We start from the raw sequence: 71,760 nt of genomic DNA on the forward strand, positions 1-71,760 counted from the left end.
AATGAGATGATGGGGAATGTTTTGTCCCAAGATGGAGAAGAAGAAGCCGACAGCAAGCTTCCTGACATCTGCGACGAGGGCGGCTAGAGACAGGGAGGAGTAGGGGGTATCAGGCATGAAATGTTTTTTTAAGATAATTACATCGGCACTCACATTCTTGTTTTTACTAGGAAATATTGAGTAATACCTTTAATGCAACAACTCCCCACACCAAGGAAAAAAAGCTATCCTCTCTAACCACGCCCGTGTCTGAATTGGGGCCGCACGCACGCGCGAGCGATAGTTTGAGTTGCTCTTCGGCGTTCTTATTAGCAATATCGGTGAGAGGCTGTGGTCCTGTGCCGGTGCACAGCGGAACGCTCAATGTTTTCAATGCACATGTTTTCTGCGTACTGGATGTACATAAGCTACACATAACCTCCAGGCCGTGAGGCTGCGGCGCTTCCACTAACCGACGTCAAACAACAGTTGTGGGCTACAATATGCACACACCTGTCGCCAAAGCACTGCAATGGTAGGTTTGTAAGAGAGCCTAAAAGACTCCATGTAGTACCAAATAACGCATGGCGCCGAAGCGGCGTGTACCGCAGCAAACAATAGCTACTAGCAGCGGTGTTTAGCGGCCTTTGCAGTTCATTATGATGCGCTTAATTTTGACACTAAATCAAGTGCATGGTACAGAGCACAGTAACTGGGTACTGTGGTTGACTGCAAAAATAAAATGACGCAGATTTTGAAACTGTGGCGAGCAGACAGGGCAATCAGTCAGTGTAATACTTGTGGATGGATAGATTAACAATTCACTTGGCACGTGGGCTGCTTAGTGCCTACTTTTGTAGCGAGAGCTACACTACGCCAGCTCTTCGAGCCCTCAGCGTGGCACCCCTTGAGCTGCCTGGCGGCGCCGTGGCCTTGAGCCGGTTGGTCACGTGGTGCTGAGCGGCTGCTGCTGCCGGCGAAACCGAGCTGCAACAGCTGGGCGTATGCGCCGTGTCGAGTGTGGGGGTGGAGTGGAGAGCGGGAGAGGTTTCGTTTATGGTTTGGTTTATTGGGGTTTAACGTCCCAAAGCACCTCAGGCTATGAGGGACGCCGTAGTGAAAGGCTCCGGAAATTTCGACCACCTGGGGTTCTTTAACGTGCACTGACATCGCACAGTACACGGGCCTCTAGAATTTCGCCTCCATCGAAATTCGGCCGTCGCGGCCGGGATCGAACCCGCGTCTTTCGGGCCAGTAGCCGAGCGCCGTGACCACTAAGCCACCGCGGCGGGGTAGGAGAGCTTTCGTAGCTGTATAGTAAGTAGACGGCTCGGCGGAGCTCTCGCGTCACTCCAGGTTTAACCAGAGCTAAACCACAACCAATTTTTTCCACAGTGTAGTGCTCCTTCATTATTTATTATCGCAGGGAATTATTTGAAGAGAACTAACGTGCAGTCACAGAGGAGGATAAGAAGGCGGATGGTATTAGTAACTAGCAATAAGCTCATGCTACTGCTGTTAACACTGCTGCAACACCCCTCGTTCACATTAACAATGTACGCTGAGCAACCCACGAGACGAAAAAGAAATAAACAGGCAAAATACACTCGTATATTTTGTTTCGCGAAACGTAAATTTGTTTCTACCGAGTTTCTCCTCCTCATCGCGACTAATTAGGGTAGCATGTATAGCTCGCTGGACTTTTACTATCAGCGTCAGGAGCGGCGTATGAGGGGGAGTTTTTGCTGGATGCGAGAGAGAGAAGCGCGCTTTAAGGGTCACGCTTTATAAGTCTGGCGCCATCCTATGACAGGCGCAGAAACACCGCCATTATTAGAAGACAAGAAAAAAAAACAAGAAAAATAAAAATAATAGGCCTCTCTAGATGACGCGCAAGCGACTTGGCCGTGTTCCGAGCGCTGCGTTTGCCCCGTCGTCGTCCCAATCGCGGGCTTTCTTTAAGTGCGTGCAGACTGATCAAAGCCGGCGTCATCGACTTTACGATGAACTTGCCGCTAGCGGCGGGGTCGTTTTAACGTCAGTGGGGTTCACGCCGTTGCCAGCCTGTAAATTACTCAATGCGCAATTTTCACCCTGGTGTCACGTGCCCACTTATGTTTCTTTTCTTTCTTGAACTTTGTGCTAATATAAATTTATTTGTACTCCCCCCCCCCCCCCCCCGACACACGCACACACACACACTTAATTATTATTCGGTGCCACCAGGGCTCCCGGTAGCAGCAAGCGCACTCTCTTGGGAGCATTTGAAACGAGCACGAGCGGCACAACTTCTTTTCCCCTGCGCCTTGCGCTTTCCTGTGACACTCTTGCTTTGGGCGCAAAAACGCTCGCCGGACCGTGTATCGGCAGAAACTGGAGAACGAAAACCTTTCGCGAGAAAGTGGCTGCTGTGGCAGTTCCTATCATCCCTTTGCTGGAAAATCTGTCACCCCTGTTAGCTTTCTTGTTTCCTTATTTGTAACACTCTCATCTGCTTTATCTCGCTCGGGGAGCGTTCGCAAAAAGTCAGAAAGATTAAAAATCCTGCCAGTGAAAGAGCCATGCGCTTGGGAGCGGGGGGGGGGGGGGGGGGGGGGGGGGTTGCAGTCCGCCTAAAACGTCGGAAAAGCAACGACGTTATTAAAACCCGCCTGAGCGTTAAAATGTGCTGCGGCGATGGCATGAATGATGCTCTTCTCCTCCTTAGTTACCGCCTTGCGTATCTTAACTGCTTTCACATCTCACTCGCACCGGTCAAGAAGACGCGAAATTCCCCCCACATCAGAAATAAAAGAGGACAAAAGGCCCCCCTAAACCTCTCATTCGTGTTATCTGCGCGTCAGCCCTTTGTAACAATGCCCGGCCTTATATACCGCTTCATAATGCAACGCCATGCTTCCTGCGTTCTGTCTTGTGCATATTTGCAGCAGACAGCTCCTCGGATAGATCTCTCTGCTCACTTCTCCTTAGCTTATTCTGCGCCCATACAAGCCGTAACGTTTGTCGGAAGAAACGTTGTGCGCCCCGAGAGTTGCGCTGCGCGCGGATGCGATGACGACAACGGGAAAATGCTTGCGCTTAGCCCGTTGGCACCGTAATCTGTGGCTTTTGCGGTGTTCCTCGTAGATGCTATCATCATTAAGAGATCGTAGTCTTCATATTGTACTCAGTTGTCATCCGTAAAAGTTTATGTGGTTTAACGACCCAAAGTAGCTCAGGCTATAAGGGACGCCGTTGTGAAGGGCTCCGGATATTTCGACCGCCTGGGGTTCTTTTACGCGCCCTGTCATCGCACAGTACATGGGCCTCCAGAATGTCGCCTCCGTCTAAATTCGACAGCCGTGGCCGGGATTGAACCCGTGCCCTTCGGGTAAACAGCCGAGCACCATAACCACTGAGCCACCACGGCCGCCATCATCCGTTGGACTCATTCCGGCAGTTTCTAACATCTGAATGGGACGGCTGGATCAAACCCATCGCGCGCCCGATCCAGGCATCGCCAGACCTACTTCGCCGCCCGCCAACAGATGGCAGCAGTTGTGATTCACTCGCCTCCGCGCTTCTCGCCTTTGACCTCGCCAGTAGTCAGTGAGCACTCGGAGTGTTGCCATCGCGCTGGCGGGGTGTGTTAGCCTTGACCTGCGTGTGTCGCGTGGTAGCTCGCACAAGTCCTAGTCGCCGTGCCTTGAAGTCTTCGTAGTTACTTCACTTCACTTCACTTCACTTTAATACCTTAAAGACCCTCGTTAGAGGGTATTACATAAGGGGTGGGGCACACAGAAATGAAAAACAGAATGACTAACAGATAAGTTGAAAGTTATACAAACATAAGATTATCACTGAGCAAGTACACGCGTGACTTCTTCGATGAACAATGAGTGGCATGTGATAGCAGCAAGTTCTCGGGGAAGGCCGTTCCAGTCGTTCGCGGTCCGGGGGAAGAATGATGAAGAAAATGTAGTGGTGCGGGCGCGAGGTCGTGACACTTGCTGCTGATGGCCGGTGCGGAGGGAGATGCGTGGTGGTGGTGCGCAGATGTAGGGTTCCTGTCGTAGCTCAGAGTAAAAAAACTTGTGAAACAAACATAAACTTGCAATGTAGCGGCGATGAGCAAGGGTAGGTAGGCTGGACTGTGATTTGAGGGATGATATGCTGATATCAAAAGAATACGATGAATGAATGAATCTAGTTGCTCGGTTTTGAACTGCTTCAATTGAATTACTGAGATATGCTTGCTTTGGAGACCAGATGGGAGATGCGTATTCTAATTTTGATCTGACTAATGATTTGTATGCGAGGAGCTTGACATGCTGAGGTGCAGAGCGTAGGTGACGCTTTAAGAATCCTAGTGTTCTGTTGGCGGATGATATGATGTTTGAAATATGCGTATTCCATGTAAGATCATGACAAATATGAACACCAAGGTATTTGTATGATTGGACAAGATCGAGAGGAACGTTACATATGCTGTATTGGAACAGAAGAGGGTTACGGCGACGATGGAACGACATATATTTGCATTTACTTGTGTTAAGTGTCATTAGCCATTCACTGCACCAGTCTTGCACATGAGTTAAATTATTTTGAAGGGATTGTTGGTCGAAGGTGTTAGTGACTGTTCTGTAAATAACACAATCATCAGCGAACATCCGAATATGGCAATCTAATTTCTCAGGTAGGTCGTTAATATAAATTAGAAACAAGAGTGGCCCAAGGACGGATCCTTGGGGCACGCCTGAGGAGACTGGTAGGAGGTCAGACATTTGGTTATTGACAACGACTGATTGGAAACGGTGAGTTAAGAATTCTTTTATCCAGGCTAGTATGTCGGGATGCAAGTTTAGGCGAGAGAGTTTCAGAAATAAGTGGCTATGAGGTACCTTGTCAAATGCTTTAGCGAAGTCGAGAAAAGTTGCGTCAGTTTGGAGGTTAGCATCAAGGTTGGCATGCAAGTCATGAACGAAAAGTGCTAGTTGACTTTCACATGAGTATCCTTTGCGAAATCCGTGCTGCGATGAGTGAAAAAAATTATTTGAATCCAGAAAGTGCATTGTTAAAGAATAAATGACGTGTTCCATGAGTTTACATGGTATGCTGGTGAGTGATATGGGTCGGTAATTAAGTGGTGAATCTTTGTTACCCGACTTGTGGACCGGAACGACCTTCCCCACTTTCCAGTCATGGGGTATGACACCTGTAGAAAGAGACTGTGAGAACAGCAGGCATAAAAATTTGGCAGAAGTATGGTTAACGTTTTTTAGTACCTTGGTGTTGATTTCGTCAAAGCCGGCAGATGATGACAGTTTTAGTTTATCTATGAGACATGATATGCCGGCCTCAGAGAAAGTAACGGCTGGCATTAAACTTCTTTGGTGATTTGCTGTCTCGAGGGGGGGTGGTTCCTGTTCATGAGTGAATACTGATGCGAAAGCAGAATTAAATATGTTAGCACACTCGACATCGGAAACGGCACGCCCGGAATCATCAGTTAAGGTAATAGCGCGTATAGATTGCGGATTTAAAAGCTGCCAGAATTTAGTCGGGTTATCTTTAAGTATGTTGGGTAGGTCAGTATGATAAAATGAGCGTTTAGCGTTTTTTACTGTGACCAGGTATGTCTTTTCGGCAGCGTAATATTTTTCCCATGCGTAGTCATTTCCAGTATGTTTAGCACTGCGGAACAAGCGTTTCTTTTTGTTTTCTAGTCTTCCTAGAGCCTTGGTAAACCATGGTTTCTGTTTGGTTGCGCGGAAGCTGCATTTGGGAACATATTTGTTAGTAAGTTCGCTGATTTTATGGATAAACATCGACCAATTTTCGTGGATGGTTTGTTCCGGGAAAGAGTGCTGAAAAGATGGGAAATAAGCTTCCAACGCCCTGTTTATAGCCTCATAGTTACCTTTGTTATAAAGGGTGATTGTTTTTTTGGAAGTTTCTTTTATTGTTGGAGTGAAGGTAAAAGACGCATGGATGACTCTGTGATCACTAATTTCCCGGAGATAAGTAATGGAGTTGAGGCATTCGGGGTGGCTAGATAGTATAAGGTCAAGAATGTTTGCGGTGTCTCCGGCGATGCGTGTTGGCTGGGTTACTAATTGAGTAAGATTAAAATTTAAGCACACATCTACAAACTCCTGTGATTCATGGTGTCTAAAAATAGGGTGATAAGGGTTATTCCAATCTATGTCAGGATAGTTAAAATCTCCAAAAAGGAGCACGTGTGCATTAGGGTGTTTTGTTGTAAGTTGGTTCAGAATGTTGTGCAGCTTTCGAGGAAATTCGGGGTTATTGTGGGGGGGCCTATAGCAAACACCAATTAGTATAGACACTGGCGTGGCGCGACAAAGCAGCCATAATATTTCGAGGTCAGATTGGATGTTAATGTGGGAACACTGTAGTTGATTGCTGGTAGCGATAAGGACGCCTCCTCCTCGGGGGCCTTTGCGATCGGCACGGAAAAGGTTAAAATTAGGTAAGTTGCACAGAACTTCAGTGTCGCCCACATTATCGGTCAGCCAAGTCTCTGTCAGCACAAGCAGGTTAGACCCTGTTGAAGATACAAGGCTGGATACACTATCGCACTTTGAAAGCAGACTGCGTATATTAGTATAGATAACCGAAAAAGAAATATTCTGTCGAGGGGAGGTATGGCGAGGATTAGATAAGTGACGACTGTGCGGTGAGCGCTATGCTATTTCTTTCACCATTTCGGTGGCAGCATCAAAAGTGTAGCGTTTTTTGCCGAGAAATAGGGTCTTGTACCGCAAAGAAAACGGTCCGGTTTCTGCTCTTGCAAATGCGACAAGATGTTTGCGGGCTTTTTGAACAGAGCGGGTAAAATCTTCTCCAATGCTGTAGTTCGTGTCCTTCAGCATAGGACCTTTGGAAAGGATAGTTTCTTTGGTTTTGAAGGAGACGAATTTTGCTATAATTGGCCGTTGGCGGTCCTCGTTATGGCGTCCCAAGCGATGGGCACGCTCTATCTGACTGGGCTCTAAGGTTAACTTTAACTTATCCTGACAGTGCTTAATTATTATTTCTTCAGATTCGATGAATGATTCGCGGGGATTGGAATCTGAAAGGCCATAGAATATCAGGTTGTTGCGGCGTGATCTGTTTTCTGTGTCGTCTATTCGGGCCTCAAGGTTAGGCGTTTGCTCAGGTCGGAAATGGTTTGGTCGACAGAACGCATCTGACCTTTAAGGTCCTGTACATCCGCGATTATTTGGCCTTGACCGGCTGACAACTTCTTGAGTTCAGCAAGAACAGTATCAAGTTTGTCCGGACCAGGGTTCATCTCAACATCTCCAGACAAAAGAAGAAGAGATTTAACAACAGAAAAGCATTCACCAGCAATAGAAATGCAACACTGCAGGCTCGGAAGCTGTACCAGGCAACGGTCACTACATTTTTTAGAAAAAAGGCAGTATGATGGACTAACCTGCGTAGCGAAAACCAATGGATGAGCGTCGTCCTCTACTCAAGCCCGCTTCAGCCTCAGCGGCCTCGCCTCGACCTTTCCCTCTCATTTGTCGCAGCCCATAGCCGAACCTCGCGTAGCTGTCGGACTTTGTTCGTTTCGTTGCTCCTCTCACATCGCGCCATCATGTACGTACGTGATCTGCACTGAGCTCGACGCTGCTACTATCGACTACTTTGGTTATGAATTCGCAGAGAATGAGCTGACTCTCCGTATTACTGACGACGAAGGTTGAGAAGAAGAATTACTCCAGTGCCTGATCGAAAGTTTGGACGCTGAACTCATCGTCACGCGCGCCGTCCCAAGCAGTCAACCCGGTCCATACTTCCCCTTCCTACCCAGGAATGGTGCAACTCCTAACTTCACGTCTTGCTACGGCGCTTTGCCAGTCAGCCATACACTTGGCGTCGGCTCAACCTGCAAGTGCTCCTGCTTCTCCGTCGTTTTGCCAGCGCCACTACAATGCCACAGCCATTGATCAGTGGTCCTTCAGCCGCAGCTGAGCCATCGGCCGAACTTTTAAAACGCCGCCGCAGCCCTCTCTCAGTCCATTGCAATGCCCTCTTCGCCGATGGCTTCACTGCAATACCACGCTCCGCATGTCCAGTTTTGCTGTCCATGGCAGTTCAATTCAGAAAACTTCCGCCACGAGCTGCATGAACCAGAACTCGTCTTTCTCCTGTAATTCTTCTTCATCCCTTCCCTACCTGACACAGAGGGCGCTCCCAACACCTGGCAGTTCATTGCCAGGGTCTATTCGATCGGGCTAATCATTGTTTGGACTAGCACCAACACAGCAGGAAGAAGGGCGCAACGCAAGGGCTTTATGGGGAGGAAGAAAATTAGGAATGCGCCATGACGCCAGTCTTCTCTGGGTCTGACAGGTCTGACAGACGCATGTCTAGTCGGGGGAAGATTTCCGTACTGGTATGTAAGGATAGGCTGCTATGGAGAAGAGGAAAACATCGGGTGGGCAATTCAAGGTTGCTATGGTGGGGACGCTGTGTCGAATCAAAATCTTCGCAGGGCTGCGGCCCTTGAGAATGATGAAATCATGCCTTCTCTGGTTTTCCTAGCAAGCTGTAAAGCTCTGGAAGGATGTATTTTCTCAATCATATGCCGAATTGAAACTTACTATAAAGAATTCACTGGTCCTAAAGCGAAAACCTTGATGATATGGCCACTCACATTCTCACAACTTTCAAATATATTTCCAAAAACCTGTACTTCGTATTCTTGTGGACACTTTTGACGGAGCTTTGGAAAAAGTTAAATCTCAAGGCGAACAAAATGTAGCGGTCATATGCAGCTGCCTCTTTTAACGCACAGCAGCCCCTGCGAATGCAGCTGAAAGCGGAGATGGAAATATTGCTTAGAAACAAAATCATGTACGCTAAGTCGCCACAAACCAACGCAAGAAAGACGTACAGAGAAAACCAGTGGCAAACACTATGCCAGTCCCCTGTACTTTTCGGTGTGTTGGGATCATGCAGGGGCAACTGGCCCACGAATTCACTCTCACGTATTAAACCGGCTTTAAGGCAGCGTAGCTGCAACTTCCTTATTTGTTTATTTAAAAATAACGCTTGGTAATCTTTTGGCCCAAGTGGAGGAGCCTTTCTGCCAAATACACAAAAAGTACAAACAAACAACGGAAGTTGTAAATGATAATGCAACATTCATGTTTCGATTTAGTAAAGCTGTGCAATGTGAGACTGCAATTCCTCAGATGAATGAGCCTTAGAGTCCGGCCGGTTGCTTGGGTAAACTCGAATAAAAAATGGCGGACGATGTAGCGTGGTTAGGACCAATGCGAATAAGCTACCATTTCGGTCTCGGTTTGTGGCTCTGTTTCCAAGGTCAAGCAGGCTTCAGACAAAGATCGGTGAAATCGGAATCGAGCTCTGCATTAAGGGTATGACGCGACTGCGCTGATGGGTTAAAATCTATACATCCGGAATTGGTCATTCTCTACTGTATATTTATGCATCTCTCGGAGCCCTCACAGAACGTCTGGAGCAGTGTTGCAGCGGTTAAGAGATGCGCCACTGCCCTGCGATGGCAGGTGCTGCCATCGACGGAGCTTGTGGAATACAGGTAGCTCTTCCCGAATAGCTTCACGCGACCAATCATGAAATGAACTGCCACCGGCCACGGTGGGCAGTTTTCTCGCAATCCAGTGGGTTGGTTGTTATGACGTCACAAGATCACGTGACAAAGGTGACCCACCAGCCACTTAGGGCAGGTTGTCCACAAGCCGGCGGACACACAGAGCGCACGTACCGACAAGGGCTAAGCAGCTTAGTAGAAGCACCAGTTCTAACCCACTAAAACGAAAAAAAAAACGCAGAGCTAGTTTATTCGACGTTGGCACAAATACCTGTTTCATTCAGTCTACAACTTCTTTCATAGAGGAATACATTAGATGCTTACATTTTGACTTGCCCCAGCCTAGCCTATATCCGGCAACGAGTGTAACGATGGAGGCCTCGCCAAGCAACAAAATCTCGCCTGAATATATATACTTTTTATACATACACTGCACAGTTGACCACGCAGGCAGAGATGTACGTTAACCGTGTTAGCCAGGTGCGCTTGAAATATGATGAAGAATAAGAAGTTTTAGGAGGAAGAAGAAGAAACAGACCAAGGAGGAAGCCTCTATAGAATATGTGAGGTCAATCCCCCGCAGTGGGTACGTGCCATTAAGCCTGAGGACAACATTATCATATGTGAGGTGAGAGCTGTCGTGAGAGATACGCGCAGAATTTACTGAAGAAAATGTGTATTTAGTGCATCCCTTTGAATTACCCAAAGGTGCTTCTAGTATACGAGACTCTCTGGGCCGCTTCGGAGCCATGCGTCTCGCTCACTCGACTGCAACGAGAAGCCTGGCGAAGGAGCGGCGGTGCAGCTGCCACCGCCGCGCGCGCGCTCGTCCTACCACTACTGTATGACGTCATGGTTGCTATGCGCAGGTGCGCCCCCACCGGCGCGCCGGTTCTTTAAGAGGGGAGGAGGTTGCGCCCCTACACGGAGGAGAGGGCACAACTGCTATGGTGAAAGTTATTAATATTAACAGAGGAATGAGCATATCCCAACTTCACAACATATTTCCTCTCGTGTGTTGGCTTGTGGTTCGAGAGAGAAAGTTTTAAAAAAGAAGAAAACTATTTTGAAAAAGTAGACGGTGTACACGAAAATAAGAAACCCGTTTCATTTGTTCTGGACTGACGAACTAATTCAAGCATCGCTCAAATTGACGAATTTTTAGAGCTATTTTTGAACACGGAGCTTACTGTCGTAATGCGCATCGCTAGATATGCACACTAAATTAATTAGACTAAACGGAGTTCGGCGATTCTTGGTGAAATTTTCCTTCTATGCCGGCAAGACAATGATACGTATAATTTTTTTTTATTCAAATACCCTAAAGGCCCGAGCGGGCATTACATAGGGGGGAACAACAGTAAAACAAAGCAAGAAAAATTTCCGATGAGTACAAAATTTGTTGGCCGGGAACACATTGTTGAAAAGCATCAAACACTCAAAATATAAAGGCACATGACAAAGAACACTCAGGTTTCCTTCAAAAGCAGTGCTTCAACAAGAATGCAAAAAATATGAAGGTTACAGCTCGAAGTGACGTTTTAGAGCGGTTACAAACGCTTCGTAATCATTGGCAGACGCAATGGTGCCAGGGAGTAGATTCCATTGACGGATGGCGATAAGGAGAGGCGAATGAAAGAAGAGATTAGTTCTAGCAAAAATGGGTTCTACTTTCAGTTGGTGATCAATGCGTGGGAATATCCGATGAGCCGGCTTGATATGGTACGAAGCAAAGGAAGAATGACTGTGATATAATTTGTAGAAAGATGACAGTATGGAAACCATTCTTCGTTTTTCGAAAAATTACTCGATAAGAAGAGAAAAGAGCCGTACTGGCGCAAGAAACCGAGCCGCTGGATTTGCAAGCTCAGTTAACGCTTCGGGAAACGTGCTCACTCGAGTGCAATAAAGCGATCGACTCTACTTTCGCAAGAGATAAGCAGAGCATGCTTAGCCGCACATTTCCCAGCGCTATATAAAGTTACATGCAGCAATATAGAGCAAAAGAAAGTTAAGACTTAAATGGCATCTATGTGCGTTTTTTTGTGATTAGAATTCTGTGTGTATGAACAAGAGGGAACGGGAAATGACGAAATGGAAGACAGAAGTATAGTTTTGAGTGGACGATGGGAATAAATTATAAGTGGCAGGCACAAAAACTGAGCGCTCAGTTTTACAATGCCCAAATATATCACAGCTCCCGATCCGATATAATCTGAATAAAGGGCCGCCGAGCGCGAAGTAAGATTGTTGGAGCTCTTTTAGCATGACTGCGTCGTATTTAGCCTCCGGTCACGCAGGCTTAGTCTTTTGGATGTGCATTCGAGCGACCGCCAACCGTTAGCTGCTTAATGCACGTGAGAAACTGAAGACTGCAGAGCATGCCGAATTAACTCCGAAGCACCAGAAAGGGAATAAGCTTCGATCAAATTACCGGGTTAATTCTTCTCAGAATGCGCCCCGATGATCATTTCACCGTCTAAGATCAAGCTCTATATTTGGTTCTCCTTGTTGATCATATCTGTAGCTGAAAAAGAAGGATTTTTTTTTATTGGGAAAGCCCTACCACACGAGGTCAAATGGCGTCACTGAGTTTATATGGTTGGTTTATGGGGTCTAACGTCCCAAAGCGACTAAGGCTATGAGAGACGCCGTAGTGAAGGGCTCCGGAAATTTCGACCACCTGGGGTTCTTTAACGTGCACTGACATCGTTAAAGAACCCCAGGGCACGTTTTACGTTTATATGAAGCTTCACCTTGAGGGTGACTTTGTCCAAAGCATAAATAATCAATAAATAAAATAAACAGATTACCGAAGACACTTTGAAAATTGTAAAGTGTGCTTGTAAAGCCTTCAACCCACTGCCACTTCCCCGAACCGCTTGGAGTGTGGCAGGCTTCCCGCATGTGCGGTTTTTATTGTCTTGGGCGACTGCGGTCTCTTTTAAGCATGAAATGCTTTTAGCTCCCGTTGTCGGCATTGTGGTGACGTCACGCCGAGACCGAGAGCCATCATACGGGCACTAAAACCCACTCATCCGGGCACTGAATTCCACTCATCCGGGCTCTGAAACGAGGACATCCGGGCACCGTACGAGGCTTAACGAGATTCAACGAGACTCTCTAAGCCCTCCTACGGGACCGGCATACAAGCGCCGGTTGCTCTCCAAACGAGTCACAAAAAATAACTGCTGCCAGTGTCTTCTCAATGTTTATCAAGATATCAGTCGAGCTGTGCATTTGATAATGCACGGAATTATAATTTCCCATTTCTAACAACGCGTGGAAAAAGCACATACATGCCACAATACACTTCGTTGTCATAAGTGATCTGTTAGGGGCTTTGAGAGAAGGACGCTTAGAGAAAGAGGGGAGCTCCAGGGCGAGAAGGGCTTTCGGCGGAAAACTTTCGCTCCCTCCCCAAGGATGGCGCTGCGGTCCCACTCTCACGCATGTAAAAGACCGGCCGCTTGGCCTTCAAGCCCTTTCCCCCCTGTGGCAGGCAGATGTATACACGCTCGCGGAGTATTCGAACGCGCTGCATATACATTCTTGTCAGGCCTGCGTCTCGTCGTGTCCGCGTACGCTTCTGCATCGTCCTGGATTTCAATGCCGCCACCGTCACAGCTGCTTAAGCCGAGCAATGGAGCCTGTGTTAGGCCCGTAAACATTTCATGCTTACTCTACTCTCGGTTACGGGAGAGGCGCAATTTTTTTATTGTAGTGTTTTAGAGCGCAGCTCTTCGGCGCCCGTTTCCCGGCGTCGTCGTTGCCGTAGTCCGTTCGGCGTTCATTGTGTTCATTGGCGTTGGCGTTGGCGTTTTACACTCCGATCATTTTAAGGAAAGGAAGTGCGCATAAGTGGCTCCCTGTGTCAGTGGACGCCTGAATCGCGCAGTTGCGTTGTTGTTGCGGTCGGAAGAGCCGTTGCCTAGCAACCGTCGCGCTGGACACCCGAACTGCTCCGTACAGGAAGGGAGGAAGTGGGAGCGACAGAAGAAAAAGAAACAGGGGCCGTAGTGAAGAAAATGAAAATTGTATTTTAGGAAAGAAAATTACGCAGTAACCGTATCGCATTTCTCGGTGGACAGCCGTCATCCGTTTGTAGAAGAAGGGAGGAAGTGGGAGTGCCTCGTCGCGGTGGCTCAGTGGTAAGGCACCCGTCTACCGAGCCGAAGTACCCGGGTTCGAACCTGACCGCGGCGGCCGCGTTTCGATGGAGGCGAAACGCCAGAGGCGCCCGTGTGCTGTGCGATGTCAGTGCACGTTAAAGATCCCCACGGGGTCGAGATTATTCGGAGACCTCCACTACGGCACCACTTTCTCTCTTTCTTCTTTTACTCCTACCTTCCTCCCTTCCCTTACGGCACGGTTCAGGCGTCCGCCGAGATATGTGAGACCCATACTCCGCCATTTCCTTTCCTGAAAAACCAATTTACCAATTTTAGGAAGTGGGAGTGAAAGAAGAAACAGAAAGAGGGCCCGTAATGAAGAAAATGAATTTGAGAAAAGGAAATTACGTAGGAGGTTGCGCCGCTGCGCGGAGAAGGAGTTTGCACGATTCCAGCACGCGGACGGACACCGCGAGCATGAGCCATTAAAGGCTTTCGCCTTAAAACTGCGCCTTGTTTTTGGCCTGTTCGTTTCGCATCTTTCATTTCTGCGGGCGGAGTGCGCTTTTCCACCTCCTTGAACTGAGCATTGATTAGCCGCAATCTTCCGTTGCGAGGTTTTAGGTAAGGTGGTTGGGGAAATATTAAATTATGATGACGTTACATCAAACTGCATTTTAATATCTCTCGCCCGCGGTGCGACTTCACAATGCCTTGATTGCCTTGATCGCCTTGATTTCACAAAGAAACGCGGTCACGACAGACGACGCCTCATAGCGCCCACTCGACGCGCCGAAATGCTGCCTTACTCCATTGATTTCCTGGTCCTTGCTTTGAAACAGGCCCCATACCCAATTTCTCTGCTTCATAACGGGGAAAATGTGTCGCAATTTCCCCACATCGAATAGCGATTTCTGGGTTTTCGTAGCAGCCGCTGGAAGCCTGAGTGCGCGCTGTCAAGGAGCCGAGTTCGAGAAGCTAGAACTACTGATAACTGTTGAATACTTTTCCCCTTTCGACGCACCCCCTCTCCTCCCCTGCGCCGCACCAACTCTCTCTTTCTCTGGAGGGATCATTTTTGCTTCCAACAAGTCTGAATTGCATGAAATGTTACCGCAAGACCGTTTGATAAACAACGGAGAAGTGCCGTAGCCTTATCGCTGCCGCCTCGCTGATTCAACGCCGAGTCAAACAGGAAAAGGGATTCAGAAGACAGGGTCTCACAAGAAAATGGAGCCAGAAGAGAGGGAGTAAGGCTAAAAAATAAAGACACTGATCATGAAAAGAAATATTCTGGAAAAAAGAGTGGGAATGAAGAACCCGTTAAAATTCTCTAGCTTCGTTTCTCCCCTCTGCTTGCTTGTCCGAGTTATATCTTAACGGTGACCTTTGCTCAAGAACCTCTTCGGTTTCGACTAAGAAAGATTTTTTTATATATATTTACCTAACAAACTTTTTTCTCTAGCCCCATGGGCATTTGGACCTGCAAAGCAAACGTTGCATATGTAGGGTGTGGTTTTCAAATCTTGGGCGCATCTTCCTTTGAAATATACGTCCTTTTTTGTCGGGGGCACCTGCGTTTAAATGGCGGTCTACGTAACAGGAAATGCAGGAAGCAGACGGGAGCCGGGCGGCGCTTCAACCCATCCTTTCAATATACACTTTAAGCTTTGATGCCTAATCTCCGCTCATGTTTTCTTTAAATACATTTCTTTTAATAGCCTCACTTTCGATATCCTCAAGAGAAATGACAAAATGACGATAATTATGCGCTACCTCTTATTGTTGTCTTCCCTCTTCACCACCTATTAGAATTGCAAAATAAAGCCAGGAGCTGCTCAGACAGAGCTAAGCTTTTTGGCGGCATGCCGCATAACACAAAGCACATCATCATCATCATCAGCCTGGCTAAGCCCAGTGCAGGGCAGAGGCCTCTCCCTTGGCTCTCCAATTACGCCTTTCCTTTGCCAGCTGCGGCCACCGTATCACCACAAACTTCTTAATCTCATCCGCCAACCAAACTTTCTGCCGCACGCTTCTACGCTTGCCTTCTCTTGGAATCCACTCCGTTACCCTTATGCACCACTGGTTATCTTGCCTTCGCATTACATGCCATTCCCAAGCCCATTTCTTCCTCTTGATTCCTACTAGGATGTCATTAACCTGCGATTGTTCCCTCACCCACTCTGCCCGCTTCCGGTGTCTTAACGTTCCACCTGTCATTGTTCTTCCCATAGCTCGCTGCGTTGTCCTAAACTTAAGCAGAACCCTCTCGTTAGCCTCCACGTTCCTCCCCCATAAATGTTTACCGGTAAGATATAGCTGTTTTACGTGTTGTAAAGCATGCATAGAAGAAAAATCGATTATTGCGTAGTTTATTCAGTAACAGCCTTCGAGTCTAATGCAGCCCGTGCGGCGGAAGCAACACTTCAATATTTTTATTTCTTCTTCATCTTGATCTCGAGCTGCTTGCACGGGGTCTCGGGCTCGTCGTCACGAGAAAGCAAAGAAGCAGTTCAGATCTGAGGCGAAGCGGTGGCCTGATTTCCGCTCTTTCACCAGCCGTTGTCTCCGCCGTCGACCAGCCCTCAGGTCCAGCCTCCTCCTGTGAGTTGATTCCTGCTTTTAGGCTCCCTCACGGAGGCAGCAGTTCTCTAACGTATTTCACGCTTCTAGGACAACCTGTGATCCACGTGAGTCAGCATTCTCAGATTCCTCACGGTCGTGCCACTATTGTATTTGAACCCGTCATTACATTATATATAGAGCGGCTAGTGGTTAAAAACTGCCGCTGCATCAAGGCTATTGCTGTTCTGAATACTATGCCCCGTTACTACTTCTCTCCTCATTACCGTAGGGCTCTGGCTTAATCGGTAGTTGTTTGGTTTGGTTTTATGGGGTTTAACGTCCCAAAGCGACTAAGGCTATGAGAGACGCTGTAGGGGAGGGCTCCGGAAATTTCGGGGTTCTTTAACGTGCACTGACATCGCGCAGAACACGGACCTCTAGAATTTCTCCTCCAAAGAAATTCAACCGCCGCGGCCGGGATCGAACCCGCGTCTTTCGGGTCAGCAGCCGAGCACCATAGCCACTGAGCCACCGCGTCGGCAGTTGTTTTCATTTTTGATACATATTCTAAACTGCACATTCATATTGGCAGAACGTCTGTGCGCAACGGGCGTAGTGATCCATTGCCAACGGCAACGGGAAAAGGGGACGTGGACCGCTTTGTACGCCATGCCCTGCTCATTTACGAATGCTCATTGAGCTTTCGTGTGGGCTTCTGTCTCCATAACCTATGAGCAATGATTTCCCTCTGCAGTTTTAACGGGATAGGGTTAAGTAACTCGCGTCGAATAAAGCCGGCATCGATGTTGTCTGTGAGCGAAAAATCTACGAAAAATACCGAGTTAAGCAGGGAAGGTATGTCGCCTAGGTGTACGCGACCATGTGGTGTCATCACAGCTTTTCCACTGGATTGTGAACAAACTGCGCACTGTGGCAGGTAAGTTAATGATTGATCGGGAGAGGTTGCTCGGGAAGAACAACATGGGTCGCACAAGCCAAACCTGTGGGAACACCTGCCATCGTGGGGCAGTGACGCATCGCTTAACCGCTGCGCCACTACGTCAAAGTGGTGTTAGGACTCCCAACGATCTATGAACATTAGGTAGAGAATTACAAATCAACCAATTTCGCATATATGAGCATTAACCTATTAACACCAAGGTCTCATAACTTTAAGGTGGAGCATAAATGTCCCCTACATTTTTTTTTCGCTTGTACTGCGTGCTCTAATAAATGTGAATTATGTAAAATGACCTTAGACAGTAGGTCCCGCTTAAACAACGTCACTGCGCTGTTAAACGAAAGGGTAACTCCAAATGCAATAAATATTTCGTTTTGTGCACTCAGCATACACTTGCATGTTTAACATAAGGTAAAGCTATCCGACTCAATATCACGAAATCCGTAAACGTTTTTCTTTTATTTTCGGTTTTCAGCTCGATAGCTCACGTCGTTTTGGGCCCGTGCTCCTCAGCGACTACTGTGCTCTCAGGTACAAGGTTCGAGAGGAGGCTTCAATATGGGTGAGTAGTAAAGTTCCGTTCCGCAACGTTACTTCATAGTTGGTTTTGCGAACGTTTTCATTGTGACGTCTGCGCTGTATTTAGGGCAGCTGGCCCGTATCGGATCCAGAAAAAATTGATATGCCTTTGTTTGTGAAACTGGTTTCTGTCGCTTTCAGCAAGCGAAGAGGAAGCTAGCATGGTCCTCATCGGTGATGACTTGAAGATGCTATCTAAGCCTCCTGGTAAGCTTCACATCGGCTTGATGAAAGCACACTAACCTGTCTTACCGACTATGTGGGCATATTCTGAGGCTGTACCCTCCGCCGTGCTTCTTGAGTTGTCCCGTTTCTTTGACTCAGTGGCTTCGGCATTCGGCTGCTATTGCCATCGTCAGGGGTCGAACCCCACTCTCGTCGACCTCATTTCAAAGGCGTGGAAATTCAAGAATACCCTTGTGTGTTGTGCGCTTTCTGTGTGAGCTCCCATAAGAACTCCAGATGGTGGGACTTAATTCGGAGAACACCACAACGGCATCCCTCATAGCCAATGTGTCGTTACGGGCTGTGAAACCCCGGATACCGCTTCTTGATTTGGCGTCAAGGAAATCACGCTACTCAAACCAAGAAATGGGTCGCACGAGAAAGTCCACGTTTTTCTTCTCCTCTCTTCTTTTGTTTCTTGAATTTTTTGTAGTCTGGGGAGCTGGGAACTAGTCAAGCTGAATTTTCAGCTTTTTTTTTCCCGCACTCCACACATATGGCGCACATACAAACAGTGGGCCCACACGTACGGGCTGCAAAAATTACCCTACAAATTTTTTACCTCTAGATACGCTGTGGCCAATGCTACATCTATCTATACCCATTCTTGTAAGGCGAACTTACAGCTTGGCATACGCAGCGAGAAAGAGGGGTGAAAGAATGGAGATGACAGCTCATGACGTAATGAGTGACGTCACTTTTTGGGACAAGTTAGTAATTAACATGCTGTCCAGTCAGCGTGAATTGTTGTCTTGAGGTCACGCGTCGTTGCACTTAATTCTAACCACTGAGCTCGACGCGTTGCACACGACGCCCCTGAAAACAGAAACGTGACCTTGAAAGCTGTAAAAAATAAAGAAAACTGCCGCGACAAATGCAGCCACAGGTCGAGGATTCTCTCGCAAACAATTAATTTTTTTCTGTCGCCTTAAAGGTTGGGCCCTACGGTGACTTGCATTTTACAGCGATTCAGATGGAAGGCGCTCTTTATTTAGTGTAAATGCATGATAATAAAGTCATAGGCCTTTTCCAATTTTATTACATTTTTTTTAATTCTTTGCATGTAGCACTGAGGCATTTGAGCTATACCTATCTTAATTACCTCCTAAAACCATTGATGTGTCCTCTTATACGGGAAGAAAAGATAGCTCACGTCCTTGCTTCAGAACTTTGACCCCATCTTTTCCCCTGCTTCAGATCACGATGAACAGTAAGTAATGCTGTCAACTATTGCATTCCACAATTTCATGAGGCTGCTTTTTTTTGGTAGTCGTTTATGGTGGGCGTGCATGGTGCACATCTTCCCTACGCGTTGTCGTTAGGAACATCCTGTGATACGTTTCAAGGTGAGTTCATGAGCCTAAACAAGCAGCCCCCGTAAACTTCCACCTAGATCCTTTCGAAGTGGAGTTTATGAAACATACGTTTCCGATGAGTCCCGTATAATTCCCGCGGTTATTGAGGTCTTATCCGAATCTATCTTGTACCTAATGCGTGAACAGTTTTTAAATCAGCTAGAATCGCGTGCAGAGAGCCATTGTTGACGAAAACACTGTTGATACTGAATTAACTTTGCCGGGCTGAAGGGAAGGCTGGACTAAGCAAGGCTGCACGGTGCCCACGAACTGACATTTATTTGTGGCTGCTTGCTTCAGAGAGGGTTGGCTTTTGGACGAAATTTTGCCTCTGAAGAAAAAAAATTGCCTTCAGGTGAAGCGCAACTGTGGAGGATAAACCAGTGCTCTTGATTCCTCTCTAAAAGTGCTGCGAAGTAAATTTGCGTAACAAAACAATGAGCAGTTGTCCTAGAACTTCCATTCCCGCACAGAAAGCTACAGGAAGCTGCAGGCAATGGCGGGCATGAAATAGAGCAATGAGAGATGTACGGCCTAAGACGACGGTGATATTATAGGCGTGATGGCGTGGCAGCATTCTAGAGCAGTGAAACCGTGTTTTGCTGCCTTATCAGATTATCCCAAGGTTTATCTACAGTCAGAGCCCTGCATTTCATTTAACCGCCTCAAAACTCTCACCGGATGGCTAGCCCTTGCAACGAGAATGTCAGTTTACTTTGGCGGCACATGTTTTCTCCTGCACACAATTGCCGCTACATGAGCTGCACCTACACTGGTTCTTTGGATATACGGAATCATGTCGCGCAACGCGTTCGCGGCCAGCGTTCCCAGCGCGTTCGTGCTTTTTTGCACCGTCCACCCGTTTGCGATCTGTGGCCTCTGCGGAAGCAGCACAGGTAAGCTGTCCAATATTGTAATAGGTGGTTTCAGTCTTGTCCTTTGTAGGACCGGCAGTTACCAATATGTGGCCAATATTGGCCCGATTAGCTGTACTGCTTGAGTTGCGTACGTGTACTGTCCCGAACACTAAGCTCCCACTCGACTGCATGCATGTGCGCCTAGTACCAGCATACGCTTATCCAAACAAGCATCCAAAAGACTTTCCGAATGTTAAATGTTAGGTAATGTTCGCTGACCGATGTTTGTTTTCGTTTATGGGAGTTTAACGTCCCAAAGAGACCCAGGCTATGAGGGACGTCGTAGTGAAGGGCTCCGGAAATTTCGACCACCTGGGGTTCTTTAACGCGCACCGACATCACACAGTACACGGGCCTCTGGAATTTTGCCTCCATCAAAATTCGACCGCCGCGGCCGGGATCGAACCCACATCTTTCGGGTCAGCAGCTGAGTGTCCGAAGTGTGGTTAAACTGATTGGGCTAAGTGAGACGTGCGTGTTCTTAAACTCGCTGCGGCTCCAGCAAAAGGATAGTATTAGGCACTACAAAGATTGATGTGTCCCAAGTGCAGCAGCTGCATTGATGTGCAGCGAAAAATCACGAGCATGACTCTGGCAGTTGGTGCTAAGAGAGCAACGTAGGAGGCAGTTGGACCACTTAGGTCACAGGACTTTGCGGCGTCATCACAAACTGCCCTCGTATAGTGAGCGAACGGCCCACAGTGACAGGTGGCAGTTCAATTAAGTGATTTGTAGCTGGGGAACAGCAACCTGAGTCGTACAAGGCTAACCATTTGGAGCACCTGTCGTGGCAATGCAGTGGCGCATCGCTTAACTGCTTCCCAAGTGCATCAGGAGGGTATGAGGACTCCCGCGGATCCGAGAGCCCTGGGAAATAATTACGATATCGAGTGAAACAAATAAGGCGGAGTTTAAGCGTCCCCTCAATTTTTCCTTCTTTTTTGTTGGTCAGGTCGGTCAGTGTGAATGCTTGCTGGAATGATATGGGTGCATACTATGAGCTCGGAGGCTCGAATCACTGTGAATTTTACTAATGACTTCTTCGGAGGTCAACTTGCAACGCAATCTGTTAGTGATTTGTAAATCGGCTCTCTTCACGGACACTAGTTGATTCCGAGTGGCTTCTAGAGCGCATCAGGGGCCAAATCTGCAGAAACTGTTGAGTGTTTGTCTGCTAAAACTCTTTAAACATAAGTTGCTAGCAGACGAGGGAAGTTTTTGTGATTGTTACGCAAAATGTACCGCAATAGCAACTTGTCGTGTTATTCATTAGCCTCCGAGACGAGGTCGGAGTTTCTAGACTAATTTTAACCTCGGTACAGTGCTTTCCGGCTTATTTCCTTTGACACATTGAAAGCATTTTCAATCAAGTCGCTTGAATTTCCACGCATTCAATGCCTCCGGTAACGCCACCTGCAACGTCATCATGAGTAACTTGTACGTGGTATTGGTTCCCAAGGAAGCCATCTGCTTGGTTTGCCTTGGTGCTGTCATTATCAAGCGAATAAATTCTCAGAGCACTGCGAAATCTTCACAGGGTTTTTCGCTCTGTGACTCGAGCCTCAGTGATAGCTGTTCATGGCGGCGGATATAATACAGCTTACGTATTAATATTAGATCGAGATCTCTACTCCTGGGGGTACAACTTCTAATTTCGATGTTGCTGAGACAATGACCTCCAATACCTCATAAGGGCAAACCGAACGTGACGGCGAAGGGGATTGGCCCAAGTTATAGCAGTATGATCACGTGATCATATGACTATGACCACCGGGTACATGACCGTGAAATATGATTTGATACTGTGGAGACCATGCTTAACAGAGCTCTTGATCGTATAACAAGGTTCAAGCCATGTTGAACCCCAGCCATGGGCGTCCGGAGGGGGGGGGGGGGGGGCAAGGGGGGGCGGCTGCACCCCCCTGGAAAATCACTCACTCGAACCGTGAGTGATGGCCGCACACCAGGGGCCGTGGTGCGCTCAGCCAAAAGGGTAAAAGCAGCCCCGCTTCCACGCTTTGGGTCACATCTGCGAAATGCCGCGTCCGGGCGGGCGTCGTTCCGCCGTTTTCAAACCACGCCATCGTTAGCTCTACTAAAAGGCGACCTGTTGCAGACATACAGCGGCACCGGCGAGCATGTGTTTGAGCCTTCTTACGATCGGTGTCTGTTTCTTTGATCTCTAGAGAGATAGCGGCACGGAGGCAGACAGTGCACAGAGCATCTTGTTTTCGCCTTCGTGGCTCGCTATAATCAGGATACGTTCGTACGCCGGCCACCGATTAATTCTTCAGGAGGGAAGGACAAATCAGCCGTATCCACCCCCGCTTTGTCGGGCTGCTCAGGGTCAAGCGGGCGGTGGGTTGGCGCCGCAGCCGCCGCTCGCTGTCTCCTCCGATCCACGGGAGAGCGCAGTTCGGTAGAAGCGCCGCTTTCAGAATCTTCGGCAAAGGGGATTAGCTGCTTTTGTTCACGGCGACGCAGTCTCCAGAGGCGCCCCCACACCAGCGTTTCTTGCGTCTTCTCCGAAAACCAGCGCCTTTGGTCAACGCAGACCGATGGCGCCTGCCTGGCTCGCCTGTAACCTCTGGCTGGGTCTCAAATCACAACACCGCCCATGTACTGTGCGTGTCAGTGCACGGTAAAGAGACTGTTAAGGTCCTAGTACATGGGCCTGGAAAGACTACTTCCCGACGTGTGTCATCGGGAAGCAAGATGCGGTGTCAGGATCGAAGAACGCAGGTCTGGGAGAAATTACCACCAAACGTGGGTCGTCGTTAAGCAAGATGCGGCGAAGGCTAAGCAGCGGCGGAGGCAGCTGGCACACATATGTCTCCTGGGTGGCTGAGAGTACCTGCTTTCTACTCGGCGACCGTTGCCCCAAGCCTGCCGTCATGGACCACACAGGGGACCCAGGTGACAGCTGATTCCATTCACCGAGCCCTTCCCGGTCGGAGTACAGAACCATAAATAAGGGGTTGAAGTTTTAGCAAAAACAGACCGCCTTTCCGAAGTCTCTTCAAGTGTCGCCGCCGCCGCCGCGGGGAGACCGACGTTATCTTCCCTAATTGCTGCGAGCGTGCACGGGGACAAAGGGCTTGCTCTTTGGCGTGCCAAGCACCGCGACGAGCTGGCGGGCATCATTTTGAACATCTGCAAGGACAAAGGACCACTTTCCGGCCTTTTCCTGACCTCTTTGTTCCGGCCTCGAGCGGCGGATGCCATCTGAGGAACAACAGATGTCGGTGACCCGCGGGACTTTCAGCTGGCCAGAAACCACCACCTACCGCAGTCAACGCCTCGACGGCGGCCTTCTTTCCTTCGGAATCAACACGTGACAGGGGCGTGACCCTAGGTGCGGTGTTGTGTTTGTGTGCAGAGGTGAAAGTTATAGGCCCCTCCCAATCCGGCGTGGGCGTCCTCAACCTAGGGAATTTGGGGACGAAGAAGGGTATAAAAGTCGACAACGAATGCGGCAGAATAGTCTCCCACTTCGGTCTCTCACTCAGGTCTCTCACTTCTCTTACGCTTGTAAATATGTGAATAAACCTTCCGTACACTTTCCTCCTAAATGGAGTTCGCCATCTTCCTTTGGAGCCGGGACCTGCTGCCCTGAACGACCCTCCACAACTCGCTGGGCCCCTCCGTCCACAACAAGACCCAGACCCAGGTGGTCGACATTATCCGGAACTCTGTACTACTCCGTCCCTCATAGCCTGATGCGTTTTGGGGCTCTGAACCCCATAAAAACACAACAACAAATTTTCCGACCGGAGTGGCGAGTGTTCCTTCCCCTCGGAAGTCGCGCGGCGTTCCTTTCACTCCCCAAAGTGCGCATTCGGGGATATTGCGGCAAGTAAGCCCTTGCACGTGTGCGCGCCTCTGTGTTTGTGCTTCGGTGTTTTTAGTGGCCGGTTGTCAACGAAGGTCAGAACAACCAAGACAGCGGACGAGAAAACGACGAGCGGCGAGCAGTGTGTGTGCGGTTGCTCGACTGTGCGGATGCGCGAGCAAGATGGAGCGAGGTGTATGAAGGGGCGAGCGTGCATTTATCTTGTAAAGAAGTTTTTGTTGTATATATAGTTGTCTTTTGTTTTCAACGTACGCGTTCAACCGTTTTTCCATTCAATGTGTATGATGAGTATGCACCGAGAGCGTGTAGTGAAGCACAGAAATGAATTTATCACCCGTGTAAATACACAATTCGCCCAGAAAAATCCGAGGCGCCTACAGTTGCTGTTCAAGGAAGACTGACTGAGTGACTGTAGTTGCGTGTTTGTGAACATATTGTGCTGTGTGCTGGTCATCAATCCGGGTGAGTCGAGAACCCGTATGCAGCAAGACTGAGCACTCTTCTCCACGAAGTGATAGTATCTTTTCGTATTTTTTATTAATTTTAATTGTTTTTTCGTTGATAAACTTTAATGTATCTCTCCTAGCCGCGCTTTAATTTGCTGTTTGTAATTTTTCTTACATGTGCGTATTTTACTTATTTTTTTATTTATATATAAATAAATAAATTTACTCCGCAAATAGTGCCTTTTTGCTACGAATATACCCCCCCCCCCCCCCCCCTCCGGCGCCAACAACCAATGGGGCCCCCCCCTGCAAAAAATTCTGCGGACGCCCTTGACCCCAGCCATATTTTGTCTTCTTCTGTGGTGCAGTGTACGTGTCGTCTCTGTGCTGTCACTTGCGGCGTGTTCCAATCTTAAAGCATGGCGCATTTCTTGCCACGTGGCTGTGACATCATTAGTGACGTCACTGCATGCCGTCCAGTTAGCGTGGCGCTGTGTGACGAAGGAAAACAAGCGAAAAAAATGGCTTCGATCGTAGGTTAAGAATAATTGTACGCGTATAGGGCGGTATAGTCTAGCTGTGTTCTCACAGGGAGTTCGAGAAGGTGATGCTGTATACATTCACGCACGTATGGCGTCAACATTGCAGGAGCCCGAGAAGCGTCGTAGTGGCCATCGTCTTCTGCGTGCTCTTTGTTGGCCTCGTCGGGCTGGTCGCCTCGATCGTTGTCGCAATCGCAGGCGGCATGGACGGTAAGGACCACTACGTGCGATATCATACATAGTTTTAAAAATGGTCTATAGACAGTCTATAGACTTCTTATAGACTCTGCCTTCTTATAGATATTTATTTTTGTCTGTTCATAGTCTACAGGCTGTCTAAGACAAAAGTGTACTAAAAGTGTACGGCCACAAATCTATGGAATGTCTATAAACTGTCTTTAAGATTTGTAACGCCTATAGGCTATTCTCTATGATCTGTCTATAAACAGTATATAGACTTCATGGACAAAAGTCTATGGACACTCTACAGACTGTCTGAAAAAATTTTGTGAGGGAGGCGGGCAACGCCATTCTGGTAGGTGGTTCGTGGATATGAGAGGCGTTTTTAGATGGGTTTAAAGGGCAAAAAAGTCTAACACTTTAAAAACCAAAATAACATGTAAGCACCAGTAGACACTCCATGTGGACGCCTCCCCAACAGAGTACCAAATCCATGCCGGCTTTCAACTCGACCGAGGCTGGAGCACCCGATCACCCTAGTTGGAAGAGAAAGGCATCTTTTCTAATTTGCTCCTTGCACGTTTGTCACTCTTCATCGAGATCGTTGATTATATCTTTTCTGAATACCTTCATATATTAAAAGGATAGCATAAACTGTAGTGGCTCCAGCATGGGTCACCGCCAAAAGTGAGGTTCAAATAATACTTCTAGGGTGAGAACCAAAAGAATATTAATCTTTAGAGTAAGTGGATCAGAACGCGCCTATTGTTGACATTTTAAATTTTCTCATCAAAACAGAAAGAAAAAAAAACATTAGATCTTAGCGTCCACGTTGCAGCAGCCAAATTGGCCAGCTTACTAAAATGCAGGTGATCAACATTCGTGCTCAAAGCATTTGCTACGCGCCGCCGCGGGTATTAGGTTCCAGACTTAATTAACAGTCGTTGCAGAAGTGACAGTTTCCAAAAAATGCTTATGCGTCACTAAGGCAAAAAACTTTCTAGGACATTGAACTTTCATTAAGGAGCTATGTGGTTAAGATATAAGGCTGAGAAAAAAGTCACCTAAGTCAAGCTGCCACGAAACATTGCACTTCTGCTGAATCCGGTCAATATACGCCAGCCTCGTCGTCCTATAGCCTCCCTATACTTCCGATAAGATAGTGATCAAAAGCGTCACACGATGGCGCAGGTGGCTACAGCACTGAGAATGAGTACGTGCCTGACTTCGGTGACTCTGGGACGGGCGACAGCGGAGCGGCTGAGATGACGGGGCCTCCCATGCTCTTTGAAATTATGGTCCGGGAAGAACAGCCCACGACGACTACACCGCAGGACGCCAAGCCGACGTCACCAGAAGGTAAACAATGAATTTTTCATTACCCTTCCCGTTGCGTTTCTTTCCATGGTCACCGACATGTACCGACGCGTCGCTAACATTCTCGCACGGATCATTTTTCCTCGGTAAATTAACTGAAACTCAACTTTACAGACGTGAGCAGATACGCACGTTGCCAGACACACCAAGAATCACACTAGTTATCTGCATAGTGGCCGTAAGGGGGAGGGCATGACTGATTCGTTGCCTATTGATGACATGGGCGCGCTCAATGCAGAGCTGATATAGGATTGTTTGCATTCTCAATGTGTAGCTCAGAAATTAGCTACGGAAAACAGATAAATTGCACACTATCATGACGTTTGATAACGCGCTGATAACGAGCATTCATACCATTTTGTTCTTGTGCTTTAGCATTCACTGGGTATCTGTTCTTCTTATTTCCCTGTTGTTAGGTTTATTGCTTTGTTCTATTTTCATGTATTCATCTAATTTTAGTGTACTTCATTTTTCTTTTCATACCGTTCGGCCTATCCTGTACGAAAGTGTTCAAAATGTGATGCCCCCCCCCCCCCCCCCCCCCCCCCCGCTACACAGGGCCTTACGGGCCTGTAATATATTTCAAAGAAATAATTAAATAAAAATTTTGGGCTGCCGTTTTCAAGCTCTGGGAACTCGTTCACCATTGAAACTCTCGCTGAGCCGAAAAATCTCCCTCATACCAACTCTTGCTTAGCGTGTGCCTTAACTTTGACTGAGAAAATAATTCGTTATAAGTTTATCGGTGAAACAAATGTTTTGGAGTTGCAATTGGATCGCTACCTGGCACAGTGCCGGCTAGGAAATGATAGAGTGCGTCCCTGCAAGCCTGTCATGTGGGCCTCTATTTCACGTACTACAATATCTCGGCGCTGTCGACGAAGATGGGCGCGATACAATATCCTTTACCGACTGCAAAAAGTGAGCCGGGGGATTAGCCAGTGTTTCCGCTTTTTTTTTTTTTGCTTCATTACATCGCCGTTTGTTCCGCTCGGCGTCCTCAAGTGCCTGCAGCCTTATTGCTGTCGCCTCCAACACCGGTGCTCATGTTAGCCCTTCAGTCGGCACACACTCAATACGCGAGGTTGCATGGTCAACAGCGTACGCCAGTCCCGATGCTTGCTTCAACCCTCCTGATTGCTCTTTCTAAGGTTCTCGGTCAGAACCACCGGCAGGCATTGCGGCGTTTGGCTAGAATACCGCCCCGGATGTGGGCTTTTGGTGAGATATTGCTTGGTAAATCTGACAGCGCATCGCCAGAACATGTGAATGACCAACGCACACGATGACTGCAGTGAAGCATCTCTCAGGCAGCGCTGGATTGCTATTTCTCCTCGTAAACCTAGCGAATAAGCATTTTGCTGCGTCCAAAAAAGGAGACAAGCAATGACAGCACTCTGAACTGAACTACCTAACTGGTTGTTTGGGGCAGTCGCAGTTACGTCCCGTATGCCGGCCGTTACAACAACGAGGGCTACAACAACGACCACCACCACTACAACCAGCACTGCGCGGCCTAAATCGAACCGTGGTAAGCACATTTTCTGTGTCTTTCGGGGACAGAGCGCTAACGTCAGATGATAGCACTAGGAGAGAGCTTGTACGAGCTGCTGGGGTAACGACTCTTATCTAATGGTTTTTGGTATACGCACTCGTATATTCTTTGCAGGGTGTTCTTCCTTTTCCAGTTGTTTCACTGAAAGTTGGTGTTGCGCCGAAGTCAAGATATCAGCCATTCGTTACACGTCAAACAACGTATCGAACTTGCCTCCGTGTGTGTTTACTGAACAATGAAGCATAATCTAGAAAAAAAAAACATGAATGCACAAGAAGTACTCAACAAATTCTGTATGAAAACGTACATAATGGGGGCAGTTCGTGTTCGAATATGACCAGTGAGGACCATAATCACCGGTGCCTTGCGCGCGCGGAAGCACTGGCTCGCCACTATGGATCGAAACCCGGCGTATTCTGCGTGGATACCTCTCCCCCCCATCCGTGGGGGAATGGTACACATCCGCAGTCGTCCACCAATCCAAAACAGTGAACAGTTTTACTTTCAGAGCCCATGACATAACACACGCGGAGGGGGTCATCATTGCGTCGGCTGCATCCCATCCACTTCCAAAACAATTATTTCCGACTCCCGAGGGGCATGTCGGAACGTCGAGCAGGGCTGGATAGCGTACCTATAATGTTTATTTTTCCATGGTCCCCTCTACAAGGCGATACAAAGGTGGAGCCTTTGTCAGAAGTTTAGAGCCCAGGGGGTTTGCTTCTGGGCCACACTGCTTTGCTCGTTACGCGCGCTCAGCGTGCCAATTATCCTGAAAGTAAGAAGATTTTTTGTCTTGCTCCCTCCGATGTGTAGGACTTCCATGAGTGCTACAGGAGCGCCACAATAGTGCTTTGAAGCAAACCCCATGGGCTCTAAACTTTTGACAAAGGCTGTACACGTGAAACACACGCACTGAAAATGTATTGCTTGTGGCTGGACAAAATGGTGAAACAAAAAGCTATTTACATTCATGGCAAACACAGTGGTGTAGGTCGTGAACCGTAGTGCAACGTAAATCAAGTCCATTATTTAGCTCATTAGGTAAAGTAGACAAGATGTGGGACCGTTTTTACGTGCAATATTTCGCAAGAGGAGTGACCACCTTCCAGTGTTCAGGGTGATGGGTAGTATAGGAAGCATTTTTTATTGGCGATTCGGCCTAGTTTATTGCATATTGTACAGTTCATTTCATGTTCTGTAAATGATTGTGCTCAGTGGCCGCTTACACGAGCATATTTTCGGACAGAGCCTAGACAATGCTCGCGAGCGGCGCGAACTTGATTACTTTTTGTATTTTGTAAATGGTCTACAAAGCTCTCCCCTGTCCTTTCTTGCTATTCCTCCCCTCTATACTTCCCCTCGCTATCTCTCTCTTTCCCTTTCAACTCCACCGGCTGCATCCCGGGTGCTTAAGATACTAGATAGCAATTGCGGCTGCCGGCAACAATCTTTTCCTTCAACCCCGCCGCGGTGGCTCTGTGGTTACGGTGCTAGGCTGCTGACCCGAAAGACGCGGGTTCGATCCCGGTCACGGCGGCTGAACTTAATGAAGGCGAAATTCCAGAGGCCCGTGTACTGAGCGATGTGAATGCACGTTAAAGAACCCTAGGTAGTCGAAATTTTCGGAGCCCTTGACTACGGCGTCCCTCATAGCCTCAGTTGCTTTGGGACGTTAAACCCCATTAAACCTAAACCTAAACCTTTTTTTAATAATAAATACTACCAATACCACCTTTCTTTCCCAGTCCGAGAGCTGGTATGCACCGTGGGCTTTTCTGCTGTGGAGGCATCCATGTACCCTCCCGACCGGTTCTGCGACTACCTCTACTACTACAATGTGATCATCGTCGATGATCGCCTGCAAGGCGCGGAAGAGCAGACCAGCTGGAAGAAGTTCCAGGAACAGGCCAAGGCCTACAGTCATATCGAACTCGGAGTGGCCTTCCACTTCAGGTGAGGAACAAAGGGCACATGTGGAATAACCCTTACAACAATTTTTTAGAGAGTCTATAGACTGTCTATAGACTGCTGTCTACAAAGTCTATAGACTCTCTGTGGAAAATTCTACAAAATACTCTATAGACAATCTATAGATTTATGGCCAGTCACTTATAGCAGACTTTTGTCTATTCACTGGCTATAGGCTATGAATAAACAAAAAGAAATATCTATAGGAAGGCAATCGAGTCTATCAAAAAGTGATTACACTGTCTATAGACCATTTTTATCAGGGAAACATCCTTAATGAACGAAAATACGCCTCTAAAACAAAACGAGGAAGAGACGCAGACAGGACGGGCACTTCAAGTTACACATTTTAGGATTTTTTCTATTCTTCACATGGCTCGTCCTCTACTCATTACGTTTGTTGTTATGTCGTACTTTCTTATAATCGATTTTGCCTGATAGTTTTGGTGACTGTGCATGCGCATTCTTGCGAATGTTTATGGAAAGTTTGCATTTTATTAAGTTATAAGAGCAACGTTCGTCCTGTCGGTCTTGTCGTCGTTTCGTTTGAATGCAGTGGTTTTGCTCATTTCGATAATCAACAATGTCAGCTGGAAATATGTGCCATTCAGACTTACAGCTTATTCGGCGCATCAGCTGCTCAACCCAAGCGAACACTCTGTTTTAAAAAAAAAACATCAGTGCTTGCTGAAAATGTCAAGGGCTTTGGATTGCAGCGTTTGGAACTATGTAGAACTGCTAGAAACTTAGATGTCGCCGCTCGCACCTTTAAACGAATCTTGTAGCCGTTGTTTCTGCGTGCTATAGGCTACCGAGACGTGCTGTAGAACATCATTAGATTGAGTTCTCACTTGCAGCCACTGTAGCCTCTAAAGAAAAAAAGGAGCAAAACGCTGAGACAGCGTATGAGTATCTAGTTTTAGCAATATCGAACTGAAATAGCGTCGTTAACCATATTCGCTATTTCTGGTGGAAATTTTTTGTTATATCCGGATATGAAACGTTTGAATGCCAGCGCAAGAAGACAAATCCTTTGACACCACTTCGAATGTCCTACGTCAATTAGTTTGGCCGTAAAGAACGTTTGAAGTTTCAAGAAGTCATGGTTTGGGAACCAAAGGTCGTCGGTAAGAATCCCTATTATGCGCTAAGCTTTGATTCGACAAGTAATCTGATGCCGCGTAGCGCGCTGAATCGTTTTATTCCACTCGAACATCATACGCCAAATAGATGGTGCACAACCTCTGTACCAGTGGTACCACCCCCTCGTACCTCTTGAACGTGCCGGTATTTCATACTAACTCGACATTGAGTAATGCGAGTATTAGGGCTAACGCTCTACAATGAAAAATCATTCTTCCTCCTACATCGCCCTCCTCGCGCACCGAGTTGAGGGGTATGTATTGTGATTTGGTAGAGGGGGGGATTTCATGCGCCAACGGAACCAACAATTCGTGCACCGCAAGGGCTGCCTATAGATGGTGTGGCTAGGAGGATATAATAGCTTGCAAGTCAAAAGAGTAGCGGCAAAATACACTTCAAAGGAAGCCCTCCAGTCAATGGCGTCGAGCGAAATGTCATGACTTCACAGTTAGTCCCATTTCGCAGAGGCACTTGCGATTTCACGCTATACTTGCCACAGCTTTCTATAGCGCTGTTGCCGAGAGGCTGTGCAGGAAAGGGTAGGAGGCGGTCCTCTGTCCCTGTACCATGGAGAGTGGGCTACTCGGCACTAGCGGCCCAGCACCCTTTCTCCAGCTCCCCCCTTCACCCCTCCGCACCCTTATCCCAAACAACGAACAACCGCATTACCACGGTACTGGACAAATGACTGTCTCCTTCCCTTACCTGATTACAGCCTCTGCTGTATTGCTACCGCGACGCCACAAGAGCCGATCGACGCCCATTGGCTAGGAGAGGCCTCCTTTGAATGCCATTCGCCATTGCCTTCTTTGTTTGTATTCGAATGTAATAAAGAAGTAGTGGTGGGCTACAAGACCACCACGTGCATATAGCCCGCCTCTTGCCTCGTGCTCTAACCCTCCTAAATTAGCAGTGCAATCGCCCCACATTTATGCATGGCGAATGCAACAATTGCAAGGTCACAATTAAGAACAGCTCACGCTGACAATCGGCGTTACTGTGGCGGGAATCGCAATATTTTTATAGACTTCAGCGTATTTAGACTTGTTTACAGATTTTAGCCTATTTTATTAAGACACCGCTCTCCTACAGCGTACGTATTGATGAAAGGGCAAGCAAAACATTAAAAGGCGCAAAGATTTCGTATTCACATGCAACCCGAAGGCTCGCCGGGGATTCCTGGCTAAAGATCGTTGGTTTGGTTTATGGGGTTTAACGTCCCAAAGCGACTGAGGCTATGAGAAACGCCGTAGTGAAGGGCTCCGGAAATTTCGACCACCTGGGGTTCATTAACGTGCACTGACATCGCACAGTACACGGGCCTCGAATTTCTCCTCCAAAGAAATTCAACCGCCGCGGCCGGGATCGAACCCGCGTCTTTCGGGCCAGCAGCCGAGCACCATAGCCACTGAGCCACCGCGGCGGCTTATTTCTGGCTAAAGAATGAGTAGGTTCTTTCATCTGCAGTGTGAAACGAGTGGAGAGGAGGAGACACAGGGAAAATAACGACGTTGAGAAAGCGCTGACTAGCGCGAGAAGTTTACTCAAACTCAGCTCCTTCAGCACTTTTTCCGCGTTTGTGCAGATAGTCTTAACAATTAGGAGTCCTTTTTTACAAGACGCTGTGTCCGAAAATCTGTACGCTTACCCGGACCTCCGAACTTCTTTTCTAGGGGGGGGGTCAGGACCTCAAATTTTTTATTTTATTTCTTTTTTTTATATTCAATATTCATTTTATGTTTTCTTTACTTGTTTTGTGGCTTTGTTTAATGCATATAAAAGTTATACCCACATGGGCGGCTTTATAAATATACATATGTAAGAAGTGATTGGCCGCATTAAGAAAATCTGCGCACAGTCTGTTTCAGTTCTGCCAATCATGCTCATGAACAACGGTCAGCCAATCAACGACTTCTGTTAGGAAACTATTAGTTTAGGTTACTCAAATGAAGGTTTTAAGGCTTTGAGAAACAATTGGTTTAGGTTGCACAAACGAAGACATTTGAGACCGGTTTATATGAAATCAACTATCTCAGCCACATTGCTTTATATTAATAACGTCCTAGAATGGAAACGTTTTTCAGAAACCTCATCTGAGCGCGAACTGTTGGAGACTGGGGACCACTGTCCTCTCAGCACAAATTCTAGGGGGGGGGGGACCGTTCCTTGCCCCTTGAGTTCCGGAGTCCCTGTAAGCTTAGCTGAACTGAAATGTGCTCGAATATGAAAAATGTTATCCAGCAATGTGCCGAGAGAGACGGATGAATGAAGACAGAAAATGGTTTTCGAAATAGGCGCCTTCGTGCTTCACAGTAGCACCCGTATGGCTGCGGTGAGGGCATAATTCGTTTTTTTTTTTTGCCTTGCAAGTATGCACGATTTACGGTTCCAAATTGGATGATTCGTTTCCATAGCGGCTCGTTGTGATATGAATGATGTAGAAAATGCAGTTTAGTATTTGTAAGCAGTATTGATTCAATATGTGGATGCATGAGGGCCTGATAGATATTGCTCCATTAATCATGGGGAGGATAAAAATATTTTGTGCAATTTCAGCATACTTCAGAAACTGTGGTAATTTGATTTTTTTTTTCTTTGGGGAATAAGAAATAGCGCTGGAAGGAGTCAATACCCATGTACACAAAACCCACACAACTTCATAAGTCAACTTTTTTGTAAAAATGCGTTCGATGCTGCGCCGAAATACGCTCCTAGTAACGTCTGGGAATTCCTTTCTATAACTGCCGACATATTGAATTCCAGTATTTGCAGAGACACCTATTAATATCATCCATTAATTTTATACTCCACTATAAGTAATTCTAAGGTGCGTTGTTTTCTCAGCAGCACGTTTGCTGTCGAAAGCCTTGGCACTTGGCACACAAATGCTGAAAGTCCGCAGCGTCACTTTTGGAGCACGCTTTCGGAAGAGTTCACACAAGGGCAGAGCTTTCTTATCGACCGTTATCGAAAGGGTCTGGAGCCTGCTTCTCAGCAATGATCACCTACGCATGTACCCCAACTCATGTACCCTGTGAACCTCCCGAATTTAAATTAGGTCAAAGCCGAATAAGCCAAATATCGATCTGTTTAGAAGGGTTGAAGTTTACTTAAAGGAATTCCATTTTATGATAATTTGAAAGATAGTGTTATAATGTTTCAAATATCAAACATGCATAGAAATAAAAATTAAGAATTATACACCTGACGATGACTCGTGTGCTTGTCTGGAAACCTTGACACTCCGTATGGTTGAGAGTTAACCGAGGTAACGGAACCGTGTGCATTGTCAGCTGCAATAAAAAGCAATGCGAGCATAGCTGATGGAAATAGGGGAATAACGTAAAAATAATATTGATGCTGTCAAACTCGCTTCTGCTTAAAAGATATCAAAAATAACTGAACGTGGGCTGAAACATGTTGGGTAATAATTTGATTTATAACTTTCTTGAAAAAAACTTACGGAGGAACTTTTAGCCTGCATAGCTCCGCCTTGTATGTGAGGGCACTGCACAACCGGATATGATATCGGCGACAGACGTTTCCACGTTTATGAGTTGCAACTGAAGCCGCTATCTCTATTTATTTATTTATTTATACTTATACAGAATACCCCTAAAGGCCCTCGAGAGGGTATTACATAGGGGGGGGGGGGGGGGGGGGGGCATAGGCAAATGAACAGAATAAAAGAAAAACCACAAATATAAAACAAACAACAAAAGCGCAAATAAGACACACTGGATGAAATAAGTAAGCAAAAGAATCAATCAAAAGCACAAATAAGACACTTTGCATGACATATAAGTAAGCAAAAGAATCAAAAGAATGGCAGCGCGGCAAAGAACGAAGATTACTGCATTATTAAAATTATACAAACAGAACACTAATACAATGAATCTTTTTAGTAACAAACCTTGCAAAAAAGGAAGCCATGAACAAATAAAATAACAATGTATGCGAAGAGTTAAGCAGTAGTTATTGAAGATATAAGTTTAAAATATTTATCAGGATCAGTGGTGGTTGCGATATATGAAGGCAGAGTGTTCCAGTCAGATATTGTGCGTGGTAAGAATGAATGCGCATATATAAATGTTCTGCACGTGAAACGTCTAACTTAAAAGGGATGATCGCGGCGGTCAAAAAGCGAAGTAGGCAAAGAAAAAAAGTCGTTATGAAGTGATGGATGATGATAAAGTTTATGAAAAAGTGACAGTCGTGCAATTTTACGGCGGAGACATAAATCCTGGAGACCTGCGCGTTTCTTTAAGGCTGTGACGCTGGTGTTACGTGAATAATCGGAGTAAATAAAACGAACGGCGCGGTTCTGCAATCATTCAATGTTATTTATTAGGTAAGATTGGTAAGGGTCCCAAATAGCCGAGGCATATTCAATTTTAGGTCGAATTAGAGTGGTATAGGCATGAGCACGGAGGTGAGCACGGCATGAGCCACTGCCCAGTGACCGAACTTACGGAGGGGATAGTCGGGTTCACGTGGGTGAATGCGTTATAGTGCACGGAGGTAATAGTGGCAGACACGGCACAAGTACTCCTACGTAGCTTTTAGCGTTTTCTGGGCACCTTTGTTGCCTGTAGTACGTGGTTTGCACTTGCATGCAATAAACAGCACGTAGTCTTTCTCTCTATTCTCTCAATTCATTTCATCCCTTGGTTAAGGCGCCCTATAGAAGTAAGACATTGCAAGAACCTTATCTTCCTCTAGAATTTCGCTTATTTCCCTTGAAGGGAGTTAAATTATAACAATACACTCACCTTTCACAAAATCCCTTATTTCGGATCACTCACCATTTGCAGCTTTCAAGTTGACAGTATATGGGCGAAACCTGCCTAAAAGGACACGAGTTTCAGGAGCAGGCCTGGATGGAACTGCGCTCGACTTGCAATTAACAGCATTTTTCGACACAGTTTTTCTGGAATAAGGCATCGGACCTCAAGCTAACGCTTCTTCATAAGCTGTCTTTAAAAAATAATGCAGATTTAAAGAAACCTATACGTTAGCATAAACTGAGATATGTGTACTTTCCCATGCGCGCGTCAGCCATACTGATTCCGTTAGAAGCTCCAGGCACATGAGAGGTTTGTGGCTTCAAGTAGCTCCTTATTTTACGCGGAGGGGGGGGGGGGGGGGGGGGGGGGGCGGAGGAGGTCAGAGGCCTCCATGCGTAGGGAACTGGGCAATCTCTCCAGTATAACACGTCGCCACCGAAAGCTAGTTGTTAAGGCAGATGCTTAGAAGCCGCTGATGGAGCCGACTCTTATTTCCTGTGCAGAAATGTGTAATCCGGATGACATAACCAGGGTAATTCGTCGAATTATCACATCAGCTTTGCATTTCAGTGACACCAGCCACCCAATTGTATTCGTCGGTTTTATTCAGAGTACTGTATTCATAGCGTGCAACAAAAACCGAATTTGGAATGTAGCCCGTTTCTGAAACATATCGTAATTTCTGAAAGCATATCCTGGTTGACACCTTTCGCCTAGTTTTTTGAGATTATCAGATGCAGGCTCAGGTAAAAGTACTGTTTACTTAGAGCATCCTCATCTCATTCTTTTGCAGTTACATCACCACAAAGCAACTTGACGCTGCCAGGAACGCCCTGGATATGCTGGCGCAAAAAAATATCAAACACTACGGAATCCTTAACATCATCAGTCGTGTTGGTGCTCTCGAAGTGACGGTGACCGGTCTGTATGATGTCTTTGAAGTGAGTGCGTCGTCCTCGCTTTGATGGCAGCCACGTCCAATACTTGATAACTGGCCCCTTTGTATGATTTCTGAACGAGGTCTGCGATTTTGGACATGGATGGATGGACGGACGGTGGGACGGACGGACGGACGGACGGACGGACGGACGGACGGACGGACGGACGGACGGACGGACGGACGGACGGACGGACGGACGGACGGACGGACGGACAGGGAGACGGGGAGATGGACGCGGTGATTGGGAGACGGATGGATGGGGTTATGGGGTGATCGGAGATGAGGATCTTAGGAGCCTCCCCTTTTAAACGGGGCAGCGGTCGGTGCCACATGCTGGGAATTCTTTTACAGCCCTTGATAGTCCATATTTCATTGCGGAACGGGCGTTTCTAAAATGTACACGGAGACTGGAACACCACTGTTGCAGCTCTCGTGAAGCAGCTCCCATAGACACAGTACTTAGGGAAATGGTCCCTGAAGGAGACAGTTGTATAGTGGGAAGTAGGGGCCAAACCATTGTCAGCATGAGTGCGCTAATCACGGTTTCTGAAAAAGTAATAGTCTTTGTCTTAGCAAGTGTGGGCGTCATTGGCGAGGACTGTATTCGCCTCTCCATGCTATGATTAAGATCGAAATGAGGATTGAATAAAAAGGAAGAGACGGGGGGTAGAAGATTAAAAGGTGGCAGTTGAGGTTCTTTTCTCTCTTTTTTTCTTCTCCTCGCTTGCTGTTGCTTAGCGAGGTCAGGCCGTCTCGTTGCCGTTACGGCCCAGTCTTGTGATTGGCATTTGCGCGAAGGACGATGACGACAATTTTCGTTGTAGAAACAAAAAAAAACTTTATACATAGATGGTACAGTGAAGACAGACTCGAACAAAGGAAGAGCAACAACAGAGTGGAGCCGCCAGAGCTCTCCCGGTCAAAAGCTCCTGGCGAGAACCCCCAGATTCCCGCCAACATCTCCTCCTAACCCCTCAGCTCATCGCTGATTGGGCCGGCCCTCTCGTGGCGTAACAGTTGCGCTGTGGCCGTGTATTTAGGCGGGCCCACAGTGCACGTGACTGATATAAGATACAACACAAGCAAAACGCAACGAAACCATAACAGAGTATCTTCCCCTCAGGAAGTCGGACTGCGCTGGAATACACACAAACCCACGAACAGAACCGTCGTTTGCCCTCTGTTCCCCGAAGCGGTGCCAGCCAGCGGAAACAGAAGCGCACGGCCAAAAGAAAACTCGTCTCGGCGCCGCCGTTAGGCCGCAAGTTCGGGCAATGAGCGGAGCTCAGGCGTATATCTGTCCGCGCAGCTTAAGAACTATGGCATGCCGCCGCCGAAGCCGCCCGTTGCCTTAAAGAAAAAGAAACCTAAAGGCCAGCGTTCGGAAAGCGCGCCACTGACACCGGCCAGGCACAGTCCGTATTCCCGGGTTCCCGCGCGTCGCCCAGAAGCGGCGCCGTTTCCCTCACGGTGAATACACGGAGTCGGCGCACACACGCACAAGCAAAAGAAAAAGGAGCGCTCCCCCGAAAAGCGGTGCGGGTGCAAGTGCCGTTTAGGGTTTCTAGCGGCGGGGATCCTTCAAAGGGACCGAGACGAGACTGCCGGCGCGCCGTAACTCACGTAACGCGTACCCGGCTAGCTCTTCGGCGCGGGCACTCGTCGGCGCGACCGTGTCAAGCGCGTCGACTAACAGCTTGCACGCCGGCGGGAACCCAAATATTTCGGCTGCTGCGTGGCGGTCTTAAGCTCAGTGGCTCTACAGTGGCGTACGTTGTTTTGAAGAGGTCTGTTTCTTGTAAGAGAGCATGCTTTTCCCAGAGAAGTGAGGCAGCCTTCTCCATTCCTGGCTCAAGCTTTTACATCGTGCATCAATTTTTAGGACCTTTTCTTAATTAGCTTACTAAAACTCCAGTCGGTCGTGGTGCACGTTATGCGTCAAGAAAGCGCGGCAGCCGCCCGGCAGATTGAGTTTCACAGTATTTAGTTTGTCAGATACAAAATGGCGCAAATCCTCAAGCAGCTAGTGTTAGGAAAATCAGAAGTCAACAAATTCTCCAAGCATCCCGCTAATGCGAACAAATTTTGCCCTGCAATTTATCCTTCCTCGAATAATTCTCACTGAATGGCCTTGAGGAAGAGTCGTTGAACGCTGACTCTTAGTCACGAATTCGCGTCTTCATTGGTCCAACTTGCCTCCTCACAGCAGTGCCATACGCACGCTCCTGGGCAAAGGCAGGGGTTGGCGGTAACATGGTCCGTGGCCAGGTCACTGGGCCTCGCGGCACCCGCTGCTCTGCAACTGCATGAACCTCGCTTGGAAATAGAAGGCACTCCACGGAGTTCCCTTTTAGCACCGCGTTCCTCACACTGTGATTCCCGCATGCCCCGCAGGCACGGAGATCGCGCCTGGTGGTCACAGGTGGGAGGGTGCCTACGTAGACGCCTTTTCCAGGCATCGGTTGCTTGGGCCTGGTGAATTAGGGGTCACAACAGTTAACTTTTTTTTAACGCTTTAGTTAAAGGCATGATATCAGTTCTTACTTGATTGATAGCTATCGCGGCTTTGTTGATGACCTTCAAATCACTCCTTTTTATGCTCCTGCAGAAATTCAAGGAGATCCAAGGAGACGATCCTGCAAGGAAGACCATAATAGCTATCGCATCTTACAATTACACCAGACCTGCTTTCTTACAGTACGCTGACATCATCTCTACAACAGTTAAGTAAGTGTGTTTATAGTTTGGCGTCATGGCTGCCGATATTAGTGCGAAAGCACTCATAGTTTTATGGTATATGGGAGTTTACGTCCCAAAGCGACTGAGGCTGTGATAGGGAGGCCGTAGGCGAGGGCTCCGAAACTTTTGACCACCTTGGGTTCTTTAATGTGCACTGACATAACACAGCACATGGCCTCCAGAATTTCGTCTCCATAGAAATGCGACCGCCGCAGCCGGGATCGAACACACTTTGGGGTCAGCAGTCGAGCGCCACAACCACTGAGCCACCACGGCGGCAAAAGCTCGCATACGCTCACAAACACCGACCAAGAATCGTGTCAGTCCGATCTTGTGCAGACACCTAGCAACAGCGACCTCAAGTTAAGATAAAATAAAATATAACACGCAGATAGCAACAAATCTGGCCCCGTGAATCCCGAATTTGACCATGTCCAGCACAATGGTGACCTCTAAATTTGGCCTTCGCCATTTTCAAAATTTGGCCCGGGCCGCCGCCGAAATTTGACTTTGGCCGAATTGGACAACAATCGATGCCCAACCATAGTCGACCGTGCCCAACACGATGGTGACCTCGAAATTAGGCCCAAATTATATCCAAAAATTGGCCATCCCGAAATTCGCCCTTGACCGATTTGCAGCGATTTCGATACCAAGCCGTAATCGGCAATGCAGAACGCGCTGGTGACCTCTAAATGCGGCCGGGGCCATCCCCAAAACTTGACCTTGGTTGATTTGCATCAAAATCAATTTTCAGTCAAAATTGGCGTTGCCCGACATGATCGTGACCTTCTAATTTGGCCCCGGTCATTTCCTAAAGTAGGCCCTGGCCACCCCGAAATTTCACCTTGGCCGAGTTGTAGGGAAAACCAGTGCTGTCGCACTGTAATCGGTTTAACACAGTTGAAACCTTGATATTTTTTTTCTGTTGAATACATCATCCAGAAGAAGTCTGGTATGATACTTCAGATTTGGCGCTTCATTGCAAATAACCGGCGTCTGTTTGCTTTCGAGAATAATTAAAGCCCCTATTTTGAGGAACCATCACATGGTATTTTTGAGCTCGCTTCTGAAATTGGGAGCAAAGTAGTCATGTTCTAGCAGCCGTGTTACAAGAGTCGTAGATTTCCTAAAATACGCTGACAGAGAAGAAGAAATTAATGGAGGTGATACGAAAGAATTGAGCATCTGCTTTTATGTGTTATTTGCGGAGATGTGGGATAGTGCTTTTCAAAATTTGAATCGATCGAGTACTAAAGCTCCAACTTAGTACAAATTGTGTTCCTAAAGATCAAATCCAATGCGGATATGATAGTAAAGGAAGCGAATCGAATGTGAATCAACTATGAACCGAATGTTTCTCGACTACGCGCTACGTGCGGAAATGTATGTAGAAAAAAGCATACCCAAAAATTCTGGACAAACTAATTTTTCAGCATGAAGTTGTTTATGAAAGCAAGTTTCACATATATCTCAAAAGTTCTTTATAACAATCGACATATGCGAAGATATTCCCCGGCAGGCTTGCATTTTCTTATCGCTATCGTCAAAAAAATTCTGCGTCGGTTTTTGTAGCGAAAGCTGCATTGGCCACGAACTTGCGATTTCGCTGTGGCGGTGCTCCGAGGAGGCACAGAGACCGACCTTGAGCCGTTGCCTAGCAACCGCCGCAGCTGGCGGACGCCACGCGCTCGCCGCGCCATCTGGCATGACGTCACACCGCGCGCCTCGCCGCGGAGCCCCCGCCGTCAATTGGTGTGACGTCACACCGCTTGCCTCGTCGTTGCGCTTGGTTTCGCTACGTATATCCTGGCATAGCGGAGCTAAGCCACTGACAATTATTGGGGCAGTCTAACTACTCGATGTCAGCAATGGACAAACGTTAAAAGGAAGATTTCGCTACGCATCGAAGAATGCACTAATGCTTTCATGATTTCCATAACATTACCTTAGAATAATATATAGTTGCCTCAAAATTAAAGTTAGTGTCCATGAATATGGAAGAAGTCATTCAAATTAGCAAAGCATTGGAAGCGGCACTGTGGTGCAGCGCTACAGCTAAAGGAATTATAACTATAGCTGCGAAAAGAAGCAACACTGATCCCCATTAGGGGCTATACACATAATACTACGTCGGTATATTAGATCTATAGCCGCAATGTCATAAGCATAGGAAATGAATGCAGCCACACAAATGGACCCACCATCTCGCTTATACCGATCCCGCTTATACTGATCCCGGCTGCATGCTGTACGGCGTCGGAGATCCTCTTTTCTAAAACGTATTGGAAGAAAACTGAATTTTTTTTTCGAAGTTCGGTGCAGTTATCCGAACACTGCACTAGAGCATGCGAGTATATTCGATTCGTTTCGAATAATACTGAACGCGCACCATTTGTTTCCTTCAGCGTAACGAATAGGGGTGTATTGTATTCGCTCTTCAAAATATCCAGTATTTTCTCGTTCCAAGTTATATGCGTTCAGCTTGGTTTTAAAAGATTATTTGCTAGTCAGAGTTCGGGCTGTCTTATTTATTCACTGGGCACTTAACTACGCTTTGCGGATTGACCACCACCGCTGTACAGAAAGATATACTTTTAGCATAACGCGTCCCGCTAGCGCTACCACTTACCACCTACCACACCCCATCACTGAGCATGCGCACATCGCCCTCAGGGCGCCAGATGGCGCCACGTTCCAGTCAGCAGCGTGCCCGGCTGCCGAGCCGGGACCAATCAACGAGTGCGCTGCACGCGGCAAACGCTAGCAGTAGCGATGCGTGCTATGCTAAAAGTATCTAATAAGAGTTTGTACGTGCCCTTACCGCAGAAACTTGAAGGTGGACACGGTGATCGCCGTCTCCTCTACCGGATTAGTGCAAGGCCAGGCTGACTGCCTCGCCGTGCCTCCTAGCGTTCTCCACGCACCGATCGACGGTGCAACCAACCTAGTAAGTTTCATTCTCGACGCCTGTAAGTGTTCTCTGCTTACGCCACGTTTCTCTTTATCGCGCCGCAACGAACATGCTCGCTGCAGAAAGTACATCAGGCAACGCCGAAGTGGTATTATTATAGCGTTTGTAGAAATTGCATCCAGGACGGAAACTTTCAACTGTGGTGCGTCTTCTTCACGCGAACTTCGCTGTTATTTCGTAATTTCCGACCCCCCCCCCCCCACCCCGAAGCCTACACGGTCCCATACTTCACCGAAAGTATAATAAGCTAAAAAGAAGATACAGCTGCAGTTACGCTCCCAATTTGATATAAGCGGGCCTGAAAAAACTAGAGATTGATTCGCGGATAATTTCCAACATGCTTGGAGGCCTTGAGGAGGTGTAAACCTCTTTGAGCGCGACGTCAGTAACACGCACTTCGCTGGTGGATTGAGGGTCATTCTCAAGTAACAACCTGTAACTGGTTCCGCATCGTCATTTCACGTTTCGATAACCATTGGAGGAATCAGTATATTATGTGACGTCGTCGCACCAATAATCTATAAAGCTCGGTGATTCCTTGGCTTAATGCACAATGCGTTTCTCTCCCATCAGTTTGGCTCATACCCTGGCCTTCATCTCTACTGAAGTTTCCATATGACCAGTTCTATAATTTCACGTTTACATATGTTATTTTAAGAAGTCAATATGAAGCATATGGAGTCGGTAGGCACCATACGGAAGTACGTATGGGAATTTGCGGACTATATATGACGTCATGTACATTGTGGGAAATCCTATAGAAGATGTGTGGAATCCTTATAGGCTCCGTAAAGACAAGATACAGATTTCTTTATATTTTTTTCATATTTATGGACTCTATATTCTAATAATTACACATCAACGCCTCATAAGAAATGTTTCAGTAGGGATGGTTTGGCTGTGGTATTATATTAACGCCTACATCGTTACCATGGCGAGCCTGCCAGCATTGTTTCCAAGGCGCAAGAACACTCCACGATTTTCTTTACACTCTTCGCAGTTTCAGTGTGAGTAGTGACGCTACTACATTTTTCCTGGCGGCATGGTTCAAAGCGTATTCGTGATTGCATGTGAGTAACACGCCACCATAGCTTGGCAGACAGCCGCCACGGCCAGTCTCTGCTGCGGCGAAAGTGGTCGCAGGCGGCTACACAATGCCACTCAGAGATTAGTGTTGATCAAACCTTGGTGTGCTCTTACGTAGTCCAGATGCTTCATTTTGTTTGGTTTACTTGGGTTTATGGCGGTTTAACGTCCCAAAGCGACCCAGGCTGCGTTTTGTAATAAATATTTTCGTGTCCATTCCTTTATTTGTTTGCTATTGTTTTTGCTCCAGCATCGCTGCTGGAGCTGACCAGTGTAGTGCTCGGTAGCTATCTACACTGACGTCACACGTAGCATCCACCAGTGGCATCCACCAGTGGCAGGGGGACGTAGGGCTATTAGGGATGTTATATAGATAGAATACGGCGATATTTCAGTGAGCACGAGTGGCGCTGCGTATGTGAACAGATGCGGCTGGTGGCTAATACTACTTCGCACCGAACGCGCAGTATGTGCACGGGCTTTTGATAAGACCCCATACAAATCATCGGACCCTGTTGGGCCTCTCATTCGAACTGGGCGCCCTGGTCTACGAGCTGCGAACGGACGCACCGGACATCAAGCGCATCGCCTACTCCCCGTGCGTCAACGTGGATATCACAAGCCAGGACGCGGTGAGTTGTTCATGGATTGCCAAGTCCGCGGCTTGCTGGACTCAGTGTCTCGTGGTCGTACCTTGTCTCGTAATTCGTCGGCACTTAAATCAAAACTGCAGCTGCCGCCAGCTAATCGCGCAGGCTACCCCCCCCCCTCCCGCCCCTTACCACTCGCGCAACCGGTACATTTAACTGATTTAGACTGTAGGCAAGATTTTTCGGTCCGTTATAACGGCGTTGATTAGTAAAACAAGACACAGGTCGGTCCTCCGAGTGTTTTACTAGGTGCGAAGAATATTGTGCGAAAGTAGTCATCTCTTTTGAATCTAAGAAGCACCGTCTTGTGGCGTTAATAGTTTTCAGGCCTCATAGTTTGCAAAAGAAAGAATTAACAAAGTGTTTTAGTATCCACATCACAATGCCGGGTGATTTATCCTGTGCAATTTTTTTTTGATAACTCTGAAATATACATCAGTGTGGTCTCTTGAGCTGTTTGATGGCCTTCAACACCGAAGGTTAGCTCTGATATGAATTTTTCTTAATCGACAATCTGCATCGAAATATTGAACAGCAAGAATATACACCTGAAAGCTTGTTGAATTGGCTTTCTTGCATAATTTAATTACCCGTAATTATCGTGGCAATTGTCCCCGATATGAAATTGATCTCTACAGCGTCAAATACACCAACTACGCATGTACTTCACGCATAACAAGTGCGACAGACGCCATTTTATAAGAAAAATTCGAGGGGACACTTAGGCTCCGCCTTAAGGGCATTACGCGGTAACGGGCTAACATTCACACACCCATGAGAATCCTCATACAACTCCTGGCGCAGTGGTTTCAGGGGTTAAGCGGTGCCCCACTGAAATGGCTGGTGCTTCCACCAATGGGGCTTGGGTCTCCCAGGTTTCATTTCTTAGCAACCTCTCGCAACCAATCATTAATGGTGCTCAATTAGCTGACAATCCGGTGAGCAGGTTTTGATGACGGCTCAAGATTATGTGACAGAGATGACCAATCTGCCTTTTAGGTTGCTTCTCTGAAGATTTTTCATGAATTACTCGCTCGACGACGCCTACGCCGTGTTTTCTGTGACGCAAGCTCCTTAACGCTCTCGGGTCAATACCAACCGCGCGCAAGAAGCCAACTCAACGAGCTTTCAAATGGGTATTTTCGGCTTTCGATATTTCCAACCACCTTGCCGATACGAACAACAAAAGATACAGCTCACTTTCGATGTTGACGGCCATCGGTATGGCAGTATAACCTACCCCCTAAAAAAAATGTCAGTTCATTAACTTGATTAATAGTCCAATCAGTGATCTCTATAAAGCTCATAATGTCTGCCTGACTGGACAATACGGCTCGAGAGACCGCACCGACGTCTCCGAGTTTTCAAATACATTTTAAGCCACCCTATATAATTTCCGTGCTTGCTGCCAAAGAACGTTGAATAAATGGTTTAAAAATTCATCCATTGTCGCTCACTCATGGGCACACAAAACGCTAATGCATACTAATGGAAATGTATTGGAGGCCATGAATGCATCCCTATGTTAGTGGCTGCGAAAGGAATGAAGCATAATCTGGGTTTTGCATGTGTCCTAGCTTTTCTTCGCATCTTTGCTTCCTGTCGGTATGTAAACCTGCCGAGTGAATACTTGGGACAGTGTCGTGCGTGTCAGTCGAGGAAACTTTTATGGATGTGGTGAGCGCTGTACGCAGTGCGTGCATCACTGCAAGATGCTATGCACCACACTTGGAAGGGAGTGTCCTGTGCGTGGCTAGATCCCCCCGCTCCTCCTCACCCCCGAGCTCGGAGTTCTAAATGAGTGCCCTGTGCGCAGCTAGCTCCCTCCGCTGCTCCTTACCCCGAGCCCGTAGTGTAGAAGGAGTGCCCTGTGCACGGGCAGATCCCCTCATTCCTCCTCACCCCGAGCCCGGAGTGCGGAAGGAGTGCCCTGTGCGCGGCTAGATCCCCCCACTCCTCCTCACCACCAAGCCCGGAGTGCGGAAGGAGTGCCCTGTGCGCGGCTAGATCCCCCCGCTCCTCCTCACCCCCGAGCCCGGAGTGCGGAAGGTGTAACCTGTGCGCGGCTAGATCTCCCACTCCTCCTCATCCCCGAGCTCGGAGTTCTAAATGAGTGCCCTGTGCGCAGCTAGATCCCTCCGCTGCTCCTTACCCCGAGCCCGTAGTGTAGAAGGAGTGCCCTGTGCACGGGCAGATCCCCTCACTCCTCCTCACCCCGAGCCCGGAGTGCGGAAGGAGTGCCCTGTTCGCGGCTAGATCACCCCACTCCTCCTCACCCCCGAGCCCGGAGTGCGGAAGGAGTAACCTGTGCGGGGCTAGATCTCCCACTCCTCCTCACCCCCGATCCCGGAGTGCGGAAGGAGTAACCTGTGCGCGGCTAGATCCCCCCGCTCCTCCTCACCCCCGAGCCCGGAGTGCGGAAGGTGTAACCTGTGCGCGGCTAGATCTCCCACTCCTCCTCATCCCCGAGCTCGGAGTTCTAAATGAGTGCCCTGTGCGCAGCTAGATCCCTCCGCTGCTCCTTACCCCGAGCCCGTAGTGTAGAAGGAGTGCCCTGTGCACTGGCAGATCCCCTCACTCCTCCTCACCCCGAGCCCGGAGTGCGGAAGGAGTGCCCTGTGCGCGGCTAGATCACCCCACTCCTCCTCACCCCCGAGCCCGGAGTGCGGAAGGAGTACTCTGTGCGCGGCTAGATCCTCGCGCTGCTCCTCACCCCCGAGCCCGTAGTGTAGAAGGAGTGCCCTGTGCGCGGCTAGATCCCCCCACTCCTCCTCACCCCCGAGCCCGGAGTGCGGAAGGAGTAACCTGTGCGCGGCTAGATCTCCCACTCCTCCTCATCCCCGAGCTCGGAGTTCTAAATGAGTGCCCTGTGCGCAGCTAGCTCCCTCCGCTGCTCCTTACCCCGAGCCCGTAGTGTAGAAGGAGTGCCCTGTGCACGGGCAGATCCCCTCACTCTTCCTCACCCCGAGCCCGGAGTGCGGAAGGAGTGCCCTGTGCGCGGCTAGATCCCCCCACTCCTCCTCACCCCCGAGCCCGGAGTGCGGAAGGAGTGCCCTGTGCGCGGCTATATCCCCCCGCTCCTCCTCACCCCCGAGCCCGGAGTGCGGAAGGAGTAACCTGTGCGCGGCTAGATCTCCCACTCCTCCTCATCCCCGAGCTCGGAGTTCTAAATGAGTGCCCTGTGCGCAGCTAGCTCCCTCCGCTGCTCCTTACCCCGAGCCCGTAGTGTAGAAGGAGTGCCCTGTGCACGGGCAGATCCCCTCACTCTTCCTCACCCCGAGCCCGGAGTGCGGAAGGAGTGCCCTGTGCGCGGCTAGATCCCCCCACTCCTCCTCACCCCCGAGCCCGGAGTGCGGAAAAAGTGCCCTGTGCGCGGCTATATCCCCCCGCTCCTCCTCACCCCCGAGCCCGGAGTGCGGAAGGAGTAACCTGTGCGCGGCTAGATCTCCCACTCCTCCTCATCCCCGAGCTCGGAGTTCTAAATGAGTGCCCTGTGCGCAGCTAGATCCCTCCGTTGCTCCTCACCCCGAGCCCGTAGTGTAGGAGTGCCCTGTGTGCAGCTAGATCCCTCCGCTGTGTGCAGCTAGATCCCTCCGAGCCCGGAGTGTGGAAGGAGTGTTCTGTGCGCGGCTAAATCCCCCCGCTACTCCCCACCCCCGAGCCCGGAGTGCGGAAGAAGTGCCCTGTGCGCGAAGGACCACAATAGAGGAGCGCTTTCTTGGACAGGCTTTGTTCGGCCGCCTGCTTTGCATGCGAGAATCCCGAGGTTTGTGAGTGATGGCAACTTAATGGGCCTGCATCGGAGACGAGTTTTTAGCGAACCTATGTTTACAATGTTTGCTCTTTTATGCCTGGTAAATATATCGCGCCCATGCGAAAGCGAAGCTGCTCGCCACGCTAGCAGGTAAGGGGAGCTTCGGTGGGATCCCGAGAGCGGACTGTGTACAGACACGTGTTGTGTTTGGTCGGCAGAACTTGTCTTTGCAGAATGTTTGATTTGCTTTGCTACCCTTTCTCTAAGCTTTTATTACAAAAATGATTGGGGTACTTAGCCCGTTCGTTGTGGACCCCATTGAGGACGAGGACATTGCAGTTAAAAGTAGTAGGGGCCTCATAAGGCAAGTTTACCTGTTGAGATCAAGAAGTTCTGGAGGGTAGAGCCCCTACTGAAAATTTTCATATGAGAAGTCCCATAACACCATACGTTGCCATATACATTCTATGGAGTCGGTAAGGAGCGTATGGAGTCGGTTGGGACTATATGGAAAGCTCGTTTGGAAGCTTATGGGCATCCTATGGCGTGATGTACATTGCATGAAATTGTATAGAAACTATGTGGAATGTTTATGGACATCGTACAGATACGATATGGTTTTCCATACATTTTCTATATCTTATGGGCTTCATACTTCCATAATTTCATACCAGCGGCTCATATGGAACGTTGCAGTAATGTTGGCCGCTGCTGACACAAGGAAGGGTTAGTTGCATAAATATAGAGAAATGCGTTTGCCCTGCAGTAGGCGTAGTCAGGCTGATGATGATGATGTTTTGGATGGACCAGGGCTGGCTTAGTCAATTCAGCCTACGATGCAGTCACCTGTAAATATTTTTATCTTTGTTTGATATTGTGTTGTGCTTTATTTATTAAGTGTAAACAAACAGTTAACGTCTCCCGAAGTTGTCTTCGACCAATGCGATTGAGCAAACTCCAACCTACAAGATGTGCTGCAATCCTAAATTTATCATCAGCACTACTTCCCTCTCAAAATATTCCAGAGAGAGGAAAGATGAGAACTGGAAGCGCCTGGATGATGAGTGCTTGACGGCTCACTAATTGTTGCAGCTTTGTGCGCTGGATCCGGACGCCTTTGACGCATCGAAGCAGTCACTGGTCCCCAACCTCGATGTGGTCGGTGCGTTTCTGAACGCCACCTCCAAGAGGCACGTCGTCTTATCCGAGTTCAACCACACAGTTGTAACCAAGGTCAGTTCAGATGTACCCAGCATGTCTTGTTGAGTGAGCACTTTTGTTAAAGAACTAAAAATGAAAGCGAGGATGAGTTTCAGAGTGATTTACAAATTGACATACAAAATCATAAGCACCTGAAACAAAATTTAGTTGCGGAAAAAATCTTCTAATAAAAGCATAATCATAACTTGTTTGGAAAATAATAATTATTTTCTTAGCAGTCTATGCGGCGAACCTTTTTGCTGAAGCAGCATTTCAGTTAGTTTTTTAGTCTTGTAGGGCACACGTTTGAAGCGTGAGAGAGAGAAAACTGTTTATGCATTGCTCCTTGGGTCTTGGGAGCTTTCGTGGCTGGAGCCCCTAGTCCAGGACTCCTACAACGGCTGACAATGTTTGGGCGCCTGCGGCCAGTGTAAACTGATCTCCGGGACCCCAGCCGGACAGCACTGCCTCCCACTGCTCCCGCGTGGCATTGCGTATGACTGGCACAGCAGAGTTGTAGTGGCATCCCCATGTCGTGTGGTAGAATGTGGCTGTCTCCCCGCACCATGGGCGTGCGGGCCTGTTTTCTGTGGGTTGTGTCTTATTCAGGATAAATAAGCATGCCATTCACCGCCTTTTTACAGGATGTATTCCGAGGCCTCAATTGGGAACAGTTGGGGATAATAGTTAATGGACAATACCTAAGTAATCTGCGAATCGCTGATGACATTGCCTTACTATGTCACTCAAGACCTGAACTGCAAAGCATCATCACTGAGTTAGGCAGGCTGAGCAGAACGGTGGGGCTAAAGATTAACATGCGGAAAACCAAAGTAATGTTCAACAGTCTAGCAAGGGAACAACAGTTCGAATTTGGTAGCGAGGTGCTGGAAATAGTAAGAGAATATGTGTACTTGGGGCAGGTAGTGAGCGCTGATCCGGATCATGAGAGGGAAATAACTAGAAGGATAAGAGTGGGTTGGAATGCATATGGCAGGTTCTCTCAGATCATGAATGGCAGTTTACCATTATATCTCGTCAAGAAAAAAGTATACAACAGCTCTATCTTACCGGTACTCACCTATGGGGAAGAAACACGGAGGCTAACAAAGATTGCTCGGCTTATGTTCAGGACAACGCTACGAGCTATGGAAAGAAAAATGATAGGCGTAACGTTAATAGGTCGGAAGCAGGCAGAGTGGGTGAGGAAACAAACACGGGGTATTATCCTAGTCGAAATCAAGAGGAAGAAATGGGCTTGGGCAGGGCATGAAATGCAAAGGCATGATAACCGCTGGACTTTAAGGGTAACGGAGTGGATTCCAAGATAAGGCAAACGTAGCAGGAGACGGCAGAAATTTAAGTGGGCGGATTAGATTAAGAAGTTCGCGGGTATACAGTGGCTGCAACTGGCAAAACACATGGTTAGTTGCAAAGACATAGGAGAGGCCTTTGTCCTGTGGTGGGCGTAGTCAGGCTGATGGTGGTGACGACGAAGCATGGTTATGTGTTTGTTAGGAGTTGTCTCCGACTTAGTCTGCTCTTTAATGAGTTGGCTATGGGGTGGGGGACAGATTTTCCTTAGCCTCCTAAGGTTTTCCAGTACGTCTTCGTGTGTCAGGGCAGCTGGCTCGAGTCCGGACGCACCACTCCTCGCTCGATATGTCCTCGGGCCATGGCGTCCGCTGCGTGGTCCCCGGCCGAGCCGGCGTGTCCCGGTGCCCACTCAATGGAATGTTTTTCTTCGCTTGAGCCACCTTGGCTCAGAAGGCGGAGAGCATTCTTGCCAATGCGGCCTCTCATGAAATTCAGACAGGCCGTCTGCGAGTCCGGTATGGTTACGAGATATTCGCCCCTTCTGTTGCCTTCGCCCAAAGGCGAGAGAAATTGCAGCCTGCTGTGCTTGAGCAGAGGCACAGCCCCTTATGCTGACGCTGCTAGCTCCTAGTGGACATAGTTGATTGCCGCTGCCACCATGCCTCTGTGTCGTGGGTAGCTGGCTGCGTCTGCAAAGACGGATTCCTTTTTACCAGCGAAGTGCTGTTTTAAATCCCGAAACCTTGCTTACCTGCTGCTCCGGTGCTGTTGAGGATATATCTGCTTAGAGATGGGTAGAATTTTGTAGGTCGACTTGATGTCGTCTGGTACGTCCCCCGTCTCTTGAATCTTCTTGTGGCTGTCAGAGTAGCCTAGTCGTCTGAGTAAAGCCCTGCCCATGGTATTATGTAGCAGTCGTTCTTTCTGAGCCATAAAAAGTGCTTCCTGATGCTCTAAGTATGCGTTGGAGACCCCAATGTTCATTATTTACGCATAGGAGTTCTCGGAGCTACACCCATGGCCATGTTATATGCCTTCCGAGGCATAGCCTGTATTTGCTCGACCTCTTCGGATGTAACAATATGGTACCGTAGGATGTACAGTCAGGCCGGAATGAAAAGCGAACACGCATATGTCATACATTTCTGCTTTGCAGCGAGATATTCCTTTACAACCTATTTTCGATTATGCATTTCAGTAGGCCCTTTACCCAGACGCATGGATAAGGCTAGTTGTACACTTCAGCTGAAAGTAGGCAGGTAAAATATTTTGTTTTTTTGACATGCTCTGTTCGCGTTTCATTCCGGCCTGACTGTACGTGGCTCTACTGACGACTAGAGCTCGTATCAGTTTGACCGTGTCCTCCTCCTTGAAACGTCGTCTTTTGTTGGCTACACGGGTGGTCATCCCAGTCACTTGGGCTGTGGAGTAGTAGAGTCTGGGCGTGTGGTCAGCTGTGTGGGTGGATTGTAACCACATGCTCAGGATCCGCAATGTTGTTTTTTCTGCTATCTCCTGTCCGTAATGATGAATGTTGAGTCGTAGGTCCTTGTTGTATCTGCGGGACTGTATGCGTATAAATTCGGACGTTCCTGGTGAGCAGGAGACACCGCCTTCCCTGGCGCACTGCATAATGCTGGTCATGCCTTCTTGAAGACAGTCGTTCTTTCCCCCAAGACATCCCTCGGTTGACCGTACCGTGACAAAGTCAGAGTGCATAGCGTGGCTTATGTCTTTGATGCGCTCGAGCCTTGCAGGCAGGCTTGACATGGCTATATTGAAAAGTACAGGAGAGATCCCTGAACATTGCGAGGTTCCTTTGTTGGGCATTGCCAGCTCTTCCGATCTAGGTTCTCCTACTCCGATGGTTATTGATTGGCCCGTTACGGTGGCTCCAACGCAATAGTGGATCTTTTCGCCGCTGCCTAGTCGACTTCGCCGCTTCGGGCTGCGTCATCGCTGACGTTTTGAAAGGCTCCTTTGAGTTCTATGGCTAGGACGATACTCTCGCCAAACTTGGGCATGTTGAGTCTTCCTCTGAGTCTTTAAAAGCGATGGCGACCTCAGGTCTAACGGTGTACATGGACCTTGAGTCGCCAATCTGTATCACCCTTATTTGATTTATCCGGAGTAGGCCCTCCACAAATATAAAACTTGCAGAGAAACCTGTCTATGAATATATTTGGTTCTTGGTTGTAGGAAGAAATTGTTGCTCTCCTTAAGCCTCGTCTTAACGAGGGCTCGTTGAAGAAAATCGTGGTGCTCAGCATCCGCCACCATAGAAAATAACCCAGTTGTTTATTTGGAGCGATTGAATAACCAGTTTTGCTGTGGATATGTATTATTATTCATTTTGAATTTGCATCTCTCGTTGATACTTCTATTGTACCCTGACTGTGTCAAGCCGCACTAAAATCAAGGAAAAGAGAACCAACGTAGTCACCTTTGTCTATTTCGCGTTTCCATTTGTGCGTGAAAGAAATAAAAGCCACATCAGTGGCGAAACCATGCCGGAACTTAAACTATTTCGAATGCAGCATGTTGAATTTTTCTAGAGAATAATACGGTCTTGAATGGCTAGTTTATCAATGGTTTTAGTTAAAAAATGTAGGATAGAGATGGGCCTATGTATATTAGTGAGATTCTTCTCTCCTTCCTTGAAGATAGGCGCGACCTTACTTCTAAACCTACGGAAGATAGTTTCATATTGATGATCGCCGTTCTAGCCAAGGCAGGTTACGTAGGAAAAGGAAGAATTAATGCTCAGGACAAGTAGGGCAGTCGGGGTAGGTCAGCGTAGTAGGTGCAGAGGGAGAGTAAAGGAGATGGCTAAAATAATTAGCGTTCTCAAGACGGTTATAAAGAGGCATTGCGCCGGGAATAATAGTTGATATGAATGAACAGAAGTTCCTGTTGAGGTAAAAATTAATGACACACCATTGCTTGTTGAAATTGGCACCGGAGATAAGGATTTCATTTTGATGATAACTTTTCTGGCCTTTTTAACAGCATGATCAAGGTACAACAATACTTTTGATAACGTTGATGTAGGCGACTGTTAAACGGTTGTATTTTAGACTTCTTGTTTATATTCTCTTTCTGTCTGAGGGTTTTAAGAAGGCCTTCAGTTAGCCGAAGGTTCTTAGAAGATGAATAGCTCTTCAAGCTTAAAACAGCTGATGTACAGAAAGCCAAACAGTCACTAATTATCGATGAGAATGTGGTATAAGCTATACTCCGTTTCATACATAGCAGTCAACGCTGCCAAAGGTACGAAAGTAGTCCGCTGCAAAAAACAAGCAAAATGTATGCGCCCGCTTCGCGTCGTGGCTGAGTGGTACGAAGCGCGCCTCTCTGTTGATTTTTGAAGGGCCAAGGTTCGACTCTCGGCTTCGCTGGTTTTTTTATTTATTTTTTTATTTTTCTTAAAGATTCATTAGGTAGCAACTCGAAACTGTCAAGCTCTAATACCCACTTTGATATACACAGCGCTGTTTACTTGTTTCGAAGGGAAAAGGCAGTGTAGTGTACGGCATACATACCATGTAACTTGAGTCGGATGGTGTTGAGTGCAAAGCTGTCATATTTAAAGGGGCTGCGAAACACTCTTGGTGGGTATACTGGCTATACTTCAGGTGTATTCTTTATGTGACACAGATGCTGACTTAAAAAGAATTACAGGAATCGATGCACAGGAACGGGAGTTATTCAATGAAGAAATTTCAAAATACAAGCAAACAAAACGATGCCCTCAACTCGATTTTGGCGCGGCTTCCCACTCCTATTGCGCTCTCCCAATGACGGCACCTGGCGCAACCAATCAAAACAGCCCGCCAGAGCACGTCGCGGAAGTTTGCACTCCATGGTTGCCTGCTCATTGTAACTCGTTCTTGCTGAGGCTGGCAGCGTCGTAACCATGCCAGAGCCCCTGGTGGTGTATAATTATTTTACTTGCTTTGCAGGGCTTTTACCTAAGACGAACAAGTTGTTTTTACTGATCTAATATAAAACACCGACAGGTGACAATATGTGTCTCTATTTATTCACACAATTTGCAGTATATTTCCTGTTTGTCCAATCATCAAGCTCGCGCCAGGTAATGTCATACCCGGTGCTAAAGCACCACTGCGTGGGGACACCATCGGAGCCATGAATTTGTTTTTGGGAGGACATTAAAATATTAAAAAACGGAATATACTTGCTATTACCTACGCTAATAGCACCATTGTAACTCACTGTATGCGGTCAACAGGCAACGCTCACAAGGTTGGCATAAATTCATGCAACACTAAATGTTTCTCCGATTCATTCATACCCCGCACATCTAAAGACTGGAACCGCCTTCCCTCTTCCGTTGCAACAATCGATAAATTTTGGTTATTTCAGTCTGCCGTGCGCAATATAGACCATGTGAGTTTTTCTTAACATTGTATAAAACCTACCTCTGTTCCTGTGTGTTCATATCTTATTTAATTTCACCACTATGTACACTCAAACGTTATCGCGAATTTCATTGTGTTATATTAATTAAGTGTTATGGGACTTGGTTTAGATCATTTCTTAACCAAACTTAACTGCCACTTACAGTATTACTTGTATGTTCTTGTTGTTGTGCATATTTTTTGTTTGTTTATTGATTAAAACCCACTCCCCTCTGTAATGTTTATACCCTGAGGGTAATAATAAATAAATAAATAAATAAAAACAGTCAACTAAGATTGTGTTTCTGGGCCCCTTTAAGACTGCGAGAGCTAGATATTGTCACCTTGCTAGGTCGTTTTTGCGGTGATCTTATTCCAGTAGAGAGACCTTCTTTCTTGAACCTCGCAACTGTCCGACGGCTCACTCCGGTCATCTCGCCCACAGTTTCGAGAACTTCACGCACAGTCTTCTCCGGGAAGCGCTTCTTTACGCTAGAGTAAACGTTAACAATCAGCTGCTTGAAGTATTTTGAAATTTTCGGACACTTCAGCTTGGAGAATAGGCGAGCAGGAGGTGTTTCTGAAGCCGTAGTGGGCGAAGAAAACAAGCGAGTAGGAGATAGCGGTGCCATTTTCGCAGACTCAGAAACCGAAAGACGAAAGCAGACGACATCACCGGCCGGCCTAGCTGTAAAAACCTGATACAGGAGGAGCCGGAAAAAAACCCAGAAAACTAAGGCACTCTGTTTTGAAGAAAATAAAAAGAAAAGCAATCTTTATACAAAATAAAACACTTTTATTAATATACTACAATATCGACCAACATTTACTTTAATTTTCACTTTCGACGCACTACATTACGATGCGGGCGAGGAGCGCGAACAGGCGCCGCAGCCTTCGCTGCGTTGACTGCTAAGTATGAAACGGAGTATAGCTGACCATCTTGTCAACGAAGTTGTAGAAGATACCATACGAAGGAATTATGGACGATCAAGATATTCTTGTTAAAACTGTGTTCTGCAGCACGAGGAATATGTTGAAAAATGAGGGCACCAGGGTAATTGTAACATCAATCCTTATGATGAAAGCTGATGGAGGATAGAGAAGGTTGGTTAATGCATGGTCAATGAGGTAGCCTGAATCGATTGAAATGCAAAGATTTGGAAGGTAGAATAATGAATAAATGCCATACCCCTGGAAACATTTAATATGATGGTAGCTAGGAGTATTAATGTCGAGTGCATTCATACTTATATAACCCATAACAACAAAAGACTTCATTTATTTAGATATGACATCAAGTACAGTGTCTAGAGCTATACAGAAAACATAAATATCCGACATGGGTGGCCTGTATATACAACCATATACAGAATTTTGATGGAGGCAAAATTGTAGAGGCCCGTGTACTGCGCGGTGTCAGTGCACGTTCAAAGAACCCCGTGTGGTAGAAATTTTCGAAGCCCTTCACTACGGCGTCCGGCATAGCCTGAGTCGCTTTGGAACGTTAAACCTCCATAAACTATTCCTATTATCTGTACCAAATACAAAATGGTTCATGGCAATCCAAACTGACTCGCAGGCCGTCACATTCAAGAGCAAGTTTAATCTTCGTTTATATTTTAAACTGGATGAAATACAAAAGGCTGAACCACCATGGTGGGAAGAAACACGATAACAATATCCAGGGGAGTGAAATGGAAAACGGTACAAGTTACAATCGGAACTGCAAATCTATGCCTCCGACACATAGACGACGACTTAAGATGTACATGGTCTCTTCTGAAAGTAGTAGGACTCATTTTTATAAACAAAATTTATTCAAGAGAATAGTTTAAACGATTACAATTTATCAAGGTAGCACCCTTCCGCACCTACAGGCTGCTGACAATGAGCTTTACAGTTTTCGTACGCCTCCAGGAACGCCTGGACCGGAACGCTGTTTAGCTCCCTCGTCACGGCCTGTTGAACCACCTCTACCGATCCGTGATGTTTCCCCTCGAGCGTCGATTTTATTGTCGGGAATAGAAAAAAGTCTGGCGGGGCCAAGTAGAGGCTGTAGGGGGGGCTGAGGCAGCGTTGCCGCCTTGTGCTGGGCAAAAAATCGGGGTCCTCACTCAGATGATGAAGATCCTACCGGTTGGCCTTTTCCTCCTCTGACAACACTCCCGGCGCCAACTTCGCGCACGCTTTCCTCATGGATAAGTTTTCTGTCACGATCTCAAAAACTTGGGTTTGAGGAATGCTCAAGTCATCAGAAATCATTCTGATACTCATTCTACGATCACTGTTAAGTAAATGTTTCCCTCGCTACACATTTTCGTTGGTCTTGCTGGTCGAAGGGCGTCTGAAGCGTCGTCTTCCTCCACTCTTTCCTTACCTTCTCGGAAAAGCTTGTGCCACTCAAAAAACACCTGATCTACCCATAGAAGCGTCACCGTAGGCCTCCTTAATCATGTTGTGAGTCTCTTTGCCCGTTGTACCAAGATTTACTCAAATTTTGATCGCGTATCGCAGATCCAGTAAATGCTCGACGATTCTGCGTGACGAGACGTTTCGACAGGGGTTCACAGTACAAGCGACCTCCTCTCTTCAACGGCCGAGAGCCGACTGCCGATTTTCCTCAGCATTCCCAATATCCCCCTTCAACAATCCTGCACGCGCAGACCAACTCTCTTCCGCCCGTTCGCCCAGGAAAAAACCAGTCCTACTACTTTCAGAACAGACCCTGTATGACAGCAAGAAGATAACGTCAGTTGAAAGTAGTCATAGTGTTTTCGTAGGCTTCGCGCAATGAAGTGAATTGCGAAATAATAGAGATTAGAAAAATGCTCATTAATCTGGAACAAACTTATGTAAAGCATAACACCACACTTGCCGGGAAGGCTGACGAACTTGGGAAAGCAGTAGGCAGGGTCTAGAAGGCTTGCTTCTGCCGCACCTAAGCCACAGCTGCACAATGATTGTTCGTGTGAAAACCTGTGTAGCCTGTCTGGCTCATGGTGTTGCCTTGCTGGGTCGTCGGCACGCCTGGCGATGATATTTGTTCGATAAGATTAGTTGATAAAGACGGCGATGAGCAATGCACAGTGCGCGAGTGTGTTGCATGGGGGTGTGGGCAAGCGCCGTTGTACGAGGATTACAACAACATGAGGTGCGATCAGCTGTGGCGGTAACATAGTGCTCTCGTGCAGTGGCCAGCGAAACTGATCTGCCATGGCAGTACTTATTTTCTTTATCTATGGTTTGCCCTCAAGGTAAAGCGTTACACAAACTCTCTGAGCAGGTTGGACCTTTTGAAATAGTGCTTTCACACTAACTTGGAGCGCTTAACCGAGTGGTCTTGCCTTTTGTGCAGTACATCAAAGCTGAAGATTTCGGTTTCCATCGCAACATCTCGTGGCTGCTCTTCGACGTGCACCTGGGAGACCGTGAGGGGCGATGCGGAACGGGACCGTTTCACATCCTCGAGCAGTTCTGCGAGGTGTTCAAGAAAATCCCCTGCTGAATGTTGGCGACGCAGTGCTTGCCTGGTCTTCCTCTCGCCACCACTGCGTGGCATAGAGAGACCTTTGAAAATGGACATACTTAGGGATAAAAAAATTCGACTTCTTGCACTTGTGAACATTTTAAGGCGAAAGCCTTTAATGGCTCATACTGTCGTCCGTTTACAAATCGTGTCACAAGCGTTTAACTCGAGAACCAAAAGAGATAGAAGAAAACTAATGGCTGCTTCAGATAGAGGAGGAAAAAATGAACCTAGAAGCAAGGCTTGATGACTGTAGAGTAATTATTTATAGACAAAAATGTCGAAATCACGTCGAAATAGCGCGGACGTCGATAAGCTACGGGAATGGTGTGACGTCACATCCACCGGAAGTCGTCACGGCATAGTGTTCTCGGCTTTCGCCTCTCAACACTTAGTTGCCAAAGTATCCTCGCAATTTTTGAGCCAGTGCTAAGCCAACGTATCCTGACCGACTCGTAGTGGCGGATCTCTTGGTTCAGAGGAATCTTTATTCGAGGTGGAGTAAATTTTACTCGCAAACCTGATCATACAATGCTGTGGTGGTCAGATGCATTTCCCAAGTGCTTTTGGTTTAGCTCTACTATCATGTTACACGAATAATACGAATGGTACCACATATGACTCGAGCTTATGCGGGTTGTAACTTTCAATACACAGCGTCGTCAGTGCGTGCGCCATCAATATTCCACTGGTTCAGGTATATTTGCCAGTGAGGCGGATCTATTTGCAATATTCACAGTACGGATAAAGCAGTTTACGCCGGTCGCAGTTTGACGCCTCAAGTCAACCAATCTAGCTCCCAAGCAGTACGTGTAATCGGCCCATTATTGAAAATGCATGGTCTCACTCTGGTCCTTTGTAGGACCAGCTTTTTCCAGTACATTTCCAATATTGGGCCGAGTATCTGAGCTGCTGGGCTAGGTTTAGTTTAAGAAACAATGCTGATGAAAGGTTTATCTTCGCGGAAATGCGAATTTCTTGGAAATTGAGTATTAATACCAATTCCGACTATGTTAAGAACTTTGGTTTAGTTTATGGGGTTTAACGTCCCAAAGCAACTAAGGCTATGAGAGGCGCCGTAGTGGAGGGCTCCGGAAATTTCGACCACCTGGGGTTCTTTAACGTGCACTGACATCGCACAGTACACGGGCCTGTGGAATTTCTCCTCCAAATAAATTCAACCGCCGCGGCCGGGATCGAACCCGCGTCTTTCGGGTCAGCAGCCGAGCACCATAACCACTGAGCCAGCGCGGCGGCTTTAAGAACTTTGGGTACAGGTGTAGGATACTTGTGTTTAACACAATTACGTCATTGTGTTAGGGCCAGTCAGGGATTGGTGTTCTGGCCAGTCAGCTCGGCGCGTTATCATTACGTCGCGCATAGAGTGCTGTTCTGAACAATCAGAGCACTGCGTTGCACCTGGCATGGTACGGCAATGCGGCCAATAAGGCTGCCAGTTTAGTACTATATGCAGCTGAAACCGTCAAATAAAACAATATATTTGCAATAACTCAGCCCGCTGCGCCACATTTTCTCAAAGAAAAACAACAAAACTGAAGTCTCCATGCGTGAACTGCAGAGCAAACCTGAAGCGGTCATATTACCGGCACTGCGGTGACCCTCATGAAGTATATTATTCGAGTCACGTCTGCAAATCTCAGGATAATGTCTTTGTTGTACGACTGCATTATAGCGCTACTCTGCTGGTTCAGGCATAAGGAGCTGTCTAGGGAGCACTTTCATCTTAGAACAGTGCGTTTGCTATGAGAAACGCGGGTGTGGGCTGGGGTAGCTGCAGTTGTATCCGGCCTTTTGTATACGTGTTTGATTTGGCTCATGCTTCTCTCGTGCATCTGTGAGATCACGTTGAAAAAAAAGATAAGCTTAGGTTTAGCTCTGGTTAAACCGGGCAAGTTGCGTAAGCAAGCAGCAACTGTTTTGCCCGAGGCGAATGTGCGTATTTATTCCCGGTTTCACTCCCGCTTCCTCCTTCCTCTCTCCACATTCCGACACATGCGTCGAGAGCGCGCGGTACGCGGCAGCGGCGGCTGTGCTGCGACGGTTGCTATGGCAACGGCTCTCCATCTGTTTGACCTCGCTGCGGTTAAAGGTCAACCGTCGCCACCGCCGGGAGCTACGCGACGGCTCGAAACCTGGCGCAGTATTGCTTACGCAATAATAAAAGTGCAGTTACACTATGAAGCAAAAAATACGCTTTCAACTCACGCGTATGGAGCAACCTTTGAACCGGAATTCAGTGACTAGTCAGGTAACCGAGCAAGCCTGTTATCGATGTACCACCTTTTTTGTCTTTGTTAGATATTCCCTGTACTTCGAAATAAAAATCAGTTGATAGTCAGTGCCCGTGCGTGTATTTGAATGTTCCTTTTGTCTCGTCCCTGCGCTGTTCCCTAACCATGCAAAAAAACCAACTAGCCCGCCAGTGAGCTCTTCTAAAATGCGTGTACCTTGTGGTTGCGTCTCTTCCTCAAGCGAAATTCGAACCGGCATTGTAGAAGTGCCCTCATGTAGACTGGTCTGTATCGCTGCCGAATTATGCGCCTGGTTTTGCATGGATTGATGGAGAAGATACTGGGACAGGGTCTGGTCAGGCTGCTGGAAAGCGGAATGGTCCCAGCTAGGTAAACTTAGAATAGCGTGAGAAGAGAGCAATCTAAATGAAGAAAGGCCATTGGAAAGGTCAATTGCGAAAAGGGCCGTATCAAAAGACTCATAGAAGCAGAAGCCGGGTAGACATAGCAAAAATGTACGAAGAAGAGTACGGCAAGGTATAAGTGGAGTCCACAGCGAACGTATGACTAGTCGTCTCGCTTCGCGTGTTCCATAAAAACTAGTATAACTGCGCGAAATGTCCCCAGATGGAGCCGAATCTTCGCTGGTCGGCGGGACGGATATGATGTTGCGCAATATGTGGCAGCCACTGAGGAAAAAGGAGGGCTTCTGGGTAATTACGATAGCGATTGCTCGCTGGACGCTTGAGGAGTGGCAGGGAATCGAAGCAGCAGAAAGGCGAAACGGCACTCTCCTGCGCACGGAATTTTCTGTTCCATTCAACATGGTCATCTCACGGTAACTCGAAATGTCTTCTGGAACCGGAAATGGGGCATCGTCCGTCCTGCATGAAAGGACCCAGGGGCCATTTCGCTGCCTCAGGCTGCCCGCGTCGCCAACAACCATCCGCTCCGCTCACTTCTCCCTGGCGTACGCTACTTTCTTCTCTCCCTTTTTTTTTGTCCATGTAGGTGCAAGCGAGTGGTCACTTCCCATAGGATTGCGCCTACTTCTGAGTCGCTGTGTCCGTGCGCCTGTGTGTCGTCCAGTGCGGCGTTTGCAGCGCGCTTTATTCGTTCCCTTCCCCGAAATGGCCGTGTTATGCCTCTAACATGCTACCATAATCCGATCGCAAACCGCATTTCTGGACACGTTCTATTCCTGCTCATTCCGCCTTTTTTTCTTTGTTTCTTTTTCTAGCCAGTTAAACATTTCGAAATTCAGTAAATGCAAGCGTGTGGCTTTCTAGCAGGCTGTGTTCCGTCTCCAGCGACCGTTCGAAAGACCTGGTCACCTTTACTTTCCATGCCCTTTGGCGCTTTTGATGCTTGCTTGGTTTGTTTGCTTCACGTTTTTTGTGTTTTTTTTTTACAGCGAGAGCTGTTAATGGGCGTCCACCGCGGGCAATTGTGCAACTGAAGCCCGTTGTAGTGGTCGTAGTTCTTCCTTTGCTCTTCATGCCACCTGGCCTGGACAGTCGGCTGTACTGTGTGCGAGCCTGTCGCACGTATATTAAGTTATACCATTCTTGGCTGAAAAATGCACTGTGTTGACCGCGTTAGAGACCTTTTTGTTATTTTCGATGGAAGACGATTTCCAGTTATATGTTTCTCATATATTTTCACGCACAATGTCACAATGTAAATGTGTCATGCCTCGGTTTATTAGAAAATCTCTTCGAATTGAGTGATTTAATCAGCTCTCCTTAGGCCGCGCATAGAGTCCGCATCTGTAGCTTGAGATAGCGTCTCATCTTCCAGTCATAATTTGGTCAAACCTGTTTAATTAGCACAAAATTATCTATCAAATGTTGTCCTTCTACGGTCTTGCTCTTCATCGCCCCGGGCCGATAGGCCAGAAACTTCTACTGCATCACTATAAATAAGGCGTCACTGTTACTGTCGGAGCAGCCAACCGGCACGAAGATTACATTCCTCTCTCTGATGAAATGGTTATAGCATAATCTCAATTCATTAATATCACTGAGGTTTGGGTTGTTCGCCACAGGAGGTATGAGCTTTGGATTTAATCTGCCGGCAAACACCACCTGCTGGGCTATTTGGTTGAAGTCCAAATATGTATCAGCAGCGCGAACAAAAAACGGAAGAAGAAGGAGAAGATAGTAGAGAGCGCTGAAAATCGTGAAGCGTTCCACATTTTTTCAGCGCTCTGTACTATCTTCTTCTTCTTCCGTTTTTTGTTCGCGCTGCTGACACATATGAACTGCCGGCAATTTAGGGGCAACTTTTTGAGATTCCGCGATTGTCAATGATTCCACTCTATAAGGCTGTAGCTGAAGCACGCCAAGTGTTTTTGAGTTCACATATACAATAGTGACGAAATCAACGATTAATTTTTAGGCTTCTCCTCACAGCACTAGAGGAGTTCGGAGAAGCTCGTTATGACGGTGGTATGACGCTTCCGTCATCCAAATCGTACGGTACATCGTCGGGTGCTGCCAAACAGACGTCATTCCTACTGATGCTACGACAACGTCCTCTAAACCTAAGGGATATATATCTATTGGCGCCAAAGGCGCGCACTTAAACACGCTTTCCACGACTCTGTCGTAGATGTCGACGGACGTCTCACTTCGTTCAGGCTGTCCGCAGAGCGGTCAGCAAAGTCGCGCCTGTACGTGAACGAGATACGAGGCAGGTACCAGACGGTCTCCCAAAACGTCGTCCACTGTCGCTCACGACAATTTGCGATATTCCCTGTCACGATCTCTTCTTGCCTGGAGAGTCAGCTGTGCAGTGTGTAGGTGCGTCCACGTAGCTCTACCTCCGGTAAGTTGGGCGTGATAGCGAGGCACACAAGGCTCGGGTACGTCGTACAGCTGTCATGTGTGGCCGCGTGGTTTTCCCGGAACCCTAAGTTTTTGCCCCCCCCCCCCCCCCCCCCCTGCATCAGAGAGAGAGCCATCCCCGTCACGATAGTTGACTTTTGCTTTTGGCCGCGCGAACCCACTCGTATCCTTCACCTGTCACGCGTGTGTATACAGTGTTGCGAGTGTGAGTTTGAATGCTGAAAGGACCAGAGATTGGAAGGCGAGATGGCAACGAACTTTTTATTTTCTCGTCACCCTCTCTTTACTTAAAGACAAAAAGGACCGTCACCTTTGACGGCGGGTCCGCATTCACCAGCCGTGATGTAATTGGTGCTCTTCTTATTCGTGTTTTCTTTTTCTTCTGCTTTTCGTTCCAGCCGTTTTCACTTTTAGCGGTTGTGGTGCCATAGCGGCCGTATTGTTTTCCTCGTCTCAGTTTCGTGCCAGAATTTTGCGGCATTTACAGAAGTGTCGCGTGTCCCGGAAGAGAACAAAACTTTCCATCACAATTCAGCTCTGCAAGCTCTTTCTTTTCTCCCTTCCTCAGTCCGAACCATTCCGTGTCTTATCGCACCCTGGGGGACCCCCTGTCGCTTTGCGTCTTCGGGGGCCACATCTGCCCATTTATAAGCGCGCGATGGCGTGGACCCTTTGTTCGTGACCGCTCTGGCTTAGTGAGCGGGCAAAGCAAATTCAATACACTCGCATGAGCCCCGACCGACGACGTGCGCAGAGTTCTTAAAATCGCGCCCTCAGTGCAGCCATCGCTGGCACTTTCAATCCTGTCACCATGTCCTCGCCGTTTCGTGTGCTTCTCGAAATTTTAGCTTTATTGTTTTTTTTCTAGATCCTGCTTTTGTGATGCAAAGTGGAGCAAGAGAATTGAGCTTTTAGCGTTGCATAGTAGAGTGTGTGTTAATTTATTCTTGCACATTCACTCTTAGTGTTCCTGTTTTAAAACTTTAAACCTTCGCGGATCGGATAGTATTGCCTACAACTTCGACTTTAGAATCAACCAGCTGGAGCGCTACGTTTGAGTGCGTTTTTCTATTTATGTTTATTCTTTACTCCCCAAAACTGCGCAATAGATGACCTGATTGTTCTTAATCCTTTAGAAATATTATTTGGCTTATTTAAGTTTCATTAAGAGTATAGCTATGAGGGTATTAACAAATTAGTTTCACCATATGAAGCGGGGTGAAAACGCTTGTGCACAAAGCACAAGGACAAAAGGGCAAGGAGAGCATCGAAGTAGCGTTCCAGTAGTCTGCTTTTGTCTTTGTATGCCTCCGTGTTGTGCCTCCAGCACGAAGCTGTGCGCACTTGCGAAGTTTACCTCCTTTAATCCCAGCAGCACAGCTAGTCGGCCCATTATTAGAATTGTATTGGCAAATTCTGGTCCTACAAAGCACCATGGTGACACCAACCATTTCCAATGTTGGTCCAATAGCCAGTGCTGCTTGGGAAATGTTTCGATGTGAACCACAACACCAACGCCTTCCTTATGACTCCCTGCCGCCAGGTGTATGTGAGCTGTTTTTCTCCAGCAGAAGAAGTGAGTGCTGCCCAGCGAAGAGGTGTTCCGTTCATCAAGTGCACCACGCCCTTGTAAGGCGCTTTCTATACATGGCGAACTCTCAGCTTTTATGCGAAGCATATTGCTAGAGCTACCACTCACGCCGTCGCCGTGGGACCCCCACGTGACACCGTGACGTCACACCACGTGACATCGGATGAGAGAGCCGGCCTCCACCTCGCGCCGTCGCCGTGGGACCCCTAGCCGTCACACCCGCGCATTCCCGCGCATTTCGAACGCGCGTTCACACTCGGTGTAGGTGAAACGCTCGCTCCACCGGGCAGGCAGACGCGGCTTCCGTGGCAATCCAGGCGCTCACCCAACGCGCGTCTCGGGGTTAGTCGGCGTTCCGCTGTAGCCATGCCGTTGTCTTCCCCCACGACGAAGGCTTCTAGTGGTTGTATTAAAATGACCAAGTATTCAACCAAGGAAAGCCATGTATTACCAAGCCTAGCCACTAATATGCTTCGCATTCCCCAGGCTTAGCCAAGCGGAGCCTCAGCAATTTTTTCTCAGAGTGGCAACTACGTAGCACTGAGTTCGTTGTTTTAGGCAAATTTTGCACCCTTCACGCCGCAGAGTGGTTTATTATATATACTAGAGAACGCAGCGAACAATATTTCTCGAAACAGTAAACGCGACAGTACGTCCTCCGCCATTTTCTTGCTGAGGGATTGTGCCAAGAGTACTAAAGTCGTTCTTCGTTTTCTGAATTCCAACCCTCACGTACAGGCGCAGACAAAAGTAAACGGAACACGCAACTGTCTTCGAATATTTTTCACACGTCACCTAATTGAAACTTTCAACAGTGGTACGCGCGTGCTGGTAGCAGAGGTTGGTGGGCTTTCTTGTAGACAAACAACGCTTCTTCATCACCAATGGAGAAAGCGTGATTACACATCGAACGCAATGGCGTGCTCCGTTTACTTATAGCCGCGCCTGTACATCTTCGAAAAAAAGAAATGGTGCCACGACTTCTAGGGGCTTAATTTCACAAATCCTGATGCTGTAATATTACTTTCCAACCAGTTTTACAGCGCATTAAAACTTTTTTGAATTTTAAAAAATTAATCATTAGTCTGTTTAGTTGGAACATTAACGAATTGGCTTTCATGAGGAGTAGCGGGAATGTGTTAAAGAAAACACGATCAATGGCACCTGGAAGAGACATCGGGGTCTTCATTTTCTGCTAAACACGATTTCTCTTCAACAACCACGAAATATTTAATAAGACAGGCTCTAAATACGAACTCTTTCCGAAGAAGTACCTCGAAGGAAGTCTAGTTTGCCAGTGCATAATCCTGTCAGCACAGTACGAGAACAGGCTGATGTCATTAGCTCACTGCATACCAGCGTATTCTTGTAGTTCATAACCTGAGGCTTTTTTAGCACTTATCTACCATGTGGGTTCGTCTTAGGTTCAGTTCCAATCGAACCTATTGAAACCAGTCGGCCAGGGCGTGGATACTGACTTGACGTCCGATTGGCATCCCTCGTTTGAACACTACCAACTCTCCCTACGTGCTGTTACAGCATTAATTGGGCGTTTTTAATTAGCTCTACTTGGGGGGGAATTTCTTTGAATAGGTTCGGCAAAAGTTGGAAGGTTTAGCGTATGGTCGGAAATGCTGCGCATTTTCATGGTAATCCACCCGAAGACATAGCTGCATACAATGAGAGAAAAATATAGGTCTATGATTTTCTAAACAGGTTCTTTGTAGAACCTGCAATTATCGATTTCCTCCTAAGGCAACGGCGAGAATAGAAAATTATGTGTCAGGCAGCGAAATGATATCGCTGCATAAAAGAACACTGTCACCCTGCTTTCGACTTCCGTTCATTCGACATTTTTTAGATAATGTTTTTCTCAACCGGAAGTAGCTCTCACACGAATTTTTCCTCTCACGTATGGTATAATGCGAAGAAGCTAGGACTACCGTCGCATAGGCGGCAGGTGCACCAGGATGCGAATAAGCCCCTAATAACAACACTTTGGGGTCAAGCTACGGGGCCTGCTCCAACAGAAACTATTGTCATAGAACTGGAGACGCTTCACTCCCGCACGCAGCTTTCGAGAAATGAGGTGCAATAACGCAGCACAGCCCCGACAGCCAGTATAAATATAAATGATGACAGCATCCAACGGAGAGAAAACAGCGCTTCGCCGACTTCGACTCCTGCACTCAGTATAGATCCGACGTTTCTTAAATTTGCCGACCAGAACTCATCAGGGTGGTGACATACACTATCGCTGCAGCACGTGGACTCCGAAGTGGCCGAGATTGGATCACGCGCACTATTCTTCTAGTGAGTTCCCCCACGCGGTAAAATCTTCTTTATCGCAGCCCCGCCCCGTCATCAGATTTAAGAGCGCGGTCATATCTTTTGTTGAAGGTGTGCACGCCCTCCATTTCGGGCGTCCCGGAGGCGGTCACCGACAATAAAAGCCTGTCAGAGCAGGGCCTACCTCCCCTGTTCCAGGCTGCTGTATATACGTGTATAAAGCATAAATTGAGCTCATCCTCACTCTGCGGACAAACTGGACAAGTCTCGAGCACCATAGAGGGTGCGTGTTCGAGTCGAGACTGCCTCAGAGATATCGCGGAGCGCCAATAACGGCGATTGCGCGTTCTCAGGCGTCGCTGGCGCGCTCCGCCGTTAATCTTCAGCCCCAGGGCCGCAGAGATCAAATGAACGACGTGATTTGGGCTCTAGACTGGCTCACCGAACTTCTTTCTCAACGAGGGGCCCTTGCGATCGCGCCTGTCGTTTGGGGTTGACCGCAAAATGAAGTCGTAAAGCGATTCCGCCCTTATCATGTTTTAGCTTTCTTTTTTCTTCATTGAGGGGGAGCGAAAAAATGCACTAATGAGGTCGTATCCTGCACAGAGCGTTATCTTTCTTGTCGTGATTTCCGATTTGGATTGCTGGATTGCTGGATTTCTTCCTGGATTCTTACAACGTGTGTCGGTTGTCTTGTTGGGCAGCGTAAAACTAGTGCTGCAATTTTGACGTTTTCGCCCTCTTAGCCGTTTGACTTGACGTCACGTCGTCGTCGCAAATGCTTCGCACGACTGTTTGACCAGCATCAAAAGCCTGAGCATCTCTTCTGGAGGCTCTAAAAGAACTACGCGGCATCTAGTATATACTCAGAAAAGCATTCATCTCAATATTAATGAAAGGAGGTTATTGGTTCACCGGCAATTGTAAAAAGTGCTAATTCCTGAGTGAGTGAGTGAGTGAGTGAGTGAGTGAGTGAGTGAGTGAGTGAGTGAGTGAGTGAGTGAGTGAGTGAGTGAGTGAGTGAGTGAGTGAGTGAGTGAGTGAGTGAGTGAGTGAGTGAGTGAGTGAGTGAGTGAGTGAGTGAGTGAGTGAGTGAGTGAGTGAGTGAGTGAGTGAGTGAGTGAGTGAGTGAGTGAGTGAGTGAGTGAGTGAGTGAGTGAGTGAGTGAGTGAGTGAGTGAGTGAGTGAGTGAGTGAGTGAGTGAGTGAGTGAGTGAGTGAGTGAGTGAGTGAGTGAGTGAGTGAGTGAGTGAGTGGGATGCTTCAGAATACTTAACAGGGCTATTTTGTTCGCCATGGATTTAACTGAAAACAGTGGCCGCAAAACACGGCAACTGAAGATGGCGGTGACCGCGCAGCTCTTGTATTGTGTCACCGCCGTTCCTCTCAAATGCACTGTCTATCAGTTGAAATTTGAGTGAAAAATAAATACACTAAGGGAAATGCTTTATTGTGGACTTATATCTTACTTCAGAGTTTGCCAGTCAGGGAGTTTTCAGTCGGTTCCTAAATGGGGACTTGTGTTTCGAAAGAGGCCTTCATAGAAGCGGGAACGCGGGATAAGAACGCGAAGGCTTGTGCAGCGTATACAGCACGGATTCGCCTTTCCGGTGCACCAAATTCAGCTGCTTGAGTTTCGATTACAAGGGTAGACGTGCAGGCTCGTTGGTGAACCATGATTCTTTAAAACAGCGCAAGAGACAGGGACACAGATATAAAAGACACACACAGTTTCGATTCGTGAGAAGGCGCCTTATTCCAGCGCAACAGTGCAGTTGTTGCCGCACACCCAACCTGCCCCGCTGTGGTGCCGTCGCTGGTACTACGCTGCACGGAAGTGACTGCGCTCGGAATAGCAGTGGGATGGCTGCCACCATCGCATTGTTTATTTTCATTGAGGTCGACAAGTGAGACAGCAGCGGTCAAGCTCCCTCCTCGGCGCGCTCGTCGGTTGGGATAGGCAGGCTGTGCTGGACATTGTAAAATCTCCGCGTCTTGTTTTACCCGGTTCGACTCCCTACCCTTCTCCGTCGTTTGTATCGGAACGAAGATGACTCGAGGCTAGCTATCACGCTGTTTTGCACGATACCGGCAAACATTTCTTAAGATGCATGGGCCCCAACAGAAGAGGTCTATCAATTCACACCGAAATATTAATGAGGCGGTCTCCTCTCATTGCTGCCTTTTCGCCCGCTATGTTACTCAGTCAACTACGGGAGCACGTATCGAATGCAGCTATGAATAGCAAATTACGCTCTCATACGATCGGACGTAATATAGAACATTCAAGATAACAACGAACCGAAGATTAGAAGGCCTCTTAAAGGATGAAAACTGATATCTTTTGCATGATAAGAAGCGAGTCCTCCTCTACCGCTCTTCCGACTGCGCTTGCGTCCAATTCCTATCTTTGCTCAGGGATTATCGCAAAAATCTCAACGATGCTGCTGCCGGAGCTGACATCAAAAAAGTTTTTAAAGTTTAAACTCTGTGCCGAAGAATATTATTAGGTTTACAGGTACCTCTTTTTATTACCCGTAAATTCGATTATTTAAAGTTGATGAGCTCATTAAGTGTAATATGCTCAAAATGTGCGCTCGACAATGCTTTCTTGCCTTTCTAATGAAAAAAAAAGTATATTACTTTCTTCTAGTTGGACCGCTTTCGATATTTCAGTGCCCTATTCTACTTAACCTCGTCACCTGCTCAGCGAGAATTGTATTGTAATCCACAAGGCTCAATGTATTTCATCTGGAACCCAGTTCAAATAACAAGAATCGGCGTAAACTTGAAACAGAAAGCAAAAAAGTGGTAAACAATAGCTGACCATCGTAAGTCGTCGCGATGTTTACCTGGACTCCAAACACTGTAGCGCCAGTGAACGCGAAAGCTCTTCCAGTTGTCAGTAAAATAAACCCTATAGAAAGAGTAACGAAGGCAGAATGGCAGAGTAGAAGAGGCAGCCAGGGGAAGGAAGGAATTTAAATGGAAGAGAGAAAGAACGCGCCACCTTATTATCGGTTTTTGTTTGGTTGAACTGAAAAAGCGGCCAGGTCGAGGGTTGGTGTGGGTGGATACACTGCGACTTTGCGGCAGTAGCTACAGCTCACACTCCATTAGCTCGGATTCACCGAGGCCGGGAGGAGCCAGTAAATGGTGCGGGAGGGAGCTTGACATGAATCAGGAACCACGTCACGTAGATTAGAGCGGAAGATGGGAAGAAAAGAAGAAAAAAAGACTTGGGAGGCGTCTGGAGCAAAAGAGTGATAATTTGTTTGCCCGGTCGAATTGCATGGATCGAGGGCTGTATGCTTCCTAGGCGCTGTTTGTACAAAGACGGCTGCTTACTCTCTTTCGAAGGCTTCCCGCAGAACACCTACGCTTCAGTGTGAGCGGGAAAAAACCTCCGGGATCCGAAAGCGGTGCCTACGCCCATAAGCGACAAGATCGGAAGGAACTCCAGTCATAAGCCGCCCAGAGAACAGGCAGTGCGAGCTGGCTTGAAGTTTGTGCGTGCATGACTGTTTCTGCGTTCTTGTTGTTGTGAAGACCGCATCTCAAAAGAGCTTGTTTACGGTAGCTCCGCAAAGTACAGTGTTACATTTCGAGGGCAGGACTAGGGAGACGAATGTGAATTTCTAGATTTATTTCGGCCGATAATTTCAGCCCTCTCATCTCACGAAGAGCCCAGTTCCGGCAAAAGAGCCCGTGCGCGCTGATCGCATGATTTTTAAATCGTCGTTTATCGTCCACGCGACAGCAACTTATAGCCTCATCCGCAACGCTCACAGTGAAGAGAAACAGATGCTGATGGGCTACAGGATGTGCGAAAGACACGGAAAATGGCAGGTTGCGCTAACGACATTTTTACTTCCACGCATGATGGGTCGTGCAGAAAAAGGTTCGTATGAAAACTGCAGCATATTATGTGACTTAGAGTACGCGAGGCATGTATAATGTCACCTTTGTGAATGCGAATGTAATCAGAAATACTGGCCAAGCCCCTTCTGAGCGGGCAGTACGTATGAATG

General features: G+C 47.6%; 1 protein-coding gene across 1 annotated transcript; it reads left to right on the forward strand.

Annotated features, from left to right (window-relative positions):
- Nucleotides 1-30,033: 30,033 nt before the first annotated feature.
- LOC149332266 (uncharacterized) lies at nt 30,034-58,728 on the forward strand. Its single transcript, XM_089557499.1, has 7 exons — nt 30,034-30,194; nt 36,933-37,080; nt 39,688-39,806; nt 42,648-42,768; nt 44,346-44,510; nt 49,375-49,515; nt 58,579-58,728. The coding sequence occupies exons 1-7, from the start codon at nt 30,034-30,036 to the stop codon at nt 58,726-58,728; spliced, it is 1,005 nt and encodes a 334-aa protein (XP_089413625.1).
- Nucleotides 58,729-71,760: the final 13,032 nt, after the last annotated feature.

This window comes from Amblyomma mixtum, chromosome 8 (assembly GCF_055824585.1).
Source record: "Amblyomma mixtum isolate Tamu chromosome 8, ASM5582458v1, whole genome shotgun sequence".
Lineage (NCBI taxonomy): Eukaryota > Metazoa > Arthropoda > Arachnida > Ixodida > Ixodidae > Amblyomma > Amblyomma mixtum.

Coding starts and splice junctions, on each gene's coding strand:
- LOC149332266 (XM_089557499.1), top strand. CDS start 30,034: ATGTACCCTCCCGACCGGTTCTGCGACTACCTCTACTACTACAATGTG. Junction 39,807..42,647: donor ATCATCTCTACAACAGTTAA/GTAAGTGTGTTT, acceptor CCCTTACCGCAG/AAACTTGAAGGTGGACACGG. Junction 42,769..44,345: donor TCGACGGTGCAACCAACCTA/GTAAGTTTCATT, acceptor CCGAACGCGCAG/TATGTGCACGGGCTTTTGAT.